Source organism: Apium graveolens, chromosome 1 (assembly GCF_009905375.1).
Source record: "Apium graveolens cultivar Ventura chromosome 1, ASM990537v1, whole genome shotgun sequence".
Lineage (NCBI taxonomy): Eukaryota > Viridiplantae > Streptophyta > Magnoliopsida > Apiales > Apiaceae > Apium > Apium graveolens.
Genome location: NC_133647.1, coordinates 29336137 through 29408225, shown reverse-complemented (window position 1 = coordinate 29408225; position 72089 = coordinate 29336137). Strand labels below are relative to the sequence as shown.

General features: G+C 35.5%; 1 protein-coding gene and 1 pseudogene across 1 annotated transcript; both read right to left on the bottom strand.

Annotated features, from left to right (window-relative positions):
* Nucleotides 1-39054: 39054 nt before the first annotated feature.
* Nucleotides 39055-39976, bottom strand: LOC141660857 (uncharacterized; annotated as a pseudogene).
* Nucleotides 39977-42835: 2859 nt separating this feature from the next.
* LOC141660801 (uncharacterized) lies at nt 42836-45434 on the bottom strand. The gene is made up of 5 exons (XM_074467799.1): nt 44784-45434; nt 43898-44169; nt 43454-43788; nt 43112-43242; nt 42836-43063 (listed from the first exon to the last, which is right to left on the bottom strand). The coding sequence occupies exons 1-5, from the start codon at nt 45432-45434 to the stop codon at nt 42836-42838; spliced, it is 1617 nt and encodes a 538-aa protein (XP_074323900.1).
* Nucleotides 45435-72089: the final 26655 nt, after the last annotated feature.

The following is a 72089-nucleotide window of genomic DNA, read 5'->3' as shown; positions in this document are numbered from 1 at the left end:
AGGATATTTCTACTAACGTATTTGTTACAGGTACTTTTTGAAGAATTCTCTCTTTGAGTCGGTCAAAAAGGGGATGTCCGTGAAAAGTTTGAAGGCTTTTAGAGATATGTCTGACAATTGAAGGCTTCCTCCTGTATTCAACGAGTGTCCTCGTTAGAGATGCGGGGTTAACATTGGTGTGTGCTTTCGGAGTTCTGTTCTTGTATTTAACGGGTGTCCTTATTGGAGAACTTTGGAGTCATCCTGCACTTTGCACCCAAGAGCTTGGGATCACTTGTCTTGTTATCTAGTGGTTTATCTTCATTCGGGGGACAGGGACGCGTCCGACATCTGGGGTAAACCGTGGCTATACCTGCGTTCGTAAATCAAGAGAGATAGATTTAGCGGAATCTTATCCTTGCATAGGGAGATGCACTATCCATGAAATCCAACGATTACGCACGAGCCTTGGGTCTTCATAGTTGGGCCTCATAGTTGAACATTCTTAAAACTAACGGAAGGTGGATTCTGGAAGGACTTCTACCATGCCTAGGAATAAGAAATATAAGTCCATTAGATTTCTTATTCCCTAAAAACTACGTCAGGCTTGATCCTTGTATAAAGGATACGTAGGCACATTAAAATGGGTTGGAAGTTCAAAGCTAAAAAGGGCCGCCACTAACCCTATTCAATCTTAGCCACCAATTAACACACAAATACCACACACCACTTGATTTTTCGACGAGGAACCACCATCGTAGATCTTGTTTCCGGCGAACAACCTCAAATTTATTGTTTTAGATTCTTCCGTCAACAAATTGGCGTTAGAATGAGGGGTGCTGATCAAGATCATAATCTTAAGAAGGAAATGATGTCTCATAATTGTGATAAAATTTCTTATGATGGAAGTGATAGCAAATATGAAGGATATGCTGGGTACGGATACGCTCAGCATGAACCCTACGTTCCCATAAATGAAGCAAACCCTCCACGAGCTCCGGATGTCGGAGGAATGCTCATCAGCAACGCTGATATGTTAAAGCAGTTGTATCGCATGAGAGATACCTTGAATAACTTCAATTCAAGGTTGAGCATCATGGAACGTCACAAGATGAGGAGAGGCCGTCGTTATCCCTTCTATGGTCATATTGCGGGGAACGCTCATATGGTTAAAGGAAACACCCAAGATGTTCATGGTTAAGCTAATGGGAGAAACCCTCGGATCACCCTGCGTCGATTAGAGTCATCTGATGATGTTCAGCCTATCGTGGAGCTTGTTAATGAGGATAATGGTGGGAGTGAGAGACCTCGAATTGACAATCAAGTAACAGCACATCCTCATAGATCTGGGCGCACGATGGATGAGCGTCTTGCGGAAAATATTCAAAACCAAGGTTAAGAGAGAAGAGATTTTTCAACTCTGAATCAATGGTTTGGCATAAGGTTGGGAGACGATGAGTTGAAATTGTTGTTATTGGAATGGAAAAAAGAAGGAAACGACTGTAGTAGTGAGGCCCCGTGATTCAATGTGTGTGCCCTGCATTCCAAAGGGATGACAGGGAACGTCACCGTGAATACGAGCGTGCCCCTCCACGTGGTTGGATTGGAAATTATGGACGAGGTTATCAAAGAAATGGTCGAGAAATAAATATCATCAGGGAAGAATGCCCTCTCATGAAAGGAGAGAGGGCGCGCCCTAATGGGATGGAGAGTTCCCTATCATTATTCCTGTTGCTTCTCATAATGCTACCAGTAATGGATCAAAGGCGCATCCTCATGGTGGGGATGACGCTCAAACTCAAGAAAGACCATACAATAATGGAGAGGCTAAAAAATATGGTCAAGAAGGACCTCATGTGCAAGAGGAAGCTAAAAATCAAGACGGTGATGTCCCACAGCCGCAGCCTCATGGCGAGGGGCGCCAAGATCCTCCGGTTCACCCGGGGGTAATTAGATGGGATAGCAGTAGCAGCCCCCAAAACCCAACGTTCAAACCATCCCGAGAGTAGGAAAATTCAATGTAGATGATTTAAAGAGGTTTCTCAATCACTTGGAAGGGGGAAGAGCTACGACAACTGTGCAAGCTCCATCTCCTTTTTCTGTCATTGTGAGATAAGCATAGTTACCTGCTGGCTACCGAAACACAATCAATGACTTAAGTTTCCATGGAAATTCTTCTCCCGTGGAGTTTTGGGGGCGGTTTTATATTGAGATAGATGTGTATACGGTACCTGATTTATCCAGATGACGTCTCTTGGCAGCTACCTTCGTAGAAGGTGCCTAATTGTGGTTCTAAAAACTTGGGCCCGGAGTCATCACGTAGTGGGAGCAGATTAAAACTTTATTTCTAACTCAATTTTAAGCTATTGTGAAGTATACTCCACCAGTCACTACGTTGGCGAATGTTAAGCAGAAGGAGGGTGAAAATTTAACCTCTTACTTCAAGAGATTCAAGAAGATTCTACCTTGGTGAGAGGTTAAACAAATGAAACGCTGAAACATTTGTCATAGCTGGGTTGTGCGTGGGAACAAATTTCTGGAAACACTTATAAAGGAAAATGATTCGAAATTGTTCCATGATGTGCTTTCTCAAGCTGAATCCTTCAAGACAATTGAACAATTGCTTCTTGAGACTAAAAAGAATGATAGTGTGAACAATCCAAAGGAGCGAGCTAGGAGAAATGATAAATATGCAAGTTTGGAGTATCGACGAAGCGCTCGAAGCCTCAATTGAGTGAATGTTATTAGTACGTGGAGAGAATGGAGGTCACCGTCGAATTATGGAAAAAGGGTGAGCAACTACACTCCCTTGGCTGCATCTATTAATCACATCTTTGAGGTTAACTAGGACAGTGAACTCTTCAAGAAGCCAGAACATTGGACTTCATGACAAAGTAGGGACAAGAAGAAGTATTATAAATGCCATGAATGTCATCACCTGAAGAATGAGATTGAGGAATTAATCAAGGTTGGCAATTTGGGAGAATGGATTGACATGGTAAAGAAACACAAGGGAAATGACGATAAAGGAAAAGATGAAGGGCGTCCCCCGCGAGTAGACCTTAATGAGAAACCAACAGATATGAAATTCCAGAGGGCTGGGAGTATTAGAGAAATTTTTGGAGGACACCCGCTAGTTGGTGATAGTAATCGAGCATTGGAGTGGCATGCTAGGGAAGCAAAGTATCAACCACTCACTAATATTCATAGCTTGGAGGATAGGCCGCCAAAGATGTTCAAGTGAGAATCCACAAATATCACTTTCAGAGAGATGAAGTCAAGATGGGTGCATCATCCTCATAATGATGCACTATTAATAAACATGTTCATCGGGTTGATGAATGTTTATCGAGTTTTTCTCGACAATAGAAGTTCCACAAACATCCTATACTACAGCACGTAAAAGAAATTGGGATTCCCGGATAGTGATACGAACTACAAAGATGAACATGTCTATGGTTTTACTGGAGAAGCGATAAGAGTCATGGGTTCGATTAGACTGCCTATCACACATGGGGAATGAGCTCTTTTTGCTACTCAGATGATAGAATTCAAGGTGTTTGATCAAGAGTCCGTGTATAATGTGCTAGTGGGGAGACCTTAGTTGCGAGCTTTCAGGATGATAACTTCAATACATTACTTAATGATAAAGTTTCCTACACCTAACAGAGTGGGTAGTATGCGGGGATCGTATTACGACTCACGTAATTGTTATCACAAAGCTGTTAAGGAATTTCACAGAAGAAGGTATGAAGGAAGGAGTCCCCTGACAAAGATGCGGTAGGTATGAAAGCTCAACCAAGCGGAGAAATTCATGCCAATTACTTTATTGAAGATCCATAGGAGAGGATCACTCATGTGGTGAATCCTACAATTTTGATGTTGGAAAATGCTCCAAGAATTCGTATTGTTGAAGAAGTTATGGTGGAGCATGAAGGAGATGTTATGCAACAAGAAGTAGATGGTGAAAAGTTGGAAGGAAGGAGTGAATCCTTTCATATTCTAAATGATCTTCCTAAGGTGGACGCTCCGCTAAAGAAGGACGTGCCCTCAAGCATTAGAATGTTGAGAATAAAAAATTTATGAGAGGTTGATGCTCATTCAAGGGAGGACGCACCCTCAATGCCCGCATTATCTGAAACATTGCCTTGTCCCGAGGTCGATGCTCCCATTACTGAGGACATGCCCTCGAATGAGAAAATAGGTGTTAAAGATCCCCGGTACTTTGGTTTTAATCTAGATCCAAGAATCCCTATGCCTACTGAGAAAATGGGATACAATATCTATTCCCGTAGATAAGGATGATCCGATCAGGTTCATGAAGATTGGGTCTCAATAAGCCATGAGATAAAAGAAAAGCTCACCCAATATTTGATAAAGGATCTTGATGACTTTGCATGGAGTCATTCATATATGGTGAGGATTGACCGAAGGGTGATGTGCCACCGTTTGAACATCTTCCCTAATCGGACAGGCGTACGATAAAAGCGTCATCCGATGAGTGGGAAGAGAGAAATTTGTAACACCCCCAAATCCGGGGTCAAGATTGGGTGTCACTACACAACTTTAAATAATAATAAAAACCTGTATATTAAAATAAATATATAGATAACCCCTCATTATTCAGGATCGCTTACAGATTATAGTATGAAACAAGAATCTAACCTTCTAAAATTTATATTGTCTAAATACAATTTCATTACCTCATTACTACTTTCCTTGTATTGATCACTCTGACATCTCCAAATTTCTTCAGCTGGAATCTCACCACTTTTGCCGTCTATTCAAAGCTATTCACTTTGTCCTCATTTGATACTGAAAGAAATAAGAGTTCACAAAGCAAGAGTGAGCCAAAAATGCCCAGCAAGTATCATAAATGGTTTTTAGGTATCAGATCAAAGAAGCTCCTAGAAACTTTTGTTGAATGATTTCAAAACATCTTCATATATTTAAAACAGTTGAGCGAACAAAACGTCGGCCCTCATTGGCCTTTAATCATAAATCATATTTTCTTTAAAAAAATAGTGATTGTTTCAATATTTCGTCCTTTTGTATCAAATCTTTGTTTGAGTTTGTAACTATGAACTATTTGGGAAGGAATGCCGTTAATGGCGATCAACAATAAATTAGACTGGACACTAGAAACCAACATATGCACTATAACCTGTTGATCAGTCAGGATATAGTACGGATCTATACCCAACTGCATAAACCCAACCAACATATGGGGTACCCAGGCAACTATGGCCTTAGGGTCCGGTCCATCCCCGGCCCATAGGATCCAGCTCATCACTGGTCCTCATAATAACCGTCCAGCCCGTAGAGTATTTTGATATCAAATCATTTTGATTTCAACACATCCCAATCAAGGTTCACAAATAACCCGAAAGAATGGGTATTTGCTCAAGAGAGCAATCGATAATATAGGAACAATAATGAAAGGAACTTGCATAATTAAGAGTAATTGCAGTGAAATATAAAATAGTTAACTATTCTAAACTTAGAATAGGAATGAAGAAATAATTGAGTATTTTAGGAGAAAGGTTAGGAATACTTACCTCAATTGATAAATTTTTGATCTTTAACTATTCTCCATCTCACTAAGTCTTGTTACATCTGCATCTCCATTTACAGACCACTTGACCCTTCCTATCATTCACCACTTCAGGTTTGTCTTTATTCTGAATCCATTCGTTTTATTACTATACGTAATCAGGCTTTACTTCTACAACCTCTATCTAGCTTTGAACGTCTCGCACTATGCAGATCTATCACAAATAATACTATTCAATGAACTGACAATATATAATTGTCTATTCTATACATTTATCCCTATCGTCTACCCGCCCGATAATAACAGATAAGGATCACATCTCATTCTGATAACGTTAAAAGACATGTTGACTCACAATTCACATAACACGTATACGTAAGTCACATAATCATGTTATTCATATAACACGTAGTCACACAATTCATGCAGTATATAAACTGAATCGTCAAAAGATAGATCTTGATGCCTCTATAATTGAAATCGGGTCAAAAAGAGTATTTTATCGATCAATAACCGACTCAGAATGATTCATAAAACAAACACCCTTTTGATACAAAATAATTTAGGTCTTGAAAATATTTTTAATAGAAGCAGAATATTTGTCTGAGTTTAGAGGCGTTCTTTTCGTATTAAACGGACGAACGGTTGATTTATTATGAATTTTTGAATATTTTTCAGAATTAAAATGGGCCTCCAAATTATTTTATAATAAAATAATAGGGTTCGAACACCCTAATCTAAATTTAAAATAATTTTGTAATAATTATCGAGTCTTGAAAATAATTTAAAATAATATTTTAAAACTCGAAACTATTTTTTAAAATTTTTAAATCAATAATAAATAATTAAATCTAATTAAATAATCAATTAAAATTAATTAATAATTAATTAAATTGATTAATCAATTAATATTTAATTTAATTGACTGATCAAATAATGAATTATCAACTAAAATTAATTAATTAAATAATTTAGACTTATTTTAGAATTAAAATAATTTTCAAAATAATTAAACAATGAATTTTGAATTATTTTTAAAACAACAATTTCAGAAACAAAAACTGATTTGGGAATTAGGATTTTTGGGGATCAAACCCGGGTTTCTGATCGGGTTGGAACCGGGTCGGAGAAGAAGGTCTCGGGTCGATCAAGAATAGGTCGGAGATTCCCCAGAATCCGGCGACCCGCCTGATTCCGGCGAACCTCCGACGAGGCCCCTAGCTGCTTGATTCCATCCCAGTTTTAATTGGTATATATTATGTTCAATTATACGAACTCACAGCAATCCCTGAACTACAGAATCATCGCCTACTGTCTGTTTCCGGCCATAAATCCGGTGAGCTTCGAGCTCATTCCGGCCAAATTCGAATCCAGTCAATTCGTGACGAAAATTAACGAAATAAATCACAAAACAACGCTATGAATACATAGAATCTATTCATGGAATCATAAACATCTAACAGTCGATATCAAATCCGGAAAATCAAAACATAAAAACATCAAAACCCGAAACTTCGGTTAACCATTTTTAGCAATATAACGTAGCAATTAGTGGCGTAAATCGACTATAAATAAACACGTGAAGCTATAATTATCATCAGTTTGAACCAACAATCACTCAAACAGAAATCCCCAAATTGGTTATAAACCCTAGAAATATGAATTGAACTTTTACCCAAATTTCAGATGATTTGAAGACAAAAACAGATAGTAAAGATCGTAAGTTTCAGCTTGGTTACTCAAGCTTTGGATTTGGACCACAGAATCACTTCCAAAGTTGGGTTTAATTCCTCAGCAATTCAAGAACACCAAGAACACATTTTCAAATAATATTCAGAAAAGCAAACCTTAATTACTATGTGTTATTGAACTCTATTTTTGAAGTATAATATACCAAATTGACCAGAAAAAGATTATCTACACGATGGAATCATCAAATCATATCAACAATATCAAGAACAAATTTTCATAATTTAATCTTTAAATAATTCGAATTAAAACAAATAAATAAGAAAAATATCTTAATTACTACATAAAAACGGATGATTGATTATGAAAGTATTTTTTGAGAGCTTCGTTTTGATATATTACACGCCTGAATCGGAGTTTGGTAACGTCCTCGTTCGTGCGTTTGATTCTCAAGAACATATCGTTCTTAGAGTTTTTCTCTGTAATTACTATATTTTTATTGGTTGTAAATGAATAAACGAATAAAATGAAATAAGAAATATATTATTTATATTTACGGAATATTGGTTCGTTCTGGATCGTTTTGGATCGTTAAATTAGTTACTTAGCCGCTAAGTAACTGCAATAACGATCTGATTTGATATCAATTTTGGATAATTATCCCAACCGGGCTTTTTATAAAATACTCTATACGAAAATAATGTAATAATATCTCGTCTTTCGAGAATACGGATTTCGTTGATTCACCGAAATGATTATTGTATCGAAAATCTTGCGCCGGGCCGCGCACGGGTCAAACCGTAATCCATATCGAAAAAGTCAAAACACGGAAAATGTCCGGAATTACCATATTAGGTTAGAAAGGAGTTTTCGGAAGAGTTTCAGGTTGTAAAAACGTAAAAACGGTTGAAGTCGGATGATTCCCGGCTTTATAAAATAATTTTATAATTATTCAGAAAATAATTAATAAATTCGTAAATCATTATAAAATCACATAACACTACAAAAATTACCAGAAAAATACCTTAATTATCTATATTTTATTCTGGACATATTAAAATTAACATACTCACATTTTATTATATACAAACATCCAAATATTATTATCAATCATCAGATAATTCACCAAAAATTCATATAATATTCACATAATAATCATATATTGATACTAATAATTACACGATATTTTCCGGATGTTACACAATTGCTTAGAAGGAGGAAGTGGATTAATTACGGATGTTGGGTTGATCAAAGAATATTTTCATCCATAATGTCTTGCAAATCCAGTACTTACGAAGAAACTAAATGGAAAGTGGAGAACTTGCGTGGATTTCACGGATCTGAATAAAGCTTTCGCAAAAGATAGCTTTCCACTTCCATAGATTGATCAGTCGGTCGATGCAACGGTAAGATATATTTTGTTATGTTTCATGGACTCGTACTCTGGATACAATCAAATTCCCATGTACGGGCCTGATCAGGAGCATACATCATTCATCACTGATAGAGGGTTGTATTGCTAAATAGGAATCCCGTTTGTCCTGATCAATGTAGGTGTAACTTATCATTGATTGTGAACATGATGTTCAAGAATTAGACTGGGAAAACCATCAAAGTTTATATGGATGATATGCTGGTCAAATCTAAGGAAGCAGGTGACCATGTCAAACACCTGAAGGAGATGTTCAATATCTTGAGGAGATATTATATTAAATTAAACCCGCAAAAGTGTGTGTTCGGCATTGAATCCTCCCATGTTATCAAAGCCAGTGGACGGAGAAACTTTGATTTTCTACTTGGCAGTTTCTAAGTATTCTATCAGTGTTGTGCTGGTAAAGGAAGAGGATGGACAACAATCACCAGTGTACTACGTGAGGAAAAGGTTGCATGATGCTGAGACTCGTTATACCAATATGGAAAAGTTGTTTTATGCATTAATCCTTGCATCATGAAAGTTGCGCCCATACTTCCAAGCTCACAGAGTTGAAGTCCACACGACGTATCCTCTGTGACAAGTCCTTCAAAAACTCAAATCATCAAGAAGGATATTAAAGTGGATTGTGGAATTGGGACAGTTTGACTTGGAATACATGTCGCGTATGGAAATCATGGGACAAGCCCTAGAAGATTTCCTATTGGAATTTGACTCTAAAACTGATGGTAGAGCCATCGTAGTTTTACATCCGCCTCGTCTTGAAGGAAACTTTGACCCATCACCGGAAGAAGAACTTTTACATCCTTGGTGGATTTTGTATATGGATGGCGCATTTAATAATGAAGGAGCATGCATGGGCATAGTACTTGTATCTCCGGAGGGACATCATTTGATGAGTGCTATTCACTTCAAGTTCCATGTGACAAACAACGATGCAGAGTATGAAGCTCTAATCAATTATCCGAAGATTACTTTAGAGAGGGGTGTTATGAATTTGATCGCTAAGAGTGATTCAGAGTTGGTTGTAAACTAAGTGAACGGGGGATTCCAAGCTCGAGGACCCCGAAAAAAATTGTACTTGATGTGTGCACATCGTTTACCTGAAAAGTTCAAGGAGGTAAGGCTGGAATGTGTACCGTGAGAGAAAAACAGCAATGTGGATGCTTTGGCAAAAATGGGATCTCAATAAGAAGCTGTGCTGCTAGGCTCCATATCTTTGGAAATACAAGAAGTTTCAAGCATTCCATAGGTGAAAGTGATGCAAGTAGATGATATTCCTGAAGAAAGATGGATGACACCCATTCTAGCCTATATTAGTAAGGGAACACTCCCTGAAGAGAAGTTTAAAGCTAGGTGACTTCGATACCAAGCTGCAAGGTATGTGGTGTACGATGGATTGTTATATATATGGGGTTTTAACCAGCCATTGCTTAGATGTATTGACGAGAAAGAAGGAAATTACATCTTGAGGGAGGTGCATGAAGCAATTTGTGGTAATGAAAATATGACGCCAAGGCTACTACTAGCCTATAATGAAAGAGGATGTTGCAAACTTTAATTGAGCATGTGATCGATGTCAACGCTTTATAAATTACTCATCTGTTCCTGCTACACTCTTGACATCTATGATGAGCCTATGGCCATTTGCTTTGTGGGGCATTGATCCTATTGAAGAACTCCTAAAAGCTAAAGGAGATGTCAAGTATGTGGTGGTTGTGGTTGACTACTTCACTAAATGGGCTGAGGCCATGCCATTAACAACCATCACTACTAAGACAATCAAAGACTTTATCTTTAATTCTATTGTGTACAGATTAGGGATATCGTACAAACTTGTTTCTGACAATGGGAAATAGTTCGATAGCAAGGAGCTACGTAAGTTGTGCGAGGAGTTAAAAATTAAGAAGGAGTTCACAGCGGTATTTTTATTCCCAAACAATCTAACAAAGAATTACAGAAGGGGGGTTGAATGTAATTCCAGTTTCTTTTTTATTTTAAGAAATTTTCTTCTTGAATATATGTATAACTGTGTTTAATTTTGTAATGGTGCGAAATGAAAGTAGTAAAGAAATAAAAAAAAGTAATTAAATACAAGTACTTCAAAAATTTCTGGTGGATTGAACTTTTCCACTAGAGATATATATTAATGAGAGAACTCTGTATTACAATGTTGTACACAGCTGCTTACAAGTTGAACTCACAAGAACAGAGAAATTATTTACAGATGTAGCTTTTTCTATTTCTCTGGTAATTGCTTACTAACTTGGATAAAATTCTGCTTGCTACACTTGGTTTATATATCACCAAGTTAAATGATAAAAGACAAACAAATAAGACAAAATGTTTCTATTCTAATCTCATGCTTCTTCATTTCTTAATCTAGCCTCCTTGAATATCTTCAATTTAGCATGGAAATGGAAATGCTTCTTTGTTCTCTAAAACCTGTAACTAGGCTGCCACATTCCATTTGCATACAATCAACGCATATGACTGTCAAGTCACTATCAACCGCTCTTTTGAATTTGTTCATCCATTGAAACTCAGATTGATCATCTGTTGAAACTCTGTGGGATCATCCGTTGAGACTTTGTTGGATCATCCGTTGAGAGTGTGGTTGATCATCCGTTGAGACTTTAATTGATCATCCGTTGAGGCCTTGTGGAACATCCGTTGAGACTATCTTCATAGCAGTTAACTCTACTTCATTTATACAAGATTAGTATGCATCTAATATTTACACTTAGCCAACCTATCTTGCATATCAATCTAGCAGTAAAACATGACTTAAAATATTCTACAACATTTAGTTCTCTAAGATATTACAATATGCAGAAATGTGCTACTAATCTTATTGTAACATAAGCTACCCTTTCAACGGATGTTGAAGTGATCATTCGTTGAAAGCTACAACTAGACTAAATGATATCTTCTAAGTGTTTTGTTAACTTATCATCAAGTTCACAACATATTTTTAACAATCTCCCCCAATTTATAGCTACTGGAATTGTAGCCATAAATTAAGAGAAAATTGATGATAACAAAACACCCTACAAATACAGACTGATTTATAGTAGATAAAATTTACAAGTGCTGCAATTTATTGACAAACATACTGAGAAAGGATTTTAGACAATCTCACATGCCATTTTCAAGGTGCTCCTCTAGAATGAGCAAATTTAGCTTATTTCCTTGACTGTCTGAACTTCTTTCCCAACTTTACATTGTATTCCTCAATATGGTATTGGAGTTGCCTGTAAAACTCAGATTCATCTTAATTTGTCTGATCTAGATTTTCTTGCATCTCCATGAGAGTTTCATTGCTTGAAATCTTTAGTTGATCTTCCAATCTGAAGAATCTTCTGATGCATTTTTCATCTTTGAACTCCATTATCCAGTATGGCCTCAAATGCACCCTATCTCCAGTAAAAGGAATTGTTAATACTCTTGGGAGTGCATTTGGTCCTCTCCATCTATTCCTTATCTCCTCAATCTTGTTTATTACCATTTTCTTGGCAACTATGTTGAACCCAAAGTTTTTCTTGATTGAGGAGAAGATAGTCACCAGAGTAGAATAACCTTGATTGAGAATTTTGTGAAGGGGCCAAGTCATCTCTTTTCCACCCTTGTACCTGAAGACTAATCGTTCTGGAAGATGTCTGTAAGCATCAATGGCTCTAACTTCATCTATCTCTTCCAGATAAATATTTATGTCTGCGAATTCTTTAATGTCAAAAACGAAGAGTTGATTTCCCTTGTTGACAATTGGTTTGGGTGTGGTCAGTGATTTGGATTGAACTTTGACAGGCTTGACCTTCTTGATTATTCTTTTCTTTGTCCTCCTTGGCTTGGTTTAAATTGGAATGAATAGATCAGGAAGTGGTAGCCTTTCCCAATCTATAGGTTCGTCCTTGGGAATTATGGTTTCACCATGCAAATTCTTGTCAGGATAAACCTTGAATTCAGCTTGTTCCACTGTGGGCATGGTTGTTTGACTTGAAGTAATAGTTTGGGTTGGCATGTATTCTTCCTTATCTTCATCAAAATCCAACATTCTCTTGGGTTTAAGTTTGTATCTAAATTTCCTAGTCTGTTTTGGTTTTTCTTGCTTTTTTCAATCAGATTCTCAGTTGTCACAGTAGGAAAAGCAACTTCCGTGGTTGCAAGCTTCTTAGCTAGGTTCTTAGAATCTAAAGCAACTTGCTTTTGTTGTTGTTTGAGCCTCACCTTTTCTTCTTTCTTGGCATCTGCAAACTGTGGATGTCCATCCACCACAAAGATCATTTTCCCATTCCTGTAGATTTTGGCTATTCTCTTCTTTGAGACTGAGTCTCTAGGATCTTTGAAGAAAGCTATAGACCTTCCGAGCAGCTTCTTCTCATCTAGCTTAAGGGTTTTATACATTAGGTCCAATGGATTTTTGTCTGAATTCTTTGGATAATTTCTCTTGGGTTTAAAAATCCTATTGGCCTTTGGAGATTTAATAGATGAGAATTTACCTCTTTCCATGTTCCCTAAGCTCATGTCATTTGCTGAAATTGGTCTCAATTGAGAGAAATGAAAGAAGACGTTGTCTTGCTTCTCAATTGTACCAAACTTTTTCTTGATGTTTTCATCAAGCTTCTTCCATTTTCCATTCAGCTCCAATTCAGCTGCTGCTATATTGATTAAATCAATGGTATTAAGGACTGGTGGCTTAGAGAAAGTAATTGCTGGAATAATCACCTTGCTGACTTGTATGTTGTGCAATTTTTCCCCTTCACTAGCTGACTCTCCCTTGCTAACTAAAATGATAGAGTCTTTCTCCCCCTTTTTGTTAGCATCAAGTTGAGTAGAGGTTGAGGTTTGTGCAACCACCAGTTTTTGAAGAAACAGTGTTTGTTGAGCCTGATGGAGGTGGATTTGAGTACTAGAGGTTTCAAGAGTCCTTAGCCTGGTATCCAAAGAATCCACCTTGGTGCTGAGATTAGAGTTTTTCCTGAGTTGCCTGTTAATATTTAACATTGTTGAGGAAGGAAGTATAGACTCCAATCTCTCAGTAATGTCCTTTTTGACCTGTCCAATATCTGTCCTGATCTTAGACACATCTTGATTTTGCTTGAGAGATTGGATTTTATGTAGTTGAAGAGATTCAAGGTGGGATTGGAAAAGATTCTTGGTGTTGGCATCTGTAGTGGCTTGAATAGTAGTCTGAGTCTGATGAATTAGATTAAAGAGAGTAGATTTGAAATGGTAAACATCATGTTCTTTGCTAAACATCCAAGATGGAGTGTTTGTACTTGAGCTAGGGCCTATTTCTCCCCCTATGTGGATGATATCTCCTTCATCATCATCTTCATCCCCAACCATATCCTCAGAACCACTAGTTGGATAATCAAAATCATCACCAGCTGTGGAGGGCATGGCAGAGATTACATACTTGGCCCTTTGCATAAAAGCAGATGTGTGCACCAAGTTTAGAATTCTCTCAGCAGCCTCATTGTCATGTTCAGCCAAGACTTGATAAGCTGGAATAGGGTGAGTAAATGCCTCAGCTTCATAAGAAACAGAGTCTAAGACAGCTTGATAATCTTGCTGAAATAGTTGTTTCTTTTCAACCTTATTGACATCCTTTAACTCACTAACAATGGGCTCTTCCCATTCTTCAGTACCTACTTTTCTCTCATTTTCTCTATTTTCTTGCATCAAGGGCTCCCCCTGGCTTCCTTCCCTCACACCATCACCTTCATCTACTAAGGTGGGACTCCACTCACTTACTTTTGCCAAGCTGGAAGAAATAGCTTGTAGATTTTCACTCTTTTCCTCTCATTTTTCCTGAGAGCAACTCAGCCTCTCACTCTGTTCACTTTTTTCCCTCAATCCTAGAAGTGATTGTACAACTACTAAATTATCTGCACTTGTGACAACAGTTGAGATTTCAAGTGGTGCAGTGATAGTCAACGGATGAGAAACATCCGTAGAAGCAGTAGTTGAAACTTTCAATGGATGATTGCTATTAAGCACATCCATCGAGATACAATCACTAGTCAATGATGAACAACATCCATCGAGATAGTAGAAATGACAGGGTTTGGAGTAGAAACTACTATAGAATCTGTGGTGATTGATTTGAGATTTTGCACAGATTTCTCAGTAGAATCAAAAAAAATGGCAAGTGAGTCAACAAATCATCTAAAAGATGATGCTCACTTGCTGTAGATTTTTGCTTCTCCATGAGTGTTAAAGATGGAGAATCAAGAATTGATGTGTGAATCATGTTCACATCCAAAAAATTTGTGGGTGAGTTTTGTGTGTGAGGTGCTTCTATTCTTAGGGCTTCTTTTATGTTCACCCTGTCCCTCACCAGACTTACTTCCCTTTACATTTCCCTCCTGGTTTTTAGTGGATATTACAACTAGCTTCTTTTGAGAGAAACTAGAGGGGGCTTTCTTTGACTTGGATTTTGAAATTCTTGGTTTTGTAGCTTGGGTAGGCACCTGTTTGGTCACTATCACAGGTGCCATATCCACAGTTGATTTCAAAGATATTGGTGGTTGAGAAGTAGTAGGAACATAGATATTTACCTCACTTAACTGAGGTTGTTCCATAATTGGCATGTAAACAAGGGGGACATCCTTGTGGTGATTTGCCATGTTCAGGTCAGCAATAATTTTTCTCTCTTGGACCCAACAATATAACTTGTTTGTTGGGTTCTCAATTGATAGATTCTCAGAAATAAAATTAGCTAACATCATAAAGAATCTAGCATAATATGTGTTTTTGGACCTCTTCTTAATATCTCCTAGTTTACTCCCTAATTCATACATAACTGATATACTAGAAATTGAAATACTTATCACTAAGAAACATATAAAGCATGTTAACAAGTGAATAAGTAACATCATCAAAATTACCGACTTTTCCAGACAAAACCTTGATAAAAGAATCACACAAAAATCTCCATTCCTTTCTAAGACCCATTCTCCTAACATCACATAACTTAGTGGCATTAAGAGAATAACCCATAGAAATTAGAATGTTACTCACATCAGTGTCTGTGTATGGAGCAAGTGTGCTATTCTCAGGCAGTTTAAAGCACTTTTTAATTGTATCACAGTTAATACATTGTTCATTACCTTTGAGAGTGAAGGTAACGGTTATGTCCTTTGAGTTGAACAATCCTGTAGTCCAAATTTCCTCGACAACTTCGCAGTAAATGGTTGGAGACTCAAGCATGGCATAACTCAGTTTGCAGTTCAGGATGAAGTCTATCATTTTGTGATAGTCTTCAGATGCCGGAATTTTCTTGTTCACCAAAGCCTTGAAGTTGTTCTTTTCATAAACATACCTAGTTGAGGACATGATTTTGACTACTGGTGCCATAGTTGTGATTGAAATTAGTTGCAAAAAGGGAGTTTTTGCTTTTTGAGAAGAAGAGAGTTAGATAAATTGCTTGAGAAAGATAAAACTAAAAGTAGAAATGAAATCAGCTTTTATACTTTCTCGGAAATAAACTGTCAAAAACTAAAAAAGTAAAATGAAGTAACCAATCAAATTAGCCCAAAATAGCCGTATAAAAAATATGGAAAGCTGTCAAAATTCTAAAATTCTCCGTTGAAATATACATACAGGCTGTAAGTAAATTCAACGGGTAATGCTTAGAATTAACGGCTAAGATTTAGAGCAATTCGACGAATAAGGATAAAAGTAACCAGAGTAATGTTTGATACCTCAACGGATAATGAGATTCAACGGATGTTCATTTTCAATGGATGATAAACATCTGTCGAGATATAAATTCTGACTTAGCCAAAATTTCATCTTTAACAGTAAGCATCAAATTTTACTCTAGCTGCATTTCAATTCTCTCTAATCACTAGGCACATTCATATTGTTTTATATGTGCAGTGAGTTTTAGGAGTAAATCAAACTTCTTTCTACATTAGTGATTTCTTATTTCATGTAAAATATTTTGAAATCACTATTGTACATCATTACTCTCAAAAGATTAAATGTATAATTTTCATTCATAATAGATCTTAAGTACATTTTATCTCTCTATTACCGTATATTCTGTGATACAGGTTCAGTCTTCAATGACTTTCTTTCATTGACAGTCATGAGGTTGAAAACCCACAATATCTATCCCAGATTGTAAAGACAAACACAGAAACAGAACCAACCAACACTCTCTTACCACTAAATATAGTATGAATGAGCGTGAGGGAGATAGTGCCTTAGTGCACCACATAAGGAAGGTTCTATAGTCAACCCAGTAGCTCTGTCTCTTACATAGATGAATAGTATTTAAACCGAGACAACTGCTAGCCCCCATACATCTTCTCAAAAAGATGTAATGGCTGAAAAGGCACAAAAACAGTTACTAGATTCATTCTCTCAACAGGGTACGTCTATTGAAATTTGTCTGTCGGCCAAGGTATCCGATGTAGTGTCCGATGTAGTGTCACCACTTCAAATATAAACAATTCTTGATGCACAAGGAAAGGTTACACACACAAAGGATGAGTTGACGGAAACAAGAGTTTCGAACATTTTAAGGTCAGATTCGATTGTTCAAGGTTCGTTAATGGACCAATTGCCTTTATAGGTGTTAGGAGAGGATACTGATCCAAAAGCCATATGTCAGTGGTCAGTGTCTACCTCCCCAGGCTTAAATCCCCTGGATGCATCTACGGATAATGGATCTGATATAGGTGTAGATCGGCAACTTGTTGACAATGATTCAGATATTACCTGATGAGTCACAAGGAAATGTCTTCACAGACATTAGAAGGAACTTTGATCTTTATGCTAAATTCATTGGATCATTGTTTACCTTCCCAGAATTCAAATCTGGAACCCTAAAAGGGAAACTAGCAACTTGTAGATTATGACTCAGATTCATCTGACGAGTTTAACAAGGATGGGGATTTGCGAACTCCCATTGCACCACCTCTAACCTCCTTAAGGATGGCTAAGGTGATTTTCCTTGCAGGTACATCTGAATGTTGGAGCTATGAGAGGAGTGATACACTTGTGAGAATGAGTGTAAACACGAGTGGAGAGAAGAGTGAAACACATGTGAGGTACACTAAACAGAATCACACACTCACAGTGAGGAAGAAAGAGAAACTACTTGTTATTTCTTTTCCAACCAAGTGAAATATGAGAACTCATTCAGACGACGGCATACATTCCTTCTTTAAGGGGGAGATAAAAGCTTAAGTAATAGTTTGGAGGATTCCTCAACTAAGGGGGAGAAATAGCAGGGAGGAAGAAAAAGATCAAACATGTACACTACACCACACCATTGTTGTTTGTAACTACGGATCCTATTGTACGGGAGAGGTGGTAAACACAAGGTGATTTTCTAGTAAGGGAAGAAGCTGTTAGGGGAGTACCATTGGTTTTTATCTGCGGATCCTATTGTACGGGAGAGGTGGTAAATGAAGGTGATCTTCTTTAATCAGTTGATTCTCATAGGGGGAGAAGCAAGACAGATATGCGCTCCTCAAAAAGAAATGTGGTTGTACAAAAGAAGATGAAACTACTTGAAGATATGTTCAGTTTAGAGGAACATCTATTTGGAATTTGGAAAAGGTTAAATGTCATCCAGAACTTTTCTGCTATTTACTTTGTATTTCTATTTATATCTTTTTCTTATTTGTTAGTTGAGTTATCCTCTAGGTATTTATGTGTTATTGTCTAACAAACAAATTGGGGGAGATTGTATGGCATATGTCATAGCCTATTTGTATATTCGAGGATTTAACTCAACTCAAATAAGAATGTAATAAGTAAATAGTGGATCTATCGTCAAAGAGATCTCACAAAGTAACATCTGTCAGATGATTCAGAAACAAGGTTCATCTACAGACTTGAGGAGTTAATTCACTGGAAGAAGTTCAAGAAATTGATCAAGCCTCAGTGATACAAATCAAGATTGTGGATTTAATCAAGTGACAAAGATCTCGTCAGGGTATCAGATAATTACAAGGATTTAATCTGAAGAAAATCAAGTTGTCAAAGTCAAGACATGAAGAAACGTCACGGAAGTTAGTCACTCATGAACCAGACAGTACATCGAGTGTCAATGTTGAAGTGGTGGAATTGATTCATAATTTTCAGTGATTTTCAGAAGATTTGTAGAAGAATGGTTGCTGCTCAAAATTAGTATTAATTCTCTATTAATTAATTAAGTCATATAATTTAATTAAGAAAATAAATTATATCTGCAAAGATTAATTTATTGATTAATTGAATTAATTGGTTAATTAATTCTGAATTAATATTATGCATTTTTCAGAAATGATTTTGAATTAATATTCAAGATTAAATCAGCAAGACAAATATTTGAACTGGTATGACAATTGGATTGTCATACCGAAAGTCTCTCCAAGCCTTTTTTGATAGTCCTACCGAAAGTTACACTGGGAGGAGGATTGTCTTGCTAGTTCATTCTGATAGTCTTGCTAGTTCATTTGATAGTCCTACCGAAAGTCTTGCTAGCTGTTGGGATTGTCTTGCTGAGCTCAGGATTGTCTTGCCAGTTCATTACAGTTCTGTTGAATGAATTAAAAAGAAGAAAAGCAGCAAAAAATAATATACACTGAACACAAGTCAACAAACAAGAACTCAGCAGAAAAGAGAAGCAAAATATTTCATTTTTCATCTGCTAAATTCAAGATCACATTTCTAGGTTGTAAAGTTAAATCCAATCAACTAGAAATCATTCTCTTGTTCTTGTGTAACTATCTAGCGGATCAAAATCCCTATAACTTAATCTCAAAACTGCGTTTAGCATTTGAATCTTTTTATTGCAAAAATAGAAAAAGTTCATATCGAATTTATTCTAGATTTGTGATAATTAATTTGAGATTAATTCCTTGTAATCGATATCGTTGTTGTAACACCTTTCAAGTTTAATAATATTCTTATTTAACTTGAATTTTGTTTCAATTTTTATTCCACATTTAATTCGATTATTCGGTACTGTTTGTATTCAACCCCCCTACTACAAACAAATTGGGACCTAACACTTTTTGCATTCACTAGCAAAATGACCTGCCAAGCCACACTTGAAACATTTGAATTTAGACTTGTCAACCATGTTTCTGTTTGACTTGGATGCTCCAAAATTCTTCTTGAATTTAAGCTTGGAAAACCTCCTGGATAGAAAATCCAGATGCTCAAATATGTCATCCATGTCATCTTGACTAAGATGTTCTTCATGTTCAGCTACTAGCCCTTTTCCCTTGCCTTCAAAACTCTAGGGTTTGGTGTAGATTCAAAAGCTTCAACCTTTATCTCTTTCTCCTTTTCTTGCTCAGCAACCAATGCAATGGATCCTCCTTTCTTTCTTCCTTTCTCCAGCTTCTCATCTTGGTCTATTTCAAGCTCATATGTCTTTAAAATCCAATACAGTCTATCCAAGGTAAATTCCTTGTAATATAGAGAATTTATTAATGAGACTGTCATAGCTTTCCATTCTTTTGGTAGAGATCTAAGGAATTTGAGGTTTGAGTCTTTTGTCTGATAGACTCTTCTATACAACTTTAGAGCATTTAGTAGTTTTTAAAATCTGCTAAATATGTCAGTGATTGGCTCACTTTCTTCACTATGAAAATGCTCATATTGTTGAATCAAGAGTTATATTTTGTTTTCCCTTACCTGCTCAGTTCCATCACATATAACTTGAATTGTATCCCAGACCTCTTTAGCAGTTTTGCAGTTTATGATATTGTCAAACATTTCACCATCAACACCATTAAACAAAATGTTCATGGCCTTCTTATCCTTATAAACTTGTTCAATATCTGGATCAGACCATTCTGCTCTAGGCTTTGGGATGGATGCTTCATTTCCTGTAGCAGCTCTCATAGGGACATGTGGTCCTTTCTCAATGCAGTCCACATATTCTTCATCTTAGGAAAGGAGATGCAGGTGCATCTTCACCTTCCAATGGTGATAGTTATCTTTGCCCATAAATGGAATTTTTACTCAAACATCTTTTCTGCTCATCTTGTTAGTTGTTGTGATCTTTAAACTCTTTGTTCTTTAAGAGCTTGCCCTGATACCAATTGTTATTCCCAAACAATCTAACAAAGAATTATAGAATGGGGGGGGGGTTGAATGTAATTCCGGTTTCTTTTTTATTTTAAGAAATGTTCTTCTTAAATATATATATAACTGTGTTTGATTTAGCAATGGTGCGGAATGAAAGTAGTAAAGAAATCAAAACACAAAGTAAATATATACAAGTACTTAAAAACTTTCTGGTGGATTGAACTTTCCACCAGAGATATATATTAATGATAGAACTCTGTGTTATAATGTTTACACAGCTGCTTACAAGTTAAACTCACAAGAACAGAGAAATTCTTTACAGGTGTAGCTTTTTCAATTTCTCTGGTAATTGCTTACTAACTTGGATAAAATTCTACTTGCTACACTTGGTTTATATATCATCAAGTTACATGATAAAAGGACAAACAAATAAGATAAAATATTTCTAGTCTAATCTCATGCTTCTTCATTTCTTATTCCAGCATCTTTGATATCTTTAGTTTAGCATAGAAATGGAAATGATTCTTTGTTCTCTAAACCCTGTAATTAGGCTGTCACATTCTATTTGCATACAATCAGCGCATGTGACTGTCAAGTCACTATCAACTGCTCTTTTGAATTTGTTCATCCGTTTAAACTCAGATTGATCATCCGTTGAAACTCTGTGGGATCATTCGTTGAGACTTTGTTGAATCATCCGTTGAGAGTCTGGTTGATCATCCGTTGAGACTTTAGTTGATCATCCGTTGAGGCCTTGTGGAACATCCATTCAGACTATCTTCATAGCAGTTAACACTACTTAATTTATACAAGATTACAAGGCATCTAATATTTACTCTTAACCAACCTATCTTGCATATCAATGTAGCGGTCAACTTGACTTAAAACATTCTACAACATTTAGTTCTCTAAGACATTAAAATATGCAGAAATATGCTACTAATCTTATTGTAACATAAGTTACCCTTTCAACAGATGTTGAAGTGATCATCCGTTGAAAGCTACAACTACACTAAATGATATCTATTAAGTGCTTTGTTTAACTTATCATCAAATTCACAACATATTCTTAACGGGTATATCATCCACAAAGTAATAGACAAACTAAAGCTGTTAATAAGATCATAAAGCATACTCTCAAGACCAAGCTGGAGGAACACAAAGGGAACTGGCCTGAAATTTTTTTGAAGGTCTTATGGTTTTATAACACGACTTCAAGATCTACCACCGGAGAATCTCCCTTTATGCTTACTTATAGATATAAGGTTATTGTTCCCTAGGGATTTGGTTCGGGATTGCTTCGCAGGGATCATTATACAGAAGGAGATACGGAGGTTAATCAAAGGCTTCACTTGGATCTGTTAGAGGAATCAAGGGAAAACTCTCAGCTGAAGCTTGCAGCGTATCAGTAATGCGCGGGGATGTATTACAATAAGAAAGTGAAAGGGAAACATCTAAAAGTTGGTGACTTGGTTCTTAGGAAGGTGATGCCTAATACGAGGAATCCTCACCACTGAGTTTTTGGATCTAATTGAGAAGGATCATACACGATAAAGACAGTGTTATGGAAATGAACTTATCATCTTAAAGATTTAGAAGGGAAGCTAGTTCTGCGAGCTTGGAATGTGGAACAACTTTGAAAGTACTATCAATAGAGTACGCCTGCGGCCCCCTACTTATTATTATTATTATTTTTATTTCCAGTTGATTTGAGTAACGCTATGTCTGAATAGTAGACTAAAAGAAATAAAATTCATCCTAGCCTAGGGGATGGTGCATGTACTACTCTTTCTTAGAGCTAGTTGAAGGATCATTTTTTCTGAATAATTTCCCCACAGAGCATAGCAGCCATGGGATCGATGTAATTTGACATTGGAGCGCATTATTTATGAAAACTTTGAAAACATTTCTCACTTGTCGTTGATTTTACTTGCTTACTCCTATACGTACACAGATAGTTGAAAATTTGTATCAACGTGGGAGGAGATGCATTTCACAAGGGGAATACATAGTTAAGTGCAAAAGATTGGAGAAATGTCTAAGTGACATATCAAAATAGAATTTAACATCATGGCACGCTCTACATGGAAGACGCGCCCCGCTTGCAATGAAAGAATGTAAGATAGAATTTTTTACATTTACTTTAAAAGAATTATCTAATAGTTTATCTGTTACTAAGAGGAAGACGCGCCTAACTTACAAGACGCGTCCTCCTTTGACATCAGGATGACAATACAGAAAAAATATAATATGATTTATCTCTTACATTTTATTTTTAAGGATGAAGGGCGCACCCTTATAAAATCACAATTTCTTTGTACCATGTACCTATGCAAAAATGTGGTAACAAAAGACATGGAAGATAAAAATTTATGCATAAAATAATCCAAGGCACAAGGCCCTAAAAAGTTATCCAAAGTGCCATCTTACAACTTTGCAAGGCTTAAAGGGACCTGCACCCATAATTGTTCAGAATCCAGAAAATAATTAAAAATATATGGCGTGTCCTAGGATGGAGGCGCGTCATGATTTTCATCCTTGTTGCCATCCTTCAGGGGTGATTGATGAGGTTGAGTTTGGATCGGTGAAGAAGGCGGAAACGCGTCCTCTTCTTCTTTAGCTTCCTCCAAGCCTAGAGCAATCCTTTTATCTTTGATGGTTACTGCAGCTCTCACTCTAAAATCACTCACCCATTTCTAGGTCTCTTCATCAAACTTTGAGAATTGTACTCTGGATCATTGGAAATGACACAAGAGCACCATTCCTCAAAACCAGCTATCAATCCAGCTTGCCTGACCAACTTTCTCTCAGCCTTCCACCCGTGCTGCCTGTCATCATTCAGGACATCCAATTCCAACTGTTGAGAAGAATTGAAGGCATCCACTTGATCCATAGCTTTCTCCATAGCAGTTACTCGGCCCTCTAGATGCGCCTTCTCTATCTACAAGTTGATGATCTCAACATCTTTTTCCTTAGTTAGAATGGAGATGTGTTTTTCCAAGACTTGAATTTGTTCTGAAATTTTCTTTTCTCATTCTCAGTGTTGGCAAGACACGTCCTCAACCTAACAGCCATGTTTGCATTTTGATTCACATGAAAGTGGAGCTCAGCTACAGCCCTCATCCTGGCTTTCTATGTTTGCTCTTTAGTCCTGAATTTCCACTCATTCACTTCTTCTTCAGTGAAGAAACCAGATGAGGACGCACCCAAATGCCTGTGAACAAAAGAATGTTTATGTGGGATGATCTTTTGGTGCTTCATGGGCGTGCCCTCTTTGTCAGAAATGTCCAATACAGTTGTGTCGATGATGACTTTAGGAGGGGGAGTTGGAATTTTTACAGCCATGGAATTGTTGATTTGAGCATCCTTCTTGATAGGTGTTGATTTGCTTCTTCCATCCTTCAGCTTTTTAGCAACACCAATGTCAAAACCCTTGGGAAGAGAAGTCATTTATGCAAGAAAAACATTAAGAAAGTCAGAACATGACGTGCCCTGAACGAAAGATGCGCCCAACATATAAAAAGGAAGATTTTTATATGATATGAGGGATAAATACAAATCCAATCATAACAGACGACGCGCCCTTACAAAAAGACGCATCCATAATATGATATACGAGTTATATATTGAGTGTAATTTAAACAACTAAATGAATAAAGGCAAGTAAGGTGACAAGGTGCATTTAAAGAAGTGGATGCATCAAGCATATACAAAGTAGACCGTAAAAATAAATAAGGCACTACACAGATATATATGCAAGTGAAAATATATAAAACGCGTCCTAGAAGAAGACACGCCCAAACCTCACTGATGTTACCATCTTCAAGATCAACTTTTCTGTTGATATCAATTTGTACCAACTCTTCAACATTAAATCCTCTAGCCTTCTCAAAAGCAGTTCGGACAAGCTTCCTACTTATAAATTCACGATATTGGCAAAGGGAGCCTACCCTTTTCGAAAGAGCACCAACTCTCTTCAAGTTAGCTTCTGTGATCATATCTTTAAGGTTGAAGTTTTCTCAGCAAACTTCAAAACCTTTTCATTTCTCTTCTTCCTCTTCTCTGACGGCTCGTTTTGGGTTCTCTTGACTAAGAATAGAAGAGTATAAGTAAGTAAAAAGGAAGCAGAATATAATAGAAAAAGGAGAACGCGTCCTAGGCTAGGACGCGTCATGAAATTACTTACTTGGGTCCAAGTTGAAATGAACTCGAGCTCTTTTCACATCATAAAGATAGAAGAACGGTTCCTTTCAATCCATCTCGTGGCTAATCTTGACTTCATTAAAAACTTTGTTGTTGTGCCATTTATTAACAACAAGGAAATGATAATCGGGAATAGATTTCCTAATACTGAAGAAAAAACTAAACTCCTTCATAGAGGACGCGTCCAACTCACAATCATGATACATCATGTAAAGGGTCTATGCAAGCTTGTGGGAATTTAGAGAGAATTGGATAGGAGCAACAATATATCATTTTAGAATCTTTTTAATATATGGATGCAAGGGCACGCCCACACCAAGAGAAATAAGTTTTAGGGTAAGCACCATCCCAGTGATCCTTAAATTCTCCATGTTAAAGATGTGTGGCCTCATTTTACGAAAATGGAGCGTTCAGATGCCCTACATATCGTAATACTTCATGTTCCACCCAATCTCTAAGTCTGTAGCTGTACAATTAAGGCCAACACAAGAAAGTTGGTGTTATTTCTTTCTTCGGACATTCTTCCCTGCTTCAGGAAGATTCTCAAGTTCCTTCCAATCAAAGTCTAGCACCACATCTTTTGGCTCCCAATGCTCGAATGGAGAATCATATTTTTGGGGTGAGATGGGATATTTCTCGGGTTCAGGAGCCCTTTTGTCAAACTCACTTTCAGTATGAGGTGAAGGAGCACCCTGAACAGGTGACGCATCTTCATGGATTATCGCATCTTCATCATCTTGAACTGGCCATTGTGATGGCTCTAAATTAGATTCAATAACTCGAGGTCTAGGATGTAAAAGGGATGATTTCATCATCTTTTTAATCTTCTATGGCTGATTTTCTTGTGGCTTGAGGGGATCGTTTGTGTTTAAGCTTCATTCTCTCCAATATTGAGATCAGAGGTACATCATCGATGGAATCATGATTAGAAGCAAACATGATGAAAGCTTGTGATTTGATTTCCTCAAAAACTCGATGCTCAGCCTCAAGAAATGAATTGGTCTTATGGAACTCTGGTAACTTGGGGATGAATGAAACAGAATATGGGGAATCAAAACCCAATCTCTTGTTGAGATCTTTGAAGGGATGAAAAGGAGAGGATGAAGATGCGCCCTCGCCTTCCAGATAAAAAGTTAGAAAATAAAATGCCGAGAGCACGTCCAAGATTTAGAGAAAAATAGGTGTTAAAAGAGAGAGGATGTGTCCAAAATAAAGACACACCCTAATTTAATAAAAGAAAAGATGGAAAACATATAAACGAGGACGCATCCTAGTTATCTATTCTACGTGATCTAAAGTTAAACGAAGCTTAAATAAGAACTCTATATAGATAACAAAGAAATCTATTAAAAGGTGAAGTAAACATATAATAGGACGCGCCCTGGGTGATGGACACGTCCACATTGTTCTCACTTTTATAGCGGAATACGAATCGAATACTATCAATTTGGGAAAAAATTCTACACCCTAAAAAAATATAATCAAGAAATCAGAGCAAAATATAGCAGTTTGACATATATATACACATATACATACAGTAAAAAATCAAGAACAGTAAGAAAAAGTGAAAGAACTCGAACTATTTTTCATACGGACGATTCAAAACATGAAATTAGAAATTAAAGTAAGAACTGTGTACCTTGTGAGTTTAAGAGAAGAGTAAACGGAATAAATTAAAGATTGGGTGATTAAATGACCGGATTCCGGACTTCACCTTCTTAATACAGCATCGGTGACGGTTCTTTCGAGAGGGAAGAGAGTAAAAATAGGGCTTTTACAATGGGGGTATTTATAGGTTGAGAGATTAAAAGTGTGTGACAACTGTAAAAGGTAGAGTATGTGTCAGAAGCTAAGGAATCTCTTGCATGCAAGGACGCGTCTTGGACGATCTAGAGTTCAACTAAGAGGAAGACATCCCTGACTTGAAACCATGCCCTAACTAAAGTGGGTAATGATACAAATTTATGCTATCATTTTGTTAAAATTCCAATTTTTCAACTTCTATGAAATTTGGGGGGTAGTTGTTATAGCCAAAGTTTGGTATTATATCATTTCGGGTGAAGAACGGGTCAATTGAAATCGCATTACGACAAAAGGATAAAGGACTAGGTTTTAGGTCACAATACACGAGGGGAGGACCCATCTTATGAGTAGGACACGCCCTCATTGGAGGAAATAAGTGAAATGATTTATTAGGACGTGAGGTTATACGAAAAAGAGAGGTATGTGTATTCCAAAAGGGGAGGACGCGTCCTGGCTTAGGGAAATGCATGCTTTTGGATTAATTTGGATAGTTGGGCTTGTCCTCACCTCAGGAAAAGGCAAGCAAGGACAACATGAGGATAGGGAAAATATGGAGGGAGCAATAGAGGATATTTCTACTAACATATTTGTTGCAGGTACTCTTTAAATAATTCCCTCTTTGAGTCGACCAAGGAGGGGGGTGTCGGTTAAAAGCTTGAAGGCCTTCAGGGGTATGCCTAATGATTTAAGGTATCCTCCTGTATTCAATAGGTGTCCTCGTTGGGGATGGGGGTTAACATTGGTATGTGTGCTTTGGAAGCTCTGTTCTTGTATTCAACAGGTGTCCTCATTGAAGAACTTTGAAGTCATCCTACATTTTGCACCCAAAAGATTGAGATCACCTGTCCTATTATCTAGTGGATTATCCTCATTCGGGGGATAGGGACGCATCTGGTATTTGGAGTGAACCGTGGTTATACCTACATTCATAAATCAAGGGAGATAACTTTAGTGGAGTATTGTGCTTGCGCAGGGAGATGTACTATCCGTGAAGTCCTACAAAATTACGGACGAGCATTGAGCCTTCGTGGTTGGGCCTTATAGTTGGACATTCCTAAATCTAGCGGAAGATGGATTCTGGAAGGATTTCTATCGGGCCTAAGAATAAGAAGTCTAAGCCCATTAGATTTCTTGTTCCTCAAGAACTACGTCAGGCTTGATCCCTTTATAAAGGGTATGTAGACACATTGAAAGGGGTTGGAAGTTGAGACCTAAAAAGGGCCACCACTAACCCTAATCTCGACTATCACTTAACACACAAACACCACACACCGCTTGGTTTTCCGACGAGGAATCACCATCGTATATTTTATTTTCGGCATTGAACCTCAAATTTTATTGTTACCAGATTCCTCCGTCAACAGAAACCAAAAACTGCCAACAATTCGATACAAAGTCAATATGCATGACACCCAAATACAAAAGATAATGATATAATGTGTTTTAACTAAAAAAAATTATTAATAAATTATAGTAATACTATTTTATATTAAAATTTTTATTAATTTCATCCTTTGAATTGATTCGTGAAATGATGTTAAGAACGGAGAGTTATGGATTGAGGGTATTCGAGGTGAGAATGGTTTAAGAAGAAAAAAAATTAAATAACAGATTAATTTACAGAAAAAATATATTACTTTTATGTAAATTACTTTTATAAAAATATACAAGAATATTTAAGTAAAATCATCGACTACCAAAAAAATCGGCACTACCAAAGTAACTCCAAGGGTGTTGGTTAACATGACATAAAATAGTTATTATGTAAAACTAGCTTAAATCCCGTGCGATTCACGGGTTCTGTTAATATTTAAATAAATTTTAAATTTTATTTATCTAATCATATATTAATTTTAATATATTTATATAAATATATAATAATTATAGATTTATGATAAAGATAATAAAGGAAGGAGCTGTGATCGTATTTTGTTAGGATAAGTTTTGGTCATATTTTAACAGGATAAGAAGACTATCGCTATTAATTTAGCAATTTAGTAGTTATCATGTGTAAAACACTATTTATGTGTATTTTTAATAACCAAACTAAGGGGTTATTATATTATATTATAGATTCGCTGAACCTATAAGCTGATTTTGCTCAGGTGGAGTTGGTTACATGTTTGGCGATATTTTTGAAAATAACATCTTGTTATTATTTTAAGTTATTATAAATATAATGCATTATTTTGATATGTTAAATAGATGATGTGTAATTTCACTCTAGGTATGTACATGTTCGGAGTTAGCTAAAACGGAGTTAGCTAAAATTTTAACTAACAGGAATGTACCACTAGAGTGAATTTTTTTATATAATATCTATAATATTTATTTATGGTATTTTTGAGACAGTTTTAGCTAAGAGTTTTACCCGTTGGATAAACTCTTACATATATTATAATTTAATAATTTTATACCCATGGAGTACTTTATATATGTATACTTTATATATATTATTATAATTTTTATATTTTATATGTAACTCTATTATGGTTCTTAACCTTGATTACTTTCATTATTTTACTTCCATTTTTAACATTTAATTTTACATAAAATTTCATATTTTTTCTAATCTTAAAATTAAATAATGTATATTTCATACATATTTTCATTTTGACTTTATTATACTATATTTTCAAATCTTACGCACAATATTTGATATAAAATATAGAATTTAATAATATTTTTAAATTTTGTTTAATCTATTTAAAACTTAAAATCAATAATAATAATTTTGAAATTACAAATTTGCCCCTAAAGACCAAAATATTTTAACTCCCTTACATTAATTAATCTATACTAAACTATAATAACCGGAATGAGGTATAATTTGATATTTTTTCTTTGTTTGGTTTGGTATAATAACCGACTAGAACCTCACGGAGGAAAACAAGTTTCATGAAGAGTAGAACGTTCACAAGAACAAGTACATAACATTCACGAGAGCGAGAGCAAAATGTTCACTAAAAAAGAGTAGAACGTCCACCAAAAAAGAGTAGAACATCCACTAAAAAAGAGTAGAGTGTTTACCATAATAATATTAGAACGTTTCGTAGGGACGATTATAAAATGTTCAGAGGACGTTCACCTTACGACCGACTAGTACCATCATGGAGATGGCTCCATGGCCGACCAAGAACAAGATGGGCCGACTAGACCACATGAAGGGCTTAAGGCCGGCCAGGACCTCCTGTAAGGTTGGTCCAGGTCCTCTTAAAGGTTTTTCGGTGTTCCACCTAGGTTTTTTTGAAAATTCTTGCAAAATTAGGAGCCCAACGAGAATAAGTTATTTGAAGACTAGAACGTCCACGAGAACAAGTTTCGCGAGGGCTAGACCATCCACGAGAACAAGTTCCGTGAAGAATAGAACGTCCACGGAAACAAGTTTCGTGAAGTACAAAACATTCACTAGAACGAATACAGAATGTTCACTGGAATGAGTACAGAATGTTCACGAAAATAAGAACAAAGAAGCTAAAAGAGGCTCCAGGACCACCATGGGGGTGGCTCCATGGCCGACCAAGAGCAGAAAAAGCCTAGTAGGCCATATTAAGGGCATAAGGCCGAGTAGAAGCTCCTACAAAAAAAATTAGGACATTCACCTCCCGGTGAGCAGGAGGCTCAGCTCCAGCCGAGCAGGAAGAGCTGAGCAGGCTACATAGGGAGCTTGGGCCGACCAGGACCTCCTGGGAGGATGGTCCAGGGGGGTCTTGTAAGTGTTCTGGTGACCCTCTTGCGAAAATTTTTGAAATTTTTAAAAAAATTGGAAAAAAATATTTTTTTTAAAAAATTTCAAGATTTTAAACTTAGCCCTGATGATATGGGCCTAAAATTAGCCAAGAAATATAATTAATGTTGAATTGATTAGACCTGATATTGTCTAATAATGAAGCCCAATTAACGAGGCTCGAAGCCCTAATTATTTATTAATTTCCTAATTAATAAATATGGAGGATTAACAACTCATTAAATGAGTCCAATCGGTGATATAATTGTATAAAAGATAGCCTTGAGGGCACCTACACCCACAAGTAGTCTGATTCCTTGATTCTAGGACTTCAAAGTCTATCCAAAGTCTTAGACTTGTTCAACAAGTCTCCTAACCCTAGTCCAATTCAAAGACTCCCAACATCTATATAAGGGGTCTCACCCCTCCTCTCAGAACTACGTCTTTTGGCTTGATTCTCTAATTCACGGAGATAGGTAGGCATCTCGTAAATGCAGAGTTAAGCTACAAAACACGAGAGCATCCATTAAAGCCCTTGAGCTCCCAAACCTTGGTAATAAATACAGCAGTTAATACACCACAGATTTTTATCTATAACACCCGATTAGCGCCAATTACGGAGATTTAGCCCTGATTAGGGTCGATTAGTGTATATTAAATGTAATTAACCTAAATCAAGGTTAATTAGTGGTTCGTGTGATGTAATTAGCCCCGATTCGGACTGTTTAACTTATTCACGTACATGATTAGTGTGAATTAGGGATATTTAGTGTCTCGTGCATACTAATTAATCTTAATTAAGATAAATTAGCCCTAATTAGGGCATATTAGACTCGATTAAGGTCAATTAGCGCATTATAGCTTAAATTTAGGTTATTTTTAGCCTAATTGACAGCTTATACATGGAAGTTAGCCCTGTTTAAGGATGATTAGCCCCGGTTAGGGCTTGTCAGCAGCTTTCACCCTATAATTATCCTTGACAAAGGTTAAGGGGTGATAAACGCTCGCTTTTTAGACCCGATTAGGACCGTTTAGTGTCAAACACTATTCAGTTAGCCTGTCCAAAGGTCTTAAGTGTGTATACTCACGCTATATAAGTCATTGTAAATGTATACCACTGAAGTATTTTGAGGAACTAGAACATGTTTTATTCTTACTTCAAGTGAATGACAGAATAACAGAAAGTGCTGCAAATTATTTGAAGACTCAAATTCAGAGACAGAAAAGGCTTTATTCTGTAAAGTCTGACAGCACATACTGTCCCAAGTACAGAGATCACAAGGGTGATATTGTTGATATGAAGCCTAATACTGCAAAGATCAGAACATATCTTGGTATTAAGGGACTTGAATTCAATCTAGAGTCTGACAAAGCCTATGTCATAAGACTAGATCAGGAGTTGAGAAAAGCAAAAATTAATGATCTCAGATATGCTATCTTCCAAACTGGTGAAGATACTGCAGAACTCAAAGATGTTAAAATGAGGATGATTGATGAACTCAGATATGCTGAGAGATGTTTGTTAAAGAACTATCTCAGAACAACTCCTGACATCGAAGAGATCAGAAAGTGAAACCAAGTCAAGATCTACAACTGCTCAAATTCTGATGTGTATACAGAATGAAGTTGTTATCAGAAGTTAAAGTTGGTAAAGCTTTAAGGACTGTAAGTTGTAGTTATCTAGTCAAATTCTCATGCATTTGTACTTAATGTTTTTGACATCATCAAATATCTGTTAAACTTGTATATTATGCTAATTTACAAGTTGGGGAGATTGTTAGATATATTTGATAATGTCATGTCTAATATGATTTGTGTTTAGTTTTCAGATCTTACTTAAACAGGACAAATCAATACTTAACTGAAATCAGCACTTATACTGAAGTCAGAACTTAGGTTATCAGTACTTAAGGTTCAGGAAATATTTATCAGGAGATAATATCAGGACTTAAAGGAAACTTTCAGATAAGGAATGCGGCTGGTTGAAAGGAAAGAAGATCAAGACAAGCGTAAGAAGAGATATGCATGAAGAAGGAATTCTGTGAAGAATGGAATACTTAGAAGAAAAGATAACTGATTGATATATTTTAGAAGCAGAATTATATTTCATATCAATTAGCAATTATCTTGTAACTGTGTAGTATATAAACACAGACATAGGGTTTACACTATAAGTGTTATCATTATCGAGAATATTATTTATTGTAACCCTAGCAGCTCTCGTGATATTTGTTCATCACTGAGAGAGGACAGTTCTACATTATAACAGAGTTTAATAAAGTTTTTTTCCTGTTACTTGTGTTCTTTGAATTCGATTTGATTGTGCTATACACTGTATTCAACCCCCTTCTACAGTGTGTGTGACCTAACAGTATATATGCGAGTCAGATAGAAACGCATGGGTAGATTGATAGGGTTGCGTAGTATCAATTCGAGATACGCGTATGTAGTAAGTTATCTAAACGACTATCTTTCTATGATTAATTCAATAACAGCAAGGCAGATCAAACAGGAGACCGAAGGCGGTGAGTTGAACCAGGTTAAGTACGCACAAGGCAAGTTTTCCCCTATTCTAAATTCAGAATAGTGAATTATATCCCATTTTTCCATATCAGTTACCTTTGATAATTCTTGTTCATATACACTGTTACACAATTATTGAATCTTGTTTCTATTTCATTTCGATTCCTGATTTCTCCCAATTTATTGAATCCTTTATTCATATTCCTATACTTTTACCCTTGTTATATATACTCGGATATATCCTGATGTTGGGATACATCAAAAGCATTCCGATTGTTCCGGATGCTAAACCTTGGACTGGATGGTTACGATACGGGCTAGGTTTTACCCAGACCTTTAATTAATAGGCCATAGTTGCCTGAGTACTCCTTATGTTGGTTGGGTCTATGCAGTTGGGTATAGATCCGCACTGTATCCTGACTGATCAGCAGGTTATAGTGCATATGTTGGTTCTTGTTTCCAGTCTTGTTCATTTGGCACTCGCCAGTGTTGGCAAATTATTATTCTTTACAGAAATAGATGGTTGTTCAAACCAACAGATTATCGGTTCATTTATTGTTCTCTCTTTACACTATATATATTGTTGCAGGCTTGTTGAGCAATTTTAGCTCACCCCCTTTTATTGTTATTCACATTGTTTTTCATTTAAAGTAGAGAATGAAACCTATCAGAACCCGAGTAGTCAAGAAGCGAGTCAAGCAGCGGGACCCTCTTGTACCAAGGGTGGTTGTCCCTATCCCAGAAGAGAGCTTTGAGTTTCCAGATCAGGTGTAGCAGGATAAGTAATAGTTATAGTTTGAATAAAAGTTATTTAGTTTAAAATGTGATTAGAATAATGTTTTGCAACAAAGAGAGTTCTTGAGATAGATTGTTTAAAATGGTTTGTAATAAAGTTGGTTTATCGTTCTTGTTTTCAATCCTTAACCTTGAAAAGATCCTGAGTAGTAGTAGTTCGGGGTAATTATTTTATTTATATTCCGCTTGTGCAGGTTTAATGAGTAGTTAATATTAATAATGCCCCAAATCTATACCCCGGATTTGGAGGGTGTTATAATAGCCCCGAGGGCACAATTAAGAAATACGTTTTTGACTTGATTCTCTACAATACAGAGATAAGTAGGCATCTTACGAGGACAGCTAGTTCCCCCCACGAGAACAACCATTAAAGCTCGAAACTCTAGCATTAAATACTAACGAACCCTAGTTTTATTTCACAACACTATAATAACCAGAATGAGGTATAATTGGTATTTTTTTCTTTGGTTGGTTTAGTTATCCCCATGCCATAACCGTCAAATTTTCTTAATCAAATTATCAGGACTGTTAGATCCAAATACTAAAAAAATTTACACTACTCGAGTTCGCAGGTTTGAATTCCGCCAACAAATTTTTATATTATTTTTTATACAAAACTCAAGTTCTCATGTTCAAATTCCGCCATACATTAAACTATAAAATTTATTTTTTTATGAAATGCTAATAAGGTTAAAGATTCAAGTCTCATCATTCATTTAGTATTTAATTTTAACTAAAATAAAATTTTATTAAAACTTTAAATAATATAAAATGTAAAATTTATAAAATATTAGTGAGGACATGTGCATCGGGTTGTAGAAATAGTAGGATATAAGAGCAAGTCCAATATAAGTGCTCCAACAATTTCCTAATGGTGCCTTAAAATACTAGGACATCCATAACATGCCTCATTAGTCTCATCATTCATTTAGTATTTAATTTTAACTAAAATAAAATTTTATTAAAACTTTAAATAATATAAAATGTAAAATTTATAAAATATTAGTGAGGACCTGTGCATCGGGTTGTAGAAATAGTAGGATATAAGAGCAAGTCCAATATAAGTGCTCCAACAATTTCCTAATGGTGCCTTAAAATACTAGGACATCCATAACATGCCTCATTTTTAAGGCTTTAGTAGACATGCTTTATTTCAATTTTTCCAATAAAAAATTTTATTCCCTCTTTTTACACATATCTTCTCTCTCATCTTCTCCATTTCCTCCCAATATAATTCAAATATAATACTTTTTATATGATAAGCAACAACTATAAGTCATTATTGTTGGAGTGCATACATGAGAATACGATCCTAAATTACTATGATATCATATTTTATAATTTTTTTAAGGAATATTTTTGGACACTCTTGGACTTGCTCTAATAGCTAGTATAGAATAATAGAAGAAATAGAAGTCTGAGTTTATTAATTAGTTTGTTAGACCACATAAGCATTTAGTCAATTTTGTCCATGTATACTAGTTGTTTTTTACCTTAATTTAATTTGAACCGTAACGTATTAACAATCTATATATTTATATAAAGGAGGATCCCGGGAGTCCCACATGGCGTTGGTAAAAATGTTCATTCTATTTTTTCCTCTTTTCTAACGCCTCACTGAGTCACTATTTTTTTGGCCTACTGCCCACATTCATCTTCTATATCGATATGGTTGTATGTGTGTTACTGGAAATATCAACAGCCATCAAATATATTCAATTTAGCCTCTTTGTCCTCAAGTCTGACCCATCGTATACATATACAATTATTTATACTCACATTATTTTATCAGTCTAATTACTGAATTACTCACTCCAAATCATCTTCTACCTCCTCCAAAACTCCTTTTCCAAATATTATATCCGGTTACCATCATTTTTGGCGTCAACGGTTGTCCAGTTGCCATCATTTTTGGGTTGTTGGTAACTTAATATTTTTTTGTATTTATTTTAGTTCACTCTGATTTAGATATACAAGGTCTCATGTGCAATTCAGATGTTTGATAAAAGTCCACAATGAAAGGTATTTTTTTGTGTTTCAATTATATTACTCTTAAAAAAAGTTCCCGTATGTAATGCTAAACTATTTTCAGGCTTTAGTTTGGGACACAAATCAGAATGAAAGTACAAAATTGTCGCTTCTAGAGATTTCATAATCGGGCACTTTTTAAATTACTAACCTCATACCATACCTGAATTAGTATATATTTATATTTTTGTGCATACTGTAAATGTGTTTATAATTTTATGTGTTATTTTTTTTGGTATCAAGTAATCCAGTTCGTGAAATATTACTTGAAGCTAAAATACAGAACTATGTCATTAATTCTATTTCTCGTACTTGGTGTGTGGTTGCAGTTTCGGCATTAGGGGTTCAAGAAGAAATATGACGTACAGTTCCTTAGGAAGATGATTGTTGTTGAAGGTACTATCATGTTTACACGTGAAGACAACAGACCACCTTTTAAATGTAAGATTTCATCTCTACATAGACTGTTGAGCATGATTCTATATTAAATTATATTCTCATATTTTGTTTTGATGTGCAAAATAGGAAAAAAAGAGTTTCTTATATATAAGGCAACATTAGTAACTCTCGAGTTAATATGTATATTTCTGCAAGTTGTTCTTACAAAGCGGCTGTGCTGGTTCCCAAGCCAAAGTGTTGGTTTAGGTAATTCAATTGCAAGTCCTTATGGTGATGGAATTGTAAATGCTCTTGTCCATGAGTTTAATCACTTAAGTTTATTAGCTACTAGGTGCTTAATATGACATTTAAGTTTATGGTTGTGCAACCCATAAATGTTCTAGTCAAATGCCATTTTTCTTACTTGGTCACGGTTACGTAGAGCCTACAAGTCTGCTTCTAACTATAAACATCATTGTGTTGTTTTCTGAAAGAAAAAATTAACATACAAAATAAGATTTTCCTTTGTAAAGATATTTCTTTCTTTTGATAGTAGGATTTAGTTCCAGCCTCTAGAGAAACTAAATTTCATGGATTTGCATAAAACTGAACTGCTGATCTTCGTGTATACTTTCAATTCGTGAATTTTGTTTGGTTTTATTTTGATTATTGCCGATAATAGAGTTGTTCTTCCTTTTTTTGTAATGATTTTGTTTAAGTTCAGAAATTAAATAAGAAAATGATGTCTCTGTATTCCTTTTGTTGTAGAATACGGAGCTGTACTTTGCATACTATGTATTTTTTTATTTTCCCCCCTTTAGTTCTGTGTGCGGTATGAGTAAGCATGAACCGACAACTTACTTCTTATAAAATATATTTTCTTTCTTAACTTTCAGCTAGGAATGTACATTCATTTCTTAAAATCCCTTTGGGTTTCACTTTTTTAATATTTCAGTCCATTAGTCAATGACTTGAGCTTTAATCAGGATGGGTCCACAATAAATCCTTCAACATTTCAGCGGAATATCCGCAATGATTTCAACCTGATGTCACAATTGTTTCAGGTAAAAGATAAAGAGTTAAGAGTATTTTTGTGAGTGAGTCTGAATTCTATCATACCATATTTTTTCCTTTTCTTAATTTTGAAGTGGATTTTGGGGTAACAACAATTGGTGATTTGCAAAGTTTTTGTGTATATTACTCTTTTAGTCTAAATATTGTAAGATTATTGAAGATAATGTTTGTTTTTCTTCTATGACTTATATAAGGTAGTTCGTAAAATTATTCTTGTATTTTCTTAAGACTTAGTAACATGCAAGAGATTATGTGCTTTTGGTTTTATGTTACATAATATGAGTACAGTAATAAGCAAAAAATATATTGTGATACACTCCGACCTGATACATTGATCATAAATTTCCAAAAATTGATGAACAAGATGTAACAATTAAATAAAATTGTGCCGACTAAATAAGTTTGCTCACAAGTAGTGTAAGATATATGCATACTCTATTAGAAAGTAAAATTAGCTACTTGGAGATGATACCGTACATCATGAACTCTTGGAAGACATGTACAAAACATGAATATCTATTTGAATTTGCAAACTTATCCGTGTTTAGGGTCTTTAAATACCTTATGTAAGTGATTTGATTCATGTTTCCTGCTTGTTTTCCAACTGTTTACCTGAATTTACATCTACTTCCATCATTGGTCTCTTAGTTAGATTGTAGCAGATCAATAAAGAAGGGGAAGAAAGAGTCCACAATTATGGGTGGTATTGCTGGGGAATATCTAAGAAAGCATATTTTTAATAAATTTTGTATTATTTTTCTATTTACTTTGTGTTGGTGGATATGAGATAGACTAAATATATATTGTGTACTTATCCAAAAAAGTTTTTACAAAGCAAATGGAGACGTCTTTGTTCTTTTTTTATGGTTACCAGTGTATTGTGCTATGTTATTTTCCACCCTAAATTTTAAATACTTACTTGAAGTGTTAGTTTATAGAAATAAGTCTGAGATTCTAGAAATGATCTACTCATGTTGCTCCTTAATTTATTTTTAAATTGCATATTTTGAATCTCCGAAGTCTTTATTTTAATATTTGTGGAATTGGAGGCCATGATGTCTTCTTTTAAGATATTAAAAAATTAATTTTCCAGCCTAAAATTTATTCTTATTTTTTAAGGATTGGAATATAAATACGGTTGCTTCAACTGTTATACTTATGACTTAAAACTAAATTACGCACATATTAATGTTATGTGGGTACTTTGAATTTATAGTACCTGTTAAAAAAAGAATATATAGTAGTCCAGCAGCTGGTAGTACCTGTTCAATCAAAAATTTAATATAAAAAGAGAATTTGTAAAATATTTAACAAATAAAATTTTACTACTACAAATATCTTATATAATGAAATCACAATACTCCTAGCTAATGCATTCATGTATGCCACATTAATTAATGTATATAAAGTTTAGCAAAGTCGAAAATTAAATATCTTTATCAAAAATTGTATTGTCACATATTTTTAACAACCACGTGAAGCGAAGTTTTATTACCTAGTAAATAAATAAAAGCCTATCTAGGATAATTTTTGTATTGGTCTCTGGGTCCTATTTCTCGGACTATTTTGATTACTAATCACGTTCGTATGAGAATCTTGAAGTTTAAAACAAAAATTGAACACAAAAGATTTTAATTGTTTATTTTGAACATAATTCTTGGTTGAGTAAGTCCCTACTTCGCATATTTACCGAATCTTAGAATCTATTGTACCTTGAATATGTCTATTATAAAATTTAAACACATGGCCATTATATAGGATGTATGAATTTCAGAACTCTGATTACATGATCATGTATTCAAAATCCTTAGAATTAAAGATAGTTTACAGGGAAGAGAATATTGGAAGAGCAGGGATAGTAGTTCCAGCATCAACTATAAAACTGTTGCCTGCGACATACTTTGAAGAGTCATGAATCAAGTAGCGAACAAGCGATGTTAGTGCTGGATCAGTTATAAGAAAAGCCTATAGTGGAACTGTTCTTGCAGCCACATTCGTCAGCCAATCTTATTTCATCAGACTCTCAATTATCTCATATAGAAAAATATCAGGGGATATCGAGTTTACTCTTATTTTAAGCTTCCCCAATTCTACTGCCATACACTATTTATGTACCAAACAAAATGTTAGAAATATAATAATGATTCGAAAATAACAATTATTAATCATAATGAATATGCAATTGTGTCTTTTAAAATGTCTAGAAACCCTATCAAAACCTGTTCCATTGTTTAAACATAGTATGTTATGCAAGAGCAAGACCAACATATCTTTAAAATGCAACTTTCTGTAGCTACACATATGAACTATCTAAGCCCAAAATTCCTATTTATTTCACATCAACTAGCATATACTGATCTGATGCAATGCTCTTTTCTTTTCGATGAAAATCCTTTTTTAATATACCTTAATAAATTCGAGTCAGTTGATTTAAAATCTTCAAGATACCTTAGTCAACTTATTTAATCCTATTTTAGAGGCACCATAAGCACTTGCTTCGAGCGCTACGGTTTTAGCACTTGCTCCGGGCGCTACGGTTCTTTATGTACCAGCTATAGAAGAAATGTTAATAATGCATCCTTCTTAAACTTGCTTCCACCATGCATAATCCAATGTACTTGGACACCAACCAACCATGATCCTGTTAAGTTGGTCCCACATTGTTCCATTCTTCTTCACTTAAATATAGCGATGATGCACCTGTTACCATCACCACCTTGCCCTCTAAATTGTTACAGAGTTCCATAGTTTTGGATGCTTGACTTGCGATTTACTGGATCGATTAGAGTCACTTGTACATGTAAATAAAATACTAGTACTATTACAATAACCAGACACTAGGATCAACATATTATATATATAACATCAAATGCAGATAAAACTGGTTTGTGATCAACTTAATTACTCCCTCAGTCCCACCCAATTGTTATCGTTTCTGGGAGAGTGTCTTGCACGCATTTTAAGATGAATATAAAGTATAGTTCTATAACTTTTTTAATTTTTTTTTCTGAATAAAAATAGAATGTATTAATTTTTATTCTGAAAAAGAAATTTTTTAAAAAAATTTATAGAACTATACTTTCTATTCATCTTAAAATGCATGTCGGACATTCTCTTAGAAATGATAACAATTGGGAGGGACGGAAGGAGTATTATTTAGTACAGAAGATCATCACGTGCGGATATCACTGGTTTGTTTATTTGAGATCTAATATCAGCCAGATTTGGTGCGATCACACAATGTTGTGAATTTAATTGACTCGGTAGCTAATGCCTAATTTCTGACGGATTGTCCAAAGCTCTTTCCTTAAATTCTCTGATATTTTCCTAAAAATTTAAGATGGGGGAATTTTTCTTAGACACTAAACATTTTTTTAATATCAAGATTATTAAAAATGTTATAAAAAAAATCATTAATAAAATAAATAGTTTTTGCAATAATATTTTTTCGAATACCTTCATATAACACAGACAAAACAAATTCTTATTATTGTTGTAACAACAATTTTTTCAATAAAATATTTTCACATAGCAACAATAGTTTTAATGAGAATTTACTCAGCGGGTCTCCGTATGCCATCATGATCATAGCCCAGATGTAGATAGCAGCTCAAAAACGATAAGACATTGAATGTAAAAATGTGCAAATAACAATATGTTAAATGATTTATGGCAAAACAAATGATTATGTTAACCCCCTAGGTGTATTTCCTTTTTAACGAATGGTAGTGGGTGCATTTCCTTTTTAACGAATTAACTACCATTCCAAAAAAATATATCTTGTAAATGCCTGTGATGGCGGTGGCAACTGTGGTACTCGGATAGACAGACATGATTTTCTTCATCCCTGTGGTAACAATTAGAATATTCGGCATAAAGTGGACAAGAAAAATGGGAGAAAGGGAGTACTATGCTGATTTTTTTTCTGTGAAGCAAAACATCATACAAGATACTCTACAACAAAACCAAACACTTTCATCATAAATACTCCCTCCGTCCCTCCCATTTGCATACACTTTCCTTTCATTATTGGGATGTCTCTTCCAATTATTTACATTTCAAAAATTTTCAAAAATAGTAAAGTTTTTATAATATAAAAATTAATTACATCCACTACTTTTCTCCACTATACCCACTTCATACATATAATATTTATCGATACCACTACTTTACTCACTTTTTTAACTTTCATGCACTACTTCATCATTTTTTTTAACCTCCGTGCCTAGCCCAAATGAAACAAATAGGAGGGGTGAATGGAGTAATAGGAGAGCAACACCACCAGCAGTCCAATACAAAGTCAGTATGTATGGCACCTAAGTACAAAAGATTTGAGGACCAGGGATAGACAAGATATTAAGGCTTCCAAGACATCATACTAAGGCATCCAAATATACATAATTCTGAGAAATTTATGGACTAAAGAATATATGATTAATTGTAATGTGCAACCCTTTGGTTTGGTCCATTGTCAGTTTGGTACCTATAGTTTGCATATTTGCACTTCGCACCTGGGACATATCAGTGCGTTGCATATTGTACCCTTCCATCAGTGTTCCGTTAGATTGTGCCGTTAGTTTGTATGTAGGGAAGGGTTAAATTGTCCTTAAAATTTGTAAAGTGCCCGACGGTCATATCCTCCTTCTCCCTTCTTATATAAGTTAAGTTGTACGTTATATGTATATGCCCATAGAACCAATTTGTTAAATGAAAATGAGTGAAAGGTGCATATGTGGAGCATGGCTTATTGTCAAAACTGGTTGGACGAACTTAAATGTCGGTCGACGTTTTATATCGTGCGACCATTGTCGTCATTTCCGGTGGTTGGATGCACCGTTGTGTGAGCGTTCAAGAATCATCATTCCTGGGCTTTTATGTAGGATTAACTATCTTGAAAGCCTTCAAAGTGAAGCTGAAGTTAGGAGGAATGTGGCTTGTTTGAATGAATTTGAAGGGCAAAGAATGATTCAAGATGAAAAATCAAGTAGCAACGTAACACTAACTTTGTTGGTTGTGACATGGATGACAATCTTACTTTACTGGATTTACAAGACGGAAGTTGTAGAAGAGGTGTAATAATTCATTTGTTATCACTTGTTTTCTTTAGTTGTTGCATTTAGTATAGTTGGTGGTTGTTGTATTTAGTTTAGTTTAATTTACTGTAGTTGGATGTTGTTGCATTAACTGTATCTGTATTTTCTAGATTGTAATAAAATAGGGTTGCTAGATTGTAGTTGGATGTTTAAGCATTTGATGTTGTTATTTGAAAGTTGTACTTTAACTTGAGCAAACCAAAACATAACACACAAAATAAGTTCCAAATTGTCATAAACTTAGTTCCAAATTATCATAACTTAGTTCACTTACACATAAGCATCATTACCAGAAGAAGTTTACCACAAAATACAACAACACAACATTATATCAATGTTACCAGAAGAAGTCACCAAAAATTTATAAAAATAGTTTGGCACACACGGATATCATGTTGTAAATGTCTAGCAGCAAGTCACTTAAGTAGCTTTGTTCTTCCTTTTTCCCAACATACTTTTCTTCTTCATTAGTGCAGATTGAAGCTATTTTAGTGTTGTGAATTGATCACCATCTATGTCCACACATTCCACTCCTGATGGTCCTGCCCGTGCTGTGGTTTGAAGGGTCTCACAATTCCTCCATGAGAGTTGGTATTCTTGGTATTGTTATAAGCCCTCCTTGGTACAGATGCTTTAGCACACATGTTTGTTTGAGCTTTCTGAAGATTTGACAATTTCTCCTTGAACACTCTTCGATCTTCTGTATTATTTTCTTTGGTCTTGGTTTTAAGGTCAACTTTCTACACATACATTGACAAAAATTTACAAAAAATATAGAGTTCACTCACCCTAGAGGTGCAAGACCTTAAGTTGTGGCCTTCCTGTTTGCAATATGAACACCTTAGAATTGTAGGTTGCCACTTTAGTGCTTCTTCACCATGCTCTTCTTCAGCTTTCTGCAAAGCAAATATCAAACAATCTATTATTGCAAACATTTCAAATATGAACACCTTATGAATGATAAATGTTAAATTTTGAAATCACACCTTTCTTGGACAACTTCTCACATTGTGCTCCCACTGGTCACAGTGTGAGCATCTTAGACTTGATCCTTATCTTTAAGCATATTTGGATTATTTTCTCTAGTTGGAGGAGCATCATTTTTTCTCCATAGCCGTTTTTTGGCCTACCAGGTGCTGTTCTCTTCAATGGAGACAATGGTTCCTCAGCTTCAGTTACTTCCCAATAAGTCTCTCCACTAATTGGCTCCAAAATGTGGCTATAAACATGCATGTATGTCTCCTTGCTATAGCATAGATGAATGAAGTCCTTAGGGTTCAATTCTTGAAAATGTATGCATGCCACATCATGGAAGCAAGGTATTCCAGTCAATTGCCATTTCCTACAAGCACAACTTCTCTCCTTCAAATCAACCACTACCTCATGCCCTCCTGCTGACATGGTAACATGATACTTATCTCCACCATTCCAAACTGGACTTGCTTTAGCAGCCAGTTTAATTGTCCTAAGTGAGAATATTATATGTTATACAACATTGTTATGGAAAAATAATAGCATTTAGCAAAGAAAATTGTCAAGAAACTGACTTTCAAATTAAATGAGGTGACACTTACAAATTTATCTTTTTTAAGGCCTTGGTACAGAACTTGGTATTCTTCTTCTCCATGAATGCTTTCCTTTGTTCTATCCTCTGCATACATGTCTTGTGGATATTCTTGAACATTGTAACAATCCCATTATCTATGTATTTCTTGACTGGATTTTTGAAAATCTCACAATTGTTGTTGACAAAGACATCTGATTTGCAAACATCTCTAAAACCAGACCTAGACCATTGGGACCTAGGCTTGGCTTCTAACCAATCAAAACAGGTCTTGCTCATTTGCTATTATTAGGTAAAAAATTTAAAAAAAATCTAAGTGTAACTGGGATAACAATCTAAATAGAGAGGTAGTAAATAACCTTTTTGATGGATTCCATGTTCATGTTGAAAAAGTAATATGTGGTTGACCTTGCTGCTAACCACATTGTCTTTGAAATGCCAAGTCCCTTGCATAAACTCTTCATGTTGTTGTATAAGTGCATTACACAGAATCTATGCTCAGATTCTGGAAATGCCTTTCAAGAGCATTTACAAGACCCTATAGTTTAACAGATTATTGTGTAAATAAGTGAACACATAAAAAAAAATAAGACATACATAAACAAAGTAAGTTAAACCTTTCGCCTATCTGAGATGAAAGTGTAAGTTCCAGTATTTTCTATCATCAAATCTGCCTTCAACAGCCTCAAGAACCAATTCCAGCTTAATGTATTCTCTGCTTCAAATTATGCCCAGGCAATGGGATACATCCCTTCATTTGGATCTATACCTACTGCTATAAGTAATATGTCTCCAAAGGGACCAGTTAGGTGACACCCATCTAGACTAATCAAAGGTCTACACTCATGAAGAAAACCTTCTTTTAAAGGCCCCAAACACATATACAGTTATAAAACTCTTCTGCCATCAACACCCATCTCTGCTGCTTCTCTCATCAACTTGATAGTGGAAGTTGGCATAATCTTCTTCACCTCATTAACATAGTGATATAACTTTTTGAATTCATCTTCATATTTTCCAATGATTGCTTCTTTTGCTTTTATCAAACCTCTATAAGCCATAGTCTCTGAAATGTGATATTGTAAGTCATTCACCACCTTAGCATGAAATGCTGCTGTTGGCCAAGTAGGGTTCATCCTCACTTCATTTTCATAAGCTCTTGCTATCCAAGTAGAATTGACATGCTTCTGAACCCAAGTAGGGTTACATGTGTGCTTATTGTACAAAGTCTTTATCTGGATATTAGTAGGTCTTTGTTGTTTAATACCATAACACTTCCATTGGCACCCATATACACATACCCACTTTATTTTTCCAAAAAGGTTTTTCTTCAGTCTAATTCCTCTCTGGTGTGCAATTTCATGCTTTCTCCCAGCCTCCCTAAAAATCTTCCCACTACTAAACAACATCCCTAACTCAAACTTAGGATCTTCCATGTCAGTCACTTTATTAAATTCTAGATACTTTATGTCTTGCTCATCACAGGATGAAATGGCCATCCTTTCCTCACTACTATAACTTTCCATAATTTTCATCTCCACCTTCATTTATAACTTTCCATCACCTTCACTGAGAACAGCCTCACCTTCATTGGTTACACCCTTACCTCTATCACCTTCACATTCATCCTTACCACCATCATCTTGAAAATGACCTTGCTCTTTGTCTGTTGGATTCTGACTCTCATGAATAATAGACTCAAACAAGTCTTCATATGTTGGATGCAACTCCTCCTTACCTTTTTCTTCATTTTGAATAATATCAGTCACCATATCCACCCCTGTTTGCGGCTTGTCATTATGCCTTTTTTTACTGGACTGTCATGATCAACAATTTTTTAGCTCTTCCCTCTCTCAACCTTTTTCTTCCATAGATTTTTATCACTATTATCTTCATCAATTATCACAGGTGTATCTTCTGTGTTCTTAAACAAACCCCTCAACATAGAGTATCTTCCTCTTCTTTTTGTCCTATAAGGGGGATTTAGTGGTGGCACTCTCTTAACTCTCTTCTTAGGGTTGAGACAAGCAGTATCACTTGAGTCCAAATTAGAGCTGTCTCCATGAAAGATGGAAGCATCTATATCTTTAACCTCCTCTTCTATATAATTTAAAGCATCTTCTAGTAATTCATTCAAATTTCCCTCTACTTCAACTCTGATGTCTTCTATCCTTTTAATTTTATCATCAACAACCGTTTGAGTGAAGGAGAAATCCATCATATTTTCATCTTCAGAGTATGGACCATTAGGGGTTGCATACAACCTTACCAAATTGTAATTAGACTACACTAGTTGAATTATATGTTCCAGGTCTTTATTAGTCTCAAGAGGAATTATACCATCAACTGACACATCCAACTCATCATAAGTGTACCAGAAATCCATGTCTAAACTATTCAATCCAATTAAACAATACATAGCTTCCATTTCAGTTAAGTCTAATTTTTTCACAGAACACATATCAAAATATGTTATCTTCCCACCACAGTATGAGGTGAAGTCATAGTTGAATTTGCCACCATATCGAAGTTTAATTGAGAAGTGAGGACTATACACTGCAAAATATAACACAACCCATTCCAATAATTTACAATACATAAACATAACAAGAATTATCATACAACTGATAAATTATAACAAGAACTATAAAAAGAAATATCACACAACAGACAAACACGAAGGGACCACAAATAAGGTTTTACTTTAGTTTGGGATATATCGCATGCAACAAATTAATTAAATCACTTGTATAACTACGTAGACATACACATGCAAGGTTTAAGCAAGAACAACATAGAGAACAACATTGACCTTCATAGTCAGAGACCTCTTTTCCATCGGGAAGACCATAATCGACAAGAACATGACCTTCATCACTACAACCAGCTTTCTTCGTCGATTTTTAAAGAGTTACATGATCAACATCTAAAACATATCTTAATTGGCCTCTCGTTGCTCTAAAATTAATGGAGAAAAACAAAGCTAATTTACAGATTTAGGGTTTTACTTTGTTTTGGTTTCAATCGCCATGGTAATTTAGGGGCTGTTTGTTAGATTAAGGAATAATAGTAAAATAAACTGGGAGAGTATAATGGATGACTATTCATTTACAAACGATTGCAAAAAGACAAATATAACCCTGCCGTTAAGGAGATAACGTTAAATTTTAACAGAAGTTGGTCAACTGGGTGTAATATGCAGCGCACTAATATGTCTCGGGTGCGAAGTGCAAATATGCAAACTACAGATACCAAACTAACAATGGACCAAACCAAAGGGTTGCACATTACAATTAACCCAAGAATATATCATCTCCAATACAACTAACAACAAGGTTTGAACCTGAAGTTCCAAAAGCTTTTTCAATCTCCTGCACCTTCTCATCACCAAGAGATTGTAGATCTTGCAATTTAGTTTTGGTATCAGTAGTACAAATTTGCGAATCTTGTAATTTACTTCTAGTGTTATTATTCTGACAGTCAAGTGCATGGAGCTCGGGAAGTAGGGGCTGTAAAAACCGGAGCTGTTCTATATAGTTTAGACGACTAATGAGCCAACTTACATTGAATCCAAATATCTTTAAGTCAGTAAATATATCCCTGTACTCAGCAATCATCCTGCTTTTAACTTTAGTTAGAGAGATTTTGATGATGCCATTGACTGATGTGCACAACATATTCAGTGTCATTGTACAAAACTTCTTATTTTTAATGGTAAAGTACTCAAAGGTTTCAGGGTACTTGTTCATAATCAGATTAAGTAGACATACAAATTCAAAGTTAACTTTATGGCCTTGCCATAACCCAAGATTACTATTTCCTATTGAAGAACTTAGATGATCATTGCCAGTCCCTTCAACTAGAGAACCAAAATCCCTAACCCTGGCAGCATGTACTACAGAGTTTTGCAACACGGTCTCTTTTTGTACTCCCGCGTCCACTAAAACCTTGGTTGGAGCAGTCAAGAGCTCTTCTAGTACTACATTTTGGGTTGTCAAAGAAGCTGTCGCTGTATAAGAAATCATGTTGCTCTGAAAGAAAAGTAATAAGACAAGATATGTTGCTAAAAAGGATAATCGATGCTTTAAATACCTGGGGCAACGTTGTGACTATGGTGGCTATTTGAGAGGCACCAAGTAGATACCTTCTTATAGAGAAGTAGATATACTCAATTCATTACATCCATGTGGAAGTTTGACATGCTTCAAATTAATGGAGATGAACTTCCACAAAAGTCGGAGACTAAAGAAAGTCCCGACAAATATTGAAACAAGATAAGAGTAAAAATAAATATAAAACATCAGTCAAATTTCAAATGAAAACAAATATAGACCTGTATTTCAAAATGCACCACATAGAAAATGTAACAAGTTGTTAATTAGTTTCCTCTCATGAGTACACTAAAATTATTAAATTTTCTAAAATTTTCATTCTCACACCCATTCCATTCTTAACCACCTATATTATAATTAAACACCCCCAAATTTGAGATGAAATGCTCCATTCCTTACTAACCCTATTTTCTTCACAATTCTTATTATAACAGTTTTGTCCATTTAATAATTTTTTCCAAAAATCTTCCCTCCAACTCCCATTTATTTATTTTACTTACATCCATTTCATTCCATTCAAACCAAACACAACCTACTTTTTTTGCCAGAAAATTGAAAATTTCATTAAAACTTCAAATCACTTTTCAGAACACGATAGAATTTCGGGGAGACATTTCCCCTATTCCACGTACGATCAACTATGGAACTGTTTTGTCTCGCTAGAAAGTGAGCCAATTTGTTCGCTGAACGTTTTACAAAATGCAACGTCACTTGACGAGCTTTTAATTCGGACACTAATGATTTACACTTTTCTACCACTCGACCAAGATAGGAAAGAGTAACAGAAGAGCATCTGATCGCCTGAACAATGGCCAAACAGTCTGTCTCGACCACAGTTGGTTGTGTGGAGTTTTCCTTAATCCAACTTAACGCTTCTTTTATGCCCAGTGCTTCAGCTAACTCAGGACTTACATTTCCTTGTCTGTAGCTAGATATAGCAGTTATCAATTCCCCTGCATGATCGCGATACCATGGACAGAGAGTACGAGTTTGAACTTTCAAATAATGCAGCGTCGATATTGATCTTAACCTTTCCTTCATGTGGGTGTTCCTAATGCTCTTTGTCATCCTCTTGGCTCATAAAACCTAGAGAATGATCAAATGACCTATCTTGAGCATATATCCATTGGTTAAGAGTTAGTTTTGCCAACTTGCATACTTATGAAAACTCCGATCCCTTCTGGTTCCATACTATCTCGTTTCTATTCTTCCGTATCATCCAGCACGTCATGATGATTTCCTGGTATTTACGGGTGCTATATTGTTGAGAGGCTGCAGATATCCAAGTACTGAAGCAGTTAAGATCATTATTGTGCTCTGTTATGTTTAGTTCCTTCCAGCATAGCCCTGCAAAAGGGCAAGATACCAAAAAATGATATACGGTCTCTTTGCTTTCATTGTATAATGGAAAAAATTCAATCACCGAGACTCTTTTCAAAGTTAGCTGATCTTTAGTTGGTAATACGTTTCGAACTACCCTCCAAATAAAGTGTTGTACTCTTAGTGGTACTTTTAAGTTCCACATTCTTCTCCACCATTCATCATCTGCTTCTTGACTTGCATTTTTGTCTTCTTGAAGTAAAGCGTATGCTGATTTCACAGTGTACTAACCCATTTTTTCCTTGTTCCAGAACCAAGTATCTACTTCTGCTGTGTTCAATGGGATTGATAGTATCAGCTGAATATGTATGTCCTCAAAAATATCATGGATAAGGTCGATGTCCCAACCTGGATGAGCCAGGCTCATCAGTGAGTACTATTTTACCTTGTAAGGCTTCGTGGACTGTTTGAATGTAAGGTTCATGTCCAGGAAGCCAAGGATCCTTCACGATGTCAATTTCTGTTCCTTTACCCACTCTGCGAACTACACCTTGTTTTAAAAGGACTTGAGATTCCATGATTGATCGCCATATGTAGCGGATTGTTACCCAGTTTTGCTTGCAGAAAGGATCCATTTGGATAATATCGTGCTTTATATACTTTACTCACCATGCTATCCGTATTGACAATCAACTTCCATCCTTGCTTACCAAGTTACGCTTTATTGAAGTCTTGTAGTTTTCAAAAACCTAATCCTCCCAGGGATTTTTTCATACACATTCTCTCTCAACTTAGCCAGTGTATCCCTCTATTAGTTTTTGATCCCTTCCATCAGAATTTATTCAGCATTTTCTCCATGTGTATACATAACTGTTGAGGTAACAAAAACATATTCATGGCATGGTTAGGTAGTGCTTAAGCTACAGTTTTAATCAGTATTTCTTTACCTCCTTTTGAATTATTTTTTTCTCCCATTCTTGAATTCTTTCGCTTAGACAGTCTTTCAAGTATCTCAAGACAACTGATTTCTTTCTGCCTAGCATGTTAGGGAGACCTAGGTACTTCATGCCTGCATAAGCTTCTTTAAACTGTAACATATTGCAGATTACTTGTCAAATTTCACGATCTGTATTTCGACTAAAGAAGATAGATGACTTGCTGGCATAACTTGCTGGCATTAATTTTCTGCCCTGAGGAGTTTTCAAATACCCTTAACACATCCAGGATATGATCTGCTTCATTCTCTTTAGCTTTCAGAAGATGTAAGTATCATCAGCAAAGAAAATGTGGGTGATTTTAGGATCCCCTCTTGCAACCTGTATTCCTTTTAACAACAACCGCTTTTCGTACTCCTGCAGTAAAACAGATAATCCTTCCATGCATACCAGGAATAAGTATGAAGAAATCGGATCTCCTTGGCGTATACCTCGCTGGGGAATTATTGATCCAAATCTACGACCTGCGTGGCATATTTGATACTTAGCTGAGCATACACATTCCATTATCGAGCCTATAGGTCCTTCTTTGAATCCCATCTGTCTTAGCATTCTTCTCAGAAAACTCCATTCTACTCGGTCGTAAGCCTTGCTCATATCTAGTTTCAGAGCCATCCATCCTTCTTTCCCTTTGGTTTTTCACTTCATAAAATGCATGACTTCGTAGGAGACCATGATGTTGTCTGTTATTAACCTCCCAGGTATGAAAGCTCTTTGAGTTTCGGATATAAGGCCGTTGAGAATATATTTCAGTCTATTAGATAACACTTTTGAAATTATTTTGTAGACTACGTTGCACAGGGAAATGGGCCTTAACTCAGTCGTGTTGGTAGGGTCTTTCTTATTTGGAATTAGAACTATATTCGTGTCTCCAAAATCCTTCTCTAGCGTACCATGAGTGAAGAACTTGAAAGAGATATGTCCTAAGTCCAATCATGTATGAGGATTTAGGAATAACTTTTATGTAATCTGTTTTGATGTCATTGATATTAATAAAAGACTTGTTTTGTTTTTATTACGGGCTCTATCTATTTAAATGTTTAAATAAGATATACCACAGTTTAGAGTAAAGCTTTTTATGGATTGTGATGAGATCATAATAATGAGACCTAAAAGATGATAACTCTAAACTTAAATAGTTCCTGGTCGTAGAATTACTAACTGGTAATTAATAATCTGCAAAGATCGGTACATACTATGCTTGCTTCATTATGAAGGATGTCTGTTCTCATAGACATTTGTGTGGTGACACTATAGCTAGTATGTAGGTGCTTATTATAGAATAAGTTCACTGAACATGACTCACACAGCTGAACAACTGATGGAGTTCACTCACGTGTCAGCAGTTGTTCACATAGTGATAGTTGTACAAGTATCCTTAGACTTGAGGTCATCATAGTCATCTTGTGTGCACTGAACTATGCTTTGGTTTAGTTCTTAGTCTCAAGGGACAATTATAAGGGCTCTACTGGGTATAGGAATTTGTACACGAAGATAGTGTATGATCAATAAAGGATCTACCCCTTCCAGTGTAGGAAGAGAATGTTCAATGTTGATCCACTTATGTTAGTTCAGGAATCTCTGGCCAGAGTGAATGAAATTAGAAAGGAGTTTCTAATTTACATTAAATAGAACTAAGCATAGTGAATGGGAAAGCAAGTGATTAAATAAGATAGGCTTGACACAAGTTCCATGCCTTGTATTTAATCGTGACATTGCAGGGTAGAAGGAATTAATTGTACGGTAACTACTCACTGAATAGGTTCTTGGTATTCTAAGTAATGAATTCATATTATCCGGATAGTCGCGATATGCTGAGAAGTATCCCTCAGGATGTAGAATAAATATGATTAATTAATTAATCATATTTAATGAATTAGAGAATTTATATAAATAATGATAAAATAGTTTTATTATTATTTATTTCTACTACCGGCTTAATATTGAACCTACAGGGTCACACCATAAAAGAGAATGATTTAATGGTGGAGAAATTAATTAATAATGGCTGATAATTATTTATTTATGAAAGAAATAATTAATTGACAAATTTAATAATTGATTAAATGAGATTTAACTGATTATAAATTAATTAAGAAAAAGTTCTTAATATTATTAATTAAGAATTTAATTTTTGGAAATTAAATCAAATGAGAGAATTATTTCTAAAGTGTTTAGAAAAAGAATTAATAATTAAAAGGTGTTTTAATTATTAGTGAGAATAATAAAGGGTTAATAATAATAATATTTTATGGGAAAATTTTCAGCTGAAAATTTTGCCTATAAATATACTATTATAGACCCTATTTTTTCCTCAACCTAAAAATTTTACAAAACCCTAATTCTCTCCACCTCCTTCTTCATTACATCGTTTTCTTGGTGGATACCGGTGGAGTGCTTCACACTTGAGGAGCAGCTGCTAAGGATCTCCGCTCGTGGTTCTTGGATCGCTATTAAAGACCTCCATCTTTCCATTAATGTAAAGCTTCTTAAGGTAAACATACTGAACTACGAATTAAATATTATTTTTCGCATGGATCTTGCGGAGGGTTTCAGTTTTTTTTTTTAAGATTTAAGTTTACATTTTCGCTGCGTTTATGTGCTCAAAACCCTTCAATGGCATCAGAGCTACTTGCGAAAAGTTTTTAATTCGTTTATGTGTTTAACTGTTTTCGATATATGAGCATGTACGTGATTCGCCATGATTTGATGTTGATATAATATGCTTATATATGTATGGTTTTGAATATATGATATTCATGTGAGTTGTATAATCATAAGATGATTATGTAATCTGTATATATACTAATATATACATGATTTTTGTTTGTTCTAATTATGAGAATCATATTAGATACGGATTCTGAATTGGCTGCTGCAGATTTGCTGAAATCTGGGTCTAATGTCCGATTTACGCAAACGAATACCCTATTCCATAGGTAAACGAGCGTCTGAACAAAACCGATAACTTATGCTATCAACGACTCATCTGTAAGGCGTTTGACGTCGTTTACTGCCCGTAAACAGTGATTCTTGTTTTTCTGATTTGATTCTGATTTTTCTGATTTTTGTCATATTTTCATTTTATGATTAGATCATGGATAATATGATATGTTAAGATCAGATTATGTGTTTTAACATGCTTTTATGTGTTGTATGAGCATGGTGGATGGTTATGACCTTTCGACCTTAGTATAATGGTTTTGGTTTTGGTTTTAAATACGACTTGCATGTCGTCAATCTTTGTAATCATAAATCTCGAATGTAACTCGAGTTATTCTTGTAAGTTCATTAGATTAGTTTTACTTTCAATCATGTAATGTAATTGAAGACTCAAGAAGGCTATCCAATGGAGGTGATACAAAGAAGAAGACTTATGTAATAAGTAGTTGTATTTATTTCCATCACCATATTAGATTGACCTTGATCTTTATCATGAGCTTGATAAAGATCACATAGGATGGGGCCATAACCAAACACATTTACTTTATTGCACTTTACATTTACTTGTTTATTTAATTTTATATATGAGATATATGCCTATGTTTACCATGCGATGATAGATTTAGGTGAACTTAAATCAATATAAGGCGTGCTCTAGAAAATCTAGAATAGGAATCATTTCTTGCCTTAACAATAATATTATGAATACAATCATGAGATTCTTGTGTTTATGAAACACGTAATTGAATATGAATTTTCAATATTGAGAGAAAGGATGATTCTTTCAACAACATATTTCTATCTGTAAGAAAAGGTTATTAAGTGATGCCTCTTGACAATGCTCCACCCGATCTGGGAATCATCTGATTATCGATTATTGATTTGAAATATTTAATTTAAAAGGAAGAATCTCTTTATAATATGATTATGATTGTAACGTAATATAATCCCTCTAAAATTAAATAATATCAAGTAGTAATTGGCCAATGACACAACGGGCTTGTGTCGGTCAAAGCCTTCCAACATGGTAGAAAGTAGTTCTTATTTTTAAATCATTGTCGTTTCGTGCTACAGCCGAGGGCTTTGATTTCGAAATAAGAAATACCTGTTTATTACATAGAGATGTGTACATTGAATTAGAATCTAAAGGTCGGTACGTGCCACAGCCGTGGGCCGTTGGAGACTGATTTAATTGTACGAAATGTTGGGTTAGACTTGACTTAGAATATTGAGTTTGTCGTGCCACAGCCGTGACTCAATTATTCAAGAGGCTAAAGTTATATTAGGAAATAACGTAAGATGTAATTGACAAGAGTTACCTGCCTATTAAACATCACATGACGTTTCGTGCCACAGCCGAGGTTGTGTGATGGAATGTAGGATCCCTATTCCCACTAGCATTATGAATGCTTCATTTTCACTTAGGGGGTTGAATAAATTAGATAAACTAGTGGGAGACACTTATGAATAAAGACCCGATTCATATAGTGTTTTGAAATGAAATCGAATATTTGCTAATTGTTATGTGTTTATCATTTACAGATTTACTATATTCGTCATGTCTTCTGCACTATCACTCCAGAGCATACTAGATGATCACAAGTTGACTGGTCCTAATTTAGCTGTTTGTTTTCAATGTAACAAGTTGGGGCACTGGAAGAGGAACTACAAGGTTTACCTTGCAGAATTGAAGAAGAAGAAGGGTAGTAAGACTACCGCTTCTGATTCAGGCATGTTCATGATCGAAGTTAATATGTCACTAGGTCAAATTTCTACTTGGGTATTAGATACCGCCTGTGGTTCTCATATTTGCAATTCGTTGCAAGGACTAAAGGGAAGTAGGACTCTTGATAAAGATGAGGTGATTCTACGTATGGATAATGGAGCAAGGGTTGCGGCCATATCTGTAGGATCATTTAGTTTACATATGCCTACGGGCAAGACTATTATTTTGAATAATTGTTATTACGTTACCTCTATTGTGAGGAATATTATTTCTATTCCTATGTTGGATTTGGATGGTTTTTCAATTATTATTAAGAATAATGAATGTTCTATCCTTAGAGATAATGTTCTTCATGGACGTGGTATTTTAAATAATGGTCTGTATGTATGTGACGTAGAGCATGATTTACTTCAGATTGAACAAACTAATAAAAGAAAACGAGATGATGAAAATCTGACCTATTTATGGCACTGTAGGCTAGGTCATATTAGTGAAAATAGACTGCGGACATTGCTTAAGGAAGGGTTACTTGATGTAACACCCCCAAATCCGGGGTCGGGGATCCGGGTTGTCACGAGTTCCATTTTCCTTAATAACACCCAATCTTAATAATTACTCAACTACTCTGTACTGTGACCCCACAATAAACACACACACCACACGTTATAGTCTCAGAGATGAACATCCAAAAAAATAATTACAAGTCCTTATATTCCACAATTATCTGCCAATATACCTTAAAAGGTTTTCTGAATAAATTTACATTTCTTTGCCATTATTACAATTCATAAATATACATAAATCTGGTACATCAGAAGTTGAAAGCCTAGCCTATTGGTAGTTCCTACCTCAGCTACGGCGGCATCAGTGCTTCTAGAAAACTGCGGAACGTCTCCTAACCTCTTACGAATCGGGAGCTTGGTCCGGTTCATCTTATCTATCTGATGTTGTGTGATGAAAGAAGAAAGCAAGGGTGAGCAGCAAGCCCACCAAAATAATATGTATAATGATTAATAGTATATGAGCCTTCTCTTAGTACTCATGAAAGTCTTGGTCAAAAGAAATGAACCAAGTTTGATATCTTAATGCGATGAAGTCGCAAAATATTCAGTATATATACATATATACTTTTCAAAATATTGGAAGTCCTCTTCCATGTATAATATACACAAAGTCCCAGTGTATAACTGTATAAAAAATATCGTTGCAAGGTGATCTCATATATCTAACCTTGTCTCAACGTTTTTTTTTCTGAAAATCTTTGTCATTCATAAGACAATTATTAACTAGATATAAGTTTAAAAGATGAAGTTACAAGATACCCCAATATACTTATATCTTTCCCAAATACTACTTGAACTACCACCGTTCAAGTTATAATCAGTTTCAAAAGTTCATCACATAGATGAGACTACAAGACAAGATTTGAATAGATTCAATCTTTAAAATATTATTAAAGGAAATGAAGTTATGACATACTTCATTAAGTTCTGATATATATATATCCACATATACATCTTCCTTTATACATTTCCTGAAAACATCTGTCATGTTAAGTATGAACAGAGTTTGAAACATCCAATGAATTTTGGAAAGGAAAAGAATTTTGGCATAAACCAGATATCTTGCTGATCAGGCAAAGATACTCATAAGTAACCTTTTCTACTAGTAGATGGACGAATTCCCCACTGGTCATCACCCTGGTCTCAATAGGACCTTATGCTGGACTGCCACTCAGCCACTTACGCATTTGATGGACTCCCACTGAGCCACTTACACTATCATGGACGCCCACTAAGCCCATGTTGCTTATGCCGACTCAATAGATGGACTTACTTCCCGAACGTTGGGTAAGTAATCAATTCATTTACCAAAACTGCAACCTTGTTGCGAATATAAAATACACCACAGAGCCGGATCCCTCAGGTTTTGAGCGAGTATTTAAATCCCCTTAAAAAGGAAGATCTTAAATATAAAAATGAGTTTTGGGATCCGCTCTAACTTTTTAAAAATCATTTTGAAGACTCGAAAACACTTTAAAGAGTGTTTGGAGTAAAGCTGATTTAATGAAGTAAATCAGTCCCCAGTATGAAAGAAATATCTGAATATTATTATTTAAATAATATTCCCATAAAGAATAATGGAGGTAGAAGTTGGAAAACTTATACTCGAATGAATAGCAAATAATCAAAGATATACTTATACGAAAGTAATATCTTTATTTGAATAATCAAAAATAAGTTTGATTATCGACACCTTATTCTTTAATACAATAAAGAATATTATTAAGTAATAAGCGGAGTCATAATACCTCGAATGAATACTATAAATAATATTCATTAAATGAAATAACGGAGTCAATACATCCTCAAATGACTGCCCAATTAATAATCATTAATTAATATAAACTGAGTCATAAGCCCTCGAATGAATATTCGAAATCATATTCAATAATAAAATAAAGGAGTCATACCTCCCCAAATGAATATTCGAAATAATATTCAATAATAAAATAAAGGAGTCATAAGTCCTCAAAAGAATATTCAAGTAATATTCAAAGGATAAAACAAACTGAGTCATAAGCCCTCGAATGAATATTCGAAATAGGATTCAATTAATAAATTAAAAGTTATCGAATAAACCTTATTCGATTAATAGTTTGGAAAACTATAACCATATATATATATAAGTATATATATATATATATATATATATATTTATATACATATATACAAAATCTACTCGGGATCCTCGACTCCCGGTTTAGAAATACGTTCACCTTTTATCCCTTATACTAAGGGTATACGCAACTACTTGCTTATTTCTAGCATAGGTATTATGCAACTATAAGCATTGAAATCCACAGATAGATAACCAGATTACGAAACAGACATGCATATATACCATATCAGCATGCTCCAATATATCGCAAAATTTGCTAATAACAATCATGCACTATCACAAGATAATGCATATACATATATTTACATCACAACAACAGTATAACGGGTAGAAAACTTGCCTGAGCGACTTGGGATGATAAAAGGCTCGGGACGAGTCTGGTAACCTATAAACAACAAGTAAGTTGGAATTAAACCAAAATCACTTGTAAATCTATACTTTAACTAACTTAGACTCTAACGCTTGTTTTGCGCTCACTGATTCGCTTAAGCCACTCGGGTACCCTCGGCTCCACCATTTTTAATAATTTAACCTTTATGAGTTTTAAAGCGATTCCTTCGCGAGTGTCTTACCAACTGCCTAATACACTTACCATAAATGTTTCATACATTAATTAACCCTTTTTGGTCTTTAACCTATGTTTCAAAGTAAGGCGAGGGGAAATGTTTCATTCGCGAAACGTCGTTACTTGAAACGGTCGTTTCTCCTAAACCGTGCATCGGAATCGAACGAACTACATATCAAAACGAAGCTCGTAACATGAGCTATCTAAACATGGAAGTGGTCATAATATAGCATGGGGTTCTCGGGTCCTAATGCTATGCACAAAAACAGTCCAAAGAAAATCGGACGTTACGACGGCTTTGTTTACGCGATTTCCAATATTTTAAACCATTCAAACCCATTCCAAATCAACCTCAAATCCAACATAAAACCAACATCCATCCTCATCACATCATAACAACCCCAACCAATTCAATTTAATCATTCATACTTATGCCTAAGCTTAACTTTAATCATACTTAAGTTCTTTTCATCAAAACCTTAACATTTACCATTCCATTTCACTACCAATTCAAATCCCAAACTCTAATCACAACAACAAGCTACAATATCATCCTACTAATCAAAATCATCTTATAATATATAGGAATCTAGGGTTTGGAGATGGTATACCTTCCTTTGAGTGGTGGGAGGAGCTAGGAAGCCTTAAGAAGCTTTGAGAAGTCTTAGGAAAGCTTGGATCTTCAAGAAAAACAAGAAAAACTTCAAGTTAAAAACTTGAAAACACTATTCATAGTCTTCTTCTTTGATTAAATGGAGAAGATGGAGAAGGAATTGATGGCTTAAACTCATGATATAGCCCTAACTAAGCATGAAGATGATTAGGGAATTAACTCACCAATTTAGGAGGCTTGGATCTTGAGTTTTTGAATTCTTACCCATTTGCAATAGTAAAAAGCCGAGAGCATGATGAACCATGCCTTGGTTTCTTTTTGATTTTGATGAAAATGATTTTGCTTGGCTTGGTTGGCTTGTTTTTGTGTTTGATTTAGTTAATTACCTTGTTGCCCTTGAATTTGTGTGGTTAAAAAGCCACCACACCTCCTTCCTTCCCATGTCATGCTTGTGTCACCTTGCACATGTCATAATGCTCCCACTTGTCCACACCTTGTGGTTTGATGATGTCACAATCCCTGGCTTCTTGTACAAGCTTGTCTCTTGGTCACTTATTTGTTTTACGGTTCACTTATCTTTCGTTCTCGTTTATCGTTTGAGGGATCATACCCGGGATCTTATTACTTAGGTTCCCTTAACCTTTCTCAATATATTGTATTCCTTCTATGATCCTCTCTTATAATCCTTTAATTTAAATCCTTTTTATCCTGTTACCTTATACTCAATTCTCTCCGTATCTTGTGGATTTCCGGGAAAAATCAAAATGTTCGGAATTGGATTCTGACGATCTTTACATACACTTATATACCACATAGAGTACTAATAATATCCCATAAGATCAATAACAGAACCCCTACATAGCGTGGCATGAAAAGTTTTCTCGTTCAGCAAAAACACTATTCATAAGGGTTTCAAAATTTCTCAAAAATTGGGGTTATTACAGTCTCCCCTCCTTAAAAGGATTCCGTCCCGGAATCAGATAGAAAATGAATTGGGATACTTTCTTAGCATTACATTTTCTAACTCTCAAATAAATTTTCCCACATTGTGGTTCTTCCATCAAACTCTGAATAGTTTGATAACCCTTCTCCTAAGCACTTGTTCCCTTTTCACTCTACAACCCTTCCTGGTTGCTCCATATATGTTACGTCGGGTTGCATATCTATGCGCTCATATGCCCCTATTTATCTGGCATCTGAATTACACTTCCTTAACACTGATACGTGAGACACGTTACGACCTGCTACATGTTCGGGGTTAGGGCTAGCTCCTATGCTATCCTCCCAATACGTCTTAATATATCCAAGGGTCCAACAATTCGTGGACTTAGCTTTCATTTCTTTCCGAACCTCATCCTTCCTTTCCAAGGAAATACCTATAACAACACTAGGTCCCCTATTTCATACTCTTTTTCCTTTCGTGTCAAATCAACATACTTATCATGTCCATCTTGGGCTACTACCAGCCGTCCTCTGATTAGATCTATCATATCCTTGGTCCTTTGGACTACTGCGGGTCCGAGCATCTTGCGCTCTACAACTTCATCCTAACATAAGGGAGATCGACATTGTCTTCCCTCAAGGATCTCATAAGGCGATACCTCAATACTGACATATGATCTATTGTCGTAAGATAACTTAATCCGCATTAAGTGGTCATTCCAAATTCTTTCAAGTCTATTGCACAGACTCTCATTATAGCTTTTAGCATTAAAGCTTTTGCTTCTCACTACCCATCCTTTTTCCCAGTTCGTAGTCGCTACTATCTTCCGTTCCTAATATTATACTAGTTATACTTTTGCTCGTTAGCGTTCTATAACCTTTTAATAACCACGTCAACCTTAGTATCACGAATGTGTTTCCATTCCGCATACTACCACCACTTTATTACTCCATTTTCAGTTATTTCTATTTTCCAAAGTTTGATTAATCATATAGAAGTAAAGGAATTTGTTGAGAGATCACTATGATCATGGACACTTGTTATATCGCATAGTTAGTACAGAAGGTGGCCAGCCTTTAGTACTTGACAAGCAATTAAACAACATGTGGTATCCTACTAGGCTTCTATCACAAAGATAGATAGTCATTCGGCAATACCTCCCCTTCTGGAAGGGTTGTTCTTCTCAGCTTACATGAAATGAAAAGAAGAGAAAAGAACGAACTGAAGAGAATTGTATATATGAAAAAAATATACTGCCACAAAATATCTGGCTTGGAACCTACCTCTGAACTATAGAGGTTTGTCATAGGAGAACAAAACATATACGTATTTATATCAGCATCAAGCATTATAGCCTCGTATTTCACGTGCCTAAATATTTTTGCTATTCCGTCCATCATTCTATGGACCCATGCTCTTCCTCGAGCTTATACTCAATCACCTTTGAAATTCCCTCGACATCGAAAATCGAATCTGGAATCTCATTTTATACATCATCGTTAATAGAATTTTATGCTTGCACCGCAACCTTCCTCGTATAGTAATACGACTCTCTTTTCATAAGAAAGAATAATAATTCACTAGGTAGATACTCTACTTAATTAGTCTATCAATGATAACTTATACACTACCACGACCCGATTAGTGGTACTCAATCTCAACACCCATTCCAATACAACTCTCACGGTTGTAATCAGCTCATTACTCGCAGAATCATTGCTGCCTTACTATGGTCCACCACTGACCTACTGTAGTCATTCATTTTCAATGAAGTCTTAATAGCTAACCATACGGAGTCCATACATCTCGTATCTAATTCTCCTAAGGAGTTAACATAACCACCAATCACAATTCATAAAGAACACTCCAAACTCTGACGTACCTTCATGACATGAAGCAGATAAAAGTGCAGAAGAGTTTCAATCAAAGCAATGATAGCAGGTTAATACCATTCTTAATCATATGCCTTAAATAGAAGACTTAACTCAAAGGTTCGTCTAGTCCTTTTTGAAACATGGTCCTGGCTTATCTCAAGATAGGACCTCCTAAGATAGATAGCCCGCTCATGGCGATTACACGAATTAAACCTTTACCAACTACTATTACGGTTGGGTATTGCACAGTCATCAGAAGGAATGTCAATCTTCCAAACCATAATTCAACCTTCACATTTTTAACCATCATCACTGTATTCCTCTGGCACAAGCGCCTATAATTATCCTCTTACCTTTAAAGTGTCGGCCACCTCTTTGGCCTTTCCTGATAGTAAAATTTCCTTACAGTCAATTTCATTTTAACCACTTTCACAAATTTTCTACCCTATTTCCGATCACTGCTTGAGTGAAGATGTTTTCCTTAAAATCTGATGAGTAAAAAAAAAATCACCATTTTTCCATAAGTTATTGCCTCAGTCTTTAGAGGTTAATCACTGTCATGACTGACTCTCAATCATAATTAGAACATCTTTTATCTTAAGTCCTAATTGCCCTGAATAATTTCGACCATTACTGGTTTGATCCATACTTTCTCGTGGTTTAACACGTGCCCCACTTGGCAACATTATAATTACATCATATTTCCTTTATCAACATTTCTATTCTTGAGAATTTTGAATATTTCCTTTCTCCTTGTAAAACCTCTAAGGTTATCCTTCAATCGTTCCTCCTGTATTCCCTAGATACAGGGCATATCACAATACCATTTACTATTACTAGAACCATTGTCTATATACCTCTGAAAAATTTCTCCACTGATTCTTAAAGGTTGTTATTACCTTAATCCTTTCCAATTCATACTGTCAAAACTCATACTATCCCTATTAAGGGTGAAATGCCAACCTTTATGCATTCCCCTAGGATTTATTTTAAGTTACCGATGTTCTATCCTTAATTCCACCTTTAAAAGGTACATGCATCCTTCCATGGATAATCAAGTCATATATCCCTGATAAGGGTGTCTTATTTAACCATTCCCACCTCGATAGTATATGCTGAATTTCACAATAACATCTGTATTCAAAATGAGGTCAATCAATATGGCCTCCAAAAGATAATAACGGTTATCCGCTTTTATTGCCTAAATTGGGTAACGATAACAAGGATGTTCTGGAAGATATTGGTCGTGTTCAACGTGAACTTCTTCTTAATAATTCCTTATTTACTTTTGTTGTTTATCTCAACAGTCATCTCAATGTTGGGATATCTTTCATACCTGGCGTCTCCCTTTCTGGGTATCGAGCCACCGGTCTTACACTTCACATTCTTGAAGGTCACTTCCTTCATCCAATTTTCCTACTTTCTTACTTTCTTGTCTCCTTAGTCTATCCGCGTCTTATTATTTATCCTTCGAACTATCTAAAGGTTTCCTTGAATCCTCCCAACTTAAAGGGGATAAAATATATGTATCTCTTATGCCTTCAACCATCAATTTTAACTCATGGTAAATCACCCTCATCCTGACGATTACATACTTTTCTATTTCTATTGCTACGAGTCTTTAGGGTTTCCTCATACCCATCTTCCTTATCATTCCTCCAACTCTATCGCCTTTATATTCCTTTCCACTTCAGTTTCTTTTTATTTTCATTTCCATTACAACCATTACATGAACCAACACTACATAAGCATTGATTTCAACCATCCCGTCATTCTGGATTCGTGTCCTCAGAACGAATCTTGACAACTTTTACATCTTAGATTCATAATTCATCATACTCGTCTGCCTTTGTTCTGGCTCTAAAGCTTTTACACTATCTCCTTATCTCGCTCGACTTTTGCTTTCTTAGTCTAAATATTTCTTCCTACTCCCCATAATTGGGGTCATTTTTTTTAAATTTAAAATCCTCATTTTCCACTCCATTATGTCATGGGTTCCTTCTATCTTGATGGCGACCTCCCTGACTATCACGTTCAGGGTTTGCCCTAAATCTTATTCCTTGAACTATGACTTTCATCTAGGATCTCACCTTTAAGCTCTTAAACATTTGGAACCCAAATTCTATAGGAATACCTCATTATTCCCTTATCATCTTTCTCGGTATTAATCTCATATCTATTTTTTTGGCTCTCTGCCTTCATTCATCACTTTTTCTGGCACAATATGCTCTTTTCCAATAATTCGGTCTCTATTGCAGTCTCAAACAGCTTTTAGGTACCGGCTCCGGTTACATTTACTTCTATTTCCATTTTCTCAAAAACTCTTATAAACTCTCTCGAAGACATTATCATCTAGAGTCTCTCCTTTTTACTAAGGGCATCAGCCACCACATTGGCTTTCCCCGAATGATAAAGAATCTCATAATCGTAATCCTTGATTAGCTCTAACCACCTCATTTGGCGCATGTTGAGCTCTTTCTACGTGAAAATGTACTAGAGCACTTATGGCTTAGGTAAATCTCGCACTTCTCTCCATACAAGTAGTGCCTCCAATCTTTAGGGCAAAACTATTACCACGAGCCCAAGCTCATGGGTGGGGATATCGAATTTTAAATTCCCTTAATTATCTTGACGCAGACGCGATTATCTTGTTGTGCTATATAAGAAGCACCCTAATTCCTTATGCGAAGCGTCACTTACAAATCACAAAATCTCCTTTTTCCATCCGGCAACGCCAGCATAGGGGCCATTACCAACCTCTGCTTCAGTTCTTGAAAGCTGTTCTCGCATTTCTCTGTCCATTCGAACTTCTCAGTCTTACGAGTAAGCCGCGTTAAGGGGCTACTATCTTTACAACTTGAACGAACCTCCGGTAGTGATCGACCAATCCTACCTCTGGTAGTCGACCTAACCATGGTCATCAATTCATCAGTGGTCCTTTATCCAATCTTTTCAGGATCCTCCTTGGGATCCTCTTCAACAACTATCCCTTCTAGGACAACCTCCTCAACCGCTACATCCTCAATATCAACATCATCCGGTCCTGCGTTAGGACGCTCTATCGGATCCATAATCTGATCTCCAATGAGTAATAAAACATCATCGCGTTGTTGCTCCTCAACCTCAGGGTTCGGAGTCCCGCTACTCTATACGATAACGAACTACGCTTCTATTGCTACATTTATAAGGGTTCCCATAAGGGTTTTAACTGTCAGTACTACGTTAGGTAGTCCGACTATGAACTTGGCAAGAGTTCTTATTATCTTAGTGAACTTATTATCTTAACGTCCCATCATCTCTGAGGTTTATAACGCTTAGCTCTGATACCATTGCTGTAACACCCCCAAATCCGGGGTCGGGGATCCGGGTTATCACAAGTTCCATTTCCCTTAATAACATCCAATCTTAATAATTACTCAACTACTCTGTACTGTGACCCCACAATAAACACACACACCACACGTTATAGTCTCAGAGATGAACATCCAAAAAAATAATTACAAGTCCTTATATTCCACAATTATCTGCCAATACACCTTAAAAGGTTTTCTGAATAAATTTACATTTCTTTGCCATTATTACAATTCATAAATATACATAAATCTGGTACATCAGAAGTTGAAAGCCTAGCCTATTGGTAGTTCCTACCTCAGCTACGGCGGCATCAGTGCTTCTAGAAAACTGCGGAACGTCTCCTAACCTCTTGCGAATCGGGAGCTTGGTCCGGTTCATCTTGTCTATCTGATGTTGTGTGATGAAAGAAGAAAGCAAGGGTGAGCAGCAAGCCCACCAAAATAATATGTATAATGAATAATAGTATATGAGCCTTCTCTTAGTACTCATGAAAGTCTTGGTCAAAAGAAATGAACCAAGTTTGATATCTTAATGCGATGAAGTCGCAAAATATTCAGTATATATACATATATACTTTTCAAAATATTGGAAGTCCTCTTCCATGTATAATATACACAAAGTCCCAGTGTATAACTGTATAAAAAATATCGTTGCAAGGTGATCTCATATATCTAACCTTGTCTCAACGTTTTTTTTTTCTGAAAATCTTTGTCATTCATAAGACAATTATTAACTAGATATAAGTTTAAAAGATGAAGTTACAAGATACCCCAATATACTTATATCTTTCCCAAATACTACTTGAACTACCACCGTTCAAGTTATAATCAGTTTCAAAAGTTCATCACATAGATGAGACTACAAGACAAGATTTGAATAGATTCAATCTTTAAAATATTATTAAAGGAAATGAAGTTATGACATACTTCATTAAGTTCTGATATATATATATATCCACATATACATCTTCCTTTATACATTTCCTGAAAACATCTGTCATGTTAAGTATGAACAGAGTTTGAAACATCCAATGAATTTTGGAAAGGAAAAGAATTTTGGCATAAACCAGATATCTTGCTGATCAGGCAAAGATACTCATAAGTAACCTTTTCTACTAGTAGATGGACGAATTCCCCACTGGTCATCACCCTGGTCTCAATAGGACCTTATGCTGGACTGCCACTCAGCCACTTACGCATTTGATGGACTCCCACTGAGCCACTTACACTATCATGGACGCCCACTGAGCCCATGTTGCTTATGCCGACTCAATAGATGGACTTACTTCCCGAACGTTGGGTAAGTAATCAATTCATTTACCAAAACTGCAACCTTGTTGCGAATATAAAATACACCACAGAGCCGGATCCCTCAGGTTTTGAGCGAGTATTTAAATCCCCTTAAAAAGGAAGATCTTAAATATAAAAATGAGTTTTGGGATCCGCTCTAACTTTTTAAAAATCATTTTGAAGACTCGAAAACACTTTAAAGAGTGTTTGGAGTAAAGCTGATTTAATGAAGTAAATCAGTCCCCAGTATGAAAGAAATATCTGAATATTATTATTTAAATAATATTCCCATAAAGAATAATGGAGGTAGAAGTTGGAAAACTTATACTCGAATGAATAGCAAATAATCAAAGATATACTTATACGAAAGTAATATCTTTATTTGAATAATCAAAAATAAGTTTGATTATCGACACCTTATTCTTTAATACAATAAAGAATATTATTAAGTAATAAGCGGAGTCATAATACCTCGAATGAATACTATAAATAATATTCATTAAATGAAATAACGGAGTCAATACATCCTCAAATGACTGCCCAATTAATAATCATTAATTAATATAAACTGAGTCATAAGCCCTCGAATGAATATTCGAAATCATATTCAATAATAAAATAAAGGAGTCATACCTCCCCAAATGAATATTCGAAATAATATTCAATAATAAAATAAAGGAGTCATAAGTCCTCAAAAGAATATTCAAGTAATATTCAAAGGATAAAACAAACTGAGTCATAAGCCCTCGAATGAATATTCGAAATAGGATTCAATTAATAAATTAAAAGTTATCGAATAAACCTTATTCGATTAATAGTTTGGAAAACTATAACCATATATATAAATATAAGTATATATATATATATTTATATACATATATACAAAATCTACTCGGGATCCTCGACTCCCGGTTTAGAAATACGTTCACCTTTTATCCCTTATACTAAGGGTATACGCAACTACTTGCTTATTTCTAGCATAGGTATTATGCAACTATAAGCATTGAAATCCACAGATAGATAACCAGATTACGAAACAGACATGCATATATACCATATCAGCATGCTCCAATATATCGCAAAATTTGCTAATAACAATCATGCACTATCACAAGATAATGCATATACATATATTTACATCACAACAACAGTATAACGGGTAGAAAACTTGCCTGAGCGACTTGGGATGATAAAAGGCTCGGGACGAGTCTGGTAACCTATAAACAACAAGTAAGTTGGAATTAAACCAAAATCACTTGTAAATCTATACTTTAACTAACTTAGACTCTAACGCTTGTTTTGCGCTCACTGATTCGCTTAAGCCACTCGGGTACCCTCGGCTCCACCATTTTTAATAATTTAACCTTTACGAGTTTTAAAGCGATTCCTTCGCGAGTGTCTTACCAACTGCCTAACACACTTACCATAAATGTTTCATACATTAATTAACCCTTTTTGGTCTTTAACCTATGTTTCAAAGTAAGGCGAGGGGAAATGTTTCGTTCGCGAAACGCCGTTACTTGAAACGGTCGTTTCTCCTAAACCGTGCATCGGAATCGAACGAACTACATATCAAAACGAAGCTCGTAACATGAGCTATCTAAACATGGCAGTGGTCATAATCTAGCAGGGGGTTCTCGGGTCCTAATGCTATGCACAAAAACAGTCCAAAGAAAATCGGACGTTACGACGGCTATGTTTACGCGATTTCCAATATTTTAAACCATTCAAACCCATTCCAAATCAACCCCAAATCCAACATACAACCAACATCCATCCTCATCACATCATAACAACCCCAACCAATTCAATTTAATCATTCATACTTATGCCTAAGCTTAACTTTAATCATACTTAAGTTCTTTTCATCAAAACCTTAACATTTACCATTCCATTTCACTACCAATTCAAATCCCAAACTCTAATCACAACAACAAGCTACAATATCATCCTACTAATCAAAATCATCTTATAATATATAGGAATCTAGGGTTTGGAGATGGTATACCTTCCTTTGAGTGGTGGGAGGAGCTAGGAAGCCTTAAGAAGCTTTGAGAAGTCTTAGGAAAGCTTGGATCTTCAAGAAAAACAAGAAAAACTTCAAGTTAAAAACTTGAAAACACTATTCATAGTCTTCTTCTTTGATTAAATGGAGAAGATGGAGAAGGAATTGATGGCTTAAACTCATGATATAGCCCTAACTAAGCATGAAGATGATTAGGGAATTAACTCACCAATTTAGGAGGCTTGGATCTTGAGTTTTTGAATTCTTGCCCATTTGCAATAGTAAAAAGCCGAGAGCATGATGAACCATGCCTTGGTTTCTTTTTGATTTTGATGAAAATGAATTGGATTGGCTTGGTTGGCTTGTTTTTGTGTTTGATTTAGTTAATTACCTTGTTGCCCTTGAATTTGTGTGGTTAAAAAGCCACCACACCTCCTTCCTTCCCATGTCATGCTTGTGTCACCTTGCACATGTCATAATGCTCCCACTTGTCCACACCTTGTGGTTTGATGATGTCACAATCCCTGGTTTCTTGTACAAGCTTGTCTCTTGGTCACTTATTTGTTTTACGGTTCACTTATCTTTCGTTCTCGTTTATCGTTTGAGGGATCATACCCGGGATCTTATTACTTAGGTTCCCTTAACCTTTCTCAATATATTGTATTCCTTCTATGATCCTCTCTTATAATCCTTTAATTTAAATCCTTTTTATCCTGTTACCTTATACTCAATTCTCTCCGTATCTTGTGGATTTCCGGGAAAAATCAAAGTGTTCGGAATTGGATTCTGACGATCTTTACATACACTTATATACCACATAGAGTACTAATAATATCCCATAAGATCAATAACAGAACCCCTACATAGCGTGGCATGAAAAGTTTTCTCGTTTAGCAAAAACACTATTCATAAGGGTTTCAAAATTTCTCAAAAATTGGGGTTATTACACTTGACCCCTTTGATTTTGAATCATATCCTACATGCGAGTCTTGTCTATTGGGTAAAATGACCAAATCTCTATTTAGTGGACATGGAGAGAGGGCTGCAGATTTGCTAGGATTGGTACACACAGATGTATGTGGACTAATGTCTACGCAAGCCATGGGTGGATTTTCGTACTTCATTACTTTCATAGATGATAGATCTAGATTCAGATATGTGTATTTGATGAAACACAAGTCTGAAGCCTTTGAAAAGTTCAAAGAATATAAACATGAAGTGGAGAATCAAACCAAATACAGTATTATAACTCTTCGATCAGATCGAGGTGGTGAATACTTGAATGGAGAGTTTCTAGATTATCTCAAAGAAAATGGTATAGTCTCCCAGTGGACTCCTCCATATACTCCACAGTTAAATGGGGTATCTGAAAGGAGAAATTGAACTTTGTTAGACATGGTTCGGTCCATGATGAGCTATGCGAATCTTCCAGTATTCCTATGGGGTTATGCATTGGAAACCTCAGCATATTTACTGAATAAGGTGCCTTCCAAATCTGTTACTCAAACTCCTTATGAGATATGGAAAGAAAGGAAACCGAGTCTTAAACACGTTAAGATTTGGGGATGTCCAGCTTATGTCAAAAAGGTTGACCCAGATAAGCTGGAATCTCGATCCGTTAAATGTAATTTTTGGGATATCCTAAAGAGACTTTGGGGTATTACTTTTACACCGATCATCGGGTGTTTGTCTCCAGACATGCTACCTTCTTGGAAAAGGACTTTATCCTTGAAGAAAACAGTGGGAGCAAAATTGAACTTGATGAAGTTCAAAATGCACAAACTACTACGGATCAAATGGAAACACCTGTTCAGACTGAACAACCTTCTGTGGAACAACCCATTCGTAGGAAAGGGAGATTGTCTCGCCAACCTGAGAGGTATTATGGCCTTGTCATTGAGAATGGCAATGAGTTGTCAATCATTGATGATGACGACCCTGTGACCTATAATGAGGCTATGAGTAGTGTTGACTCAGAGAAATGGCATAGTGCCATGAAATATGAAATGGAATCTATGTATACCAACCAAGTATGGACTCTGGTTGAGGCGCCTGAAGGTGTTAAGCCCATTGGGTGCAAGTGGGTATACAAAAGAAAGATTGGAGCAGATGGCCAGGTGGAGACCTATAAGGCCAGGCTCATGGCAAAAGGATTCAAACAAAGGCAAGGGATTGACTTTGATGAAACTTTTTCGCCTGTAGCCCTGTTAAAATCAATTTGGATTTTGCTTGTGATTGCTGCTTACTACGACTATGAGATCTGGCAAATGGACGTGAAAACGGCCTTCCTCAATGGGGAACTTGAGGAGGAAGTGTATATGACACAGCCAGAGGGTTTTCTTTCCAAGGAAAATGAACACCTAGTGTGTAAGCTGCTGCGAACCATATAAGGTTTAAGGAAAGCTTCTCGTAGATTGAACATCCGTTTTGATGAGACAATCAAAGAGTTTGGTTTTATCAAAAATATAGATGAACCATGTGTCTACAAGAAGGTTAGTGGGAGCGCGGTAACATTTCTTGTATTGTATGTAGATGACATACTTCTTATAGGAAATGATATACCGATGCTACAATCAGTCAAAGTATGGCTATCAAAGAACTTCACCATGAAGGACTTGGGAGAACCATCCTACATTCTCGGTATGAAGATCTATAAAGATAGATCTAGAAGAATGATAGGTCTTACCCAGGGTACATACATCCAGAAAGTGCTTAAAAGGTTTAACATGGAAAACTCTAAAAGAGGTCTCATACCGATGAGCCATGTGATACCATTGTTGGATTTTTAACGCAGCGGGGTCATGGAAAAACACTTTTACATATACAAAATCCAAATAAAAGCATATAAATCGTGAATAAAAATTCGAGGGATCGAATCTAACCTTTAAAAATAATTCGGAGACAATGATCAGAGATCCTTAGCAGTTGCTCCTCAAGTGTGAAGCACTCCACCGGTATCCACCAAGAAAACGATGTTAAGGAGGAGGAAGGAAGTGGAGAGAATTGGGTTTTCCAAACTTTTTGGGTTTTCGGGTTTGATGTGGGTTAGAATAAAATAGGGTCTATAATAGTGTATTTATAGGCAAAATTTTCAGCTGAAATTTTCCCATAAATAATATTATTATTATCCCATTTATTATTCTCATTAATAATTAAAATATCTTTTAATTATTAATCCTTTTTCTAAACACTTTAGAAATAATTCTCTCTCTTGATTTAATTTCCAAAAATTAAATCCTTAATTAATAATATTAAGAACTTTTCTTAATTAATTTATAATCAATTAAATCTCATTTAATCAATTATTAAATTTGTCAATTAATTATTTATTTCATAAATAAATAATTATTAGCCATTATTAATTAATTCCTCCACCATTAAATCATTCTCTTTTTATGGTGTGACCCTGTAGGTTCAATATTAAGCCGGTAGTAGAAATAAATAATAATAAAACTATTTTATCATTATTTATATAAATTCTCTAATTTATTAAATATGATTAATTAATTAATCACATTTATTCTACATCGTGAGGGATACTTCTCAGCATATCGCGACTATTCGGATAATATGAATTCACTGCTTAGAATACCAAGAACCTATTCAGTGAATAGTTACCGTATAATAAACTCCTTCTACCCTACAATGTCCCGATTAAATACAAGGCATGAATCTCGTGTCAAGCCTATCTAATTCAATCACTTTGCTTACCATTTACTATGCGTAGTTCTATGCAAATTAGAAACTCCTTTCTAATTTCATTTACTCTGGCCAGAGATTC

Excerpts from the sequence above, each read along its gene's own strand:
- LOC141660801 (XM_074467799.1), bottom strand. The coding sequence starts at position 45,434 with ATGAAGGTGGAGATGAAAATTATGGAAAGTTATAGTAGTGAGGAAAGG. Across the intron at positions 44,170-44,783 it reads TGGGTGTTGATGGCAGAAGA|CAAATGAGCAAGACCTGTTT; the intron begins GTTTTATAACTG and ends ACCTAATAATAG. Across the intron at positions 43,243-43,453 it reads ATTGAAGAGAACAGCACCTG|ATTGTTTGATATTTGCTTTG; the intron begins GTAGGCCAAAAA and ends TTGCAATAATAG.